General features: G+C 40.0%; 4 protein-coding genes across 4 annotated transcripts; 3 read left to right on the top strand and 1 right to left on the bottom strand.

The window, feature by feature from the left end:
- Nucleotides 1–16314: 16314 nt before the first annotated feature.
- On the bottom strand, nt 16315–18210 carry LOC139719299 (uncharacterized). The gene has a single exon (XM_071630722.1). The coding sequence runs from the start codon at nt 18208–18210 to the stop codon at nt 16315–16317; it is 1896 nt and encodes a 631-aa protein (XP_071486823.1).
- A 9020-nt stretch (nt 18211–27230) lies between these two features.
- On the top strand, nt 27231–36039 carry LOC139719272 (acyl-coenzyme A amino acid N-acyltransferase 1-like). The gene is made up of 8 exons (XM_071630697.1): nt 27231–27509; nt 28003–28281; nt 29202–29386; nt 31072–31280; nt 32393–32495; nt 33753–33833; nt 34446–34581; nt 35047–36039. The coding sequence occupies exons 1-8, from the start codon at nt 27248–27250 to the stop codon at nt 35217–35219; spliced, it is 1428 nt and encodes a 475-aa protein (XP_071486798.1). The 5' UTR covers nt 27231–27247; the 3' UTR covers nt 35220–36039.
- Nucleotides 36040–40837: 4798 nt separating this feature from the next.
- Nucleotides 40838–42510, top strand: LOC139719300 (uncharacterized). Its single transcript, XM_071630723.1, has one exon. It carries the CDS (start codon nt 40894–40896, stop codon nt 42508–42510), a length of 1617 nt encoding a protein of 538 aa, XP_071486824.1. The 5' UTR covers nt 40838–40893.
- A 921-nt stretch (nt 42511–43431) lies between these two features.
- Nucleotides 43432–53118, top strand: LOC139719273 (uncharacterized). The gene is made up of 6 exons (XM_071630698.1): nt 43432–43566; nt 45204–45371; nt 45740–47600; nt 48641–48753; nt 49993–51211; nt 52040–53118. The coding sequence occupies exons 2-6, from the start codon at nt 45263–45265 to the stop codon at nt 52260–52262; spliced, it is 3525 nt and encodes a 1174-aa protein (XP_071486799.1). The 5' UTR covers nt 43432–43566; nt 45204–45262; the 3' UTR covers nt 52263–53118.
- The last annotated feature ends 1445 nt before the right edge of the window (nt 53119–54563 follow it).

A 54563-nucleotide genomic window follows, 5' to 3' on the forward strand; every position in this document is an offset into this window, starting at 1 on the left:
CCAAGGTGATAATATCTGTTGGTAAATAACTCAGAAAGCTGGGTGCATTTCTTAGCCTTTCTTGCATATCCCTATCATATGTCGAGAATGTTCATTGCTCATGTAAGTGCTTTGTGGAAAGATTGTTGGGGTTTTGTTTGTGTGTGTGCAGAAGTCTCAAGTAATGCTGTTGGAGCAATTGCACAAGTTGAAGTTGTAACTCGTGTCAAGCCTCACACTTGGGGCTTACACACCTGCCCAATCAGCTTGTTCGATTGTCACCCATATATGTGGCTTCAACTCTCTGCGCTTTTGTCTGTTGGCATTACAAGACAGCAGAGCATTGAAAATCATGAGTGGAAAGTTTATCCAGGTAATGTACTGCCTTTTTTTTTTTTTTTTTTTGACAGAGTCATGTAGATTGCCATCCCTAGTTGAGTCATCAGGATTTCAGCCAGGTCTCAGTAAAAGGACTTTGACATGGTCATGAATTTGGCAGGCAAGATTAGCGTGACAACTGTCATTGTGATTTAGACACGGAAAGGTTCCCAGCATAAATAACACATGAGCTTTTGCTGCTTTGTAATGTGGAATGTTGTTTTGTTTTTTGGGTGGATTTTTTTTTCTATTTTTTTGTCTACAATGTGAAAGTAAGAAGCGTTTTCGCCAAAAAGTGCTTGTTAGCAGCACATGGCAGTTTTGTGTTAGGTATAATTGTGTGTGTGTGTGTGTGTGTCTCTATATGTGTATGTTTTGGTCCTGTTGCATTGTTCTTTGTATTACCGAGGAACATAGTAACTTATGTGATGTAATTTCTTCAACTGCTAGGGAGTATTGAGACATTTGAAATGCTGTAGATAATGCATTCTTTGCTTTGTAAGTAGTAAATGCTGGTAACATCCAAGTTAGATGTGAGTTTTGTAAAGAAGGAGAGTGTAGAGTGAATGCAGAATGATTGGAAAGATGCATTACATTGTATTGAACAAACGTAGCACTGCTCAGTTGAAATCTGAAAAAAAAAAGTGATTAAAATAATTGAGATATAATAAGTGAGTACTAAAATGCAAAGGCTTAATGCATGTGGTAACTTAAAACCTGTGCTGCAGAGTTTTTGCAGTTACTATCCTGCGGTGTGAATGATCTATCTTGAATATATAGTTAGATCTTTTTTGTTTTCCACAAAGGTGGTAGTAAAACACAAAACAACATTTTTTCCTGTGTCTGCAGAGTGCACAGAGAGAAGTGTTATGATGAAATGCAATTTTGATGGTATTTCGTACAAGAAAACCTGTTTGAAGAGAGAACAAATGCTAACCTATTGCCCTACCTAGTTTACATGACTCATAATTTACACCTTACTCAAAGATCTTTAAAAGAGCTACGGCATGTCTTATGTAAGCACAGAATATGAAATAATCATAAGAAAAAGATTTTTTTTTTCTCAGATCGGAGGGGGCCATGCTGGGACCATGTATGCTTCATTGCAAAAGTTGACAACAGCCTTGTTTGAGAGAAAAAAATGAGAAAAAAAAATCAAGAATACCTTAACTTTAATGTTCAGTGATTTTTTTTTTTTTCGTTTTTCTTGTCTTTCTTTTTTTTATATTTGAAATCCCCTGGGGTCAATAGGACATGAAAACAGCTCCTCCCTAGATCGTATGTAATGCATGTGTGAAACATGCAGTGAATGTCATGGATGTCAAATTCCAAAAGTGCCCTGTCATGCTTCTTTGCATGCGTCATGCCTCGGAGACACAACATGCCCGCCAGCGCGGATGCTGCGGACGCTCATGGGTCTCATTTCCAGCGCTGTCAGAAAGAATCGAGCCCCGTCTGTCCCGGTGATTTCGCGATCGGGAGGCGGATGGACGGAGTCACTTGCGATGACACCCGTTTTGAGATTGTGACATTCGGGGAGTAAATTTGTTGTGTCATCCACCTGTCTCTTTGGTGGCTCCCGCCCGTGATTCACTTTACCCACGAAAGATAATAGTTCAGATTGGAGATTTGGGTGGTGGTTTGATGGTTCAACACCGGTTCAGAAGGAGGGGGTGAATCCTCACTCCAGAAGTGGGTAGCACAGTGAGTGAGGGAAAAAATAATGAAGTGTGCTGGGATCTTTCTCATTTTGTCCTTTTTTTTTTGTCTTTTTTTTTTGGTACGCTGACCATAAAGTTTGCTTGGAGTACAGACTATACTGTGTATTTACGAAGGTGTGTTGATTCATCAGTGGCTCAATTGAACACTGTGTTCGTTATCGTTTGCTGTAAATTCATTACATCTCTTTCAGTCAAGATCAGGGGCAGTGTGCGAGTCATCATCACACACTGTGATAAAGATGGATGTGCTTTTCACTTCTTCAGGTATTTTGGGAGGAGCTGATGGGGTGTCATTATGTTACCGTTTGTTTGGGGGTTTTTTTATCAGCCTATCATGCATTATCTCTGTATTTTCACACAGATGCAAGGTGTAGATTGTGACAACTGCTTTTGGTATAGATCTCCTTATTTTGCAGTTTTAACCTTTTCTTCAAACATTCCCCCCCCCCCCCCTCCAAAAAGGGAAAAAAAGAGAAGAATAAATTCTAATGGGGGTTTCCTGCTGTGCAGAGAATCAAGGAACCTTGGTAAGTTGCCGTTTCCTCCCAAGAGAGTAATTACGTCAACAATGGGGTAGAGCAACTGTGAAAATGTCGAGACAATAGGGAGGGAATTACTAGTCTGCCATGATGCAGGATGACTCGGCATAAAAAAACAAAGCTAAACAAAGCAAAGAGAGCACAGATAAAATAGAATAACAAAACAACAACAGCATGTCATTCAGGCGTTGCGGGGGAATGTTATTTACTAATTAACTTTGACTGGTGCACACACAGTGACCTTCTGAAACAATGTCCAAGTTTTATTGGATATCTCTGTTCCTTCACAAACCCAATTTCCAGAAGTCGTCTGAAATGCAGAGTATTCAGCATAACATTTGCAATCCAAGAAATTTTCTGATCGTTTTTCGTTTACCAAAATTCGAGGCGAAGGCGCACCACCCATTTCCGTGCAATTCTTACATGCAAGTCTGGCCAATCAGCAAGGAAATGTCATGTTCTCGGCTTGCTTGCTTGCCACCATTGTATGAGCTAACAAGATAAGTGAGACTTTTTGGAGTGGATTGCAAATATTCTGCACATGTCTGGTAATTTGTAACTAGTATGTGTTTTTCATATCTCTTTGTTTGCATTTGGCATCAGCAGTTCAGGATAAGACAGTTAAGGAAACAGGCAAGGGAATTTGTTTAGGATGGGAAATACATGTATAAGCTGTGTGACTCGTTGTGCAAGTACTTGTAATTTAGTGTGAAAATGTTACGTTGGACAAGGATGAAGTTTCCTTAAAACAGGTCAAGGTCATACTTGCTGGTCCAAAATGAAGAGAAGCTTTTTAGTTTTTCAACTATCATCCCGCAATTCCCGCTCACCAACTTCTGTTTGTGACTTTTAATTGTCATGTAATGTAATTTGTGGAAGCAGCGAAGTGGTTTCCGCATTGCTTTGAATGAAGGATGTACAGAGTCAATATTAATGTTATCGTATGTATCAACATAAGCTTGCAGCCGTGTAAATACTTGTATAACATGTCACTGATTTTTGTATTTTGCATATTGTACAGTTAAATAAAAGTAACCTGAATGCACTTGGAAGTAAACTGTGTCTTCATTTTCCCCTTCCAAGACCAAACATGTGGGTCAGTGGAGGTAATTTTTGTTTTCAAATTAGACTGCCATCTCCTGGTGAGAAATGTACAGTAGTAGGAGGCCAAATACAGTTGGACTCTCATTAAACAACTTCCTCAAGACAGGTGAAATCTCCTGGGTCCCATTTCATAAAACTTGTAATCATGAACAACTACCACATTTCTATGACATATTTGCTCTCAGCCAATCAGATGCAAGGATTTCACTAGCTTATAACAACTATCGTAACTTGTTATTGGCATCTAGTTTTATGAAACGGGGCCATAGTCTTTGATCTGCAAGCACTGATATTTTGCTGTATCAGTCCTCAATAAAAATATGTAGAAACTCTGAACTTTTGGTCAAGAAAATTCACTTCATCATCATGAGAGAAAAATACCTATATATCAGTGATGTTTGTTTTTGTAAGAAAAGCTGATGATGACTTTGAACACATTCTTTTGAGCATTATTTTGTTTTTCTTGTGTGTGAGACAATGTGCTTTAATGTCTTCATTGATGCAAGAGTTCAGGGTTATTACGATGGGGGGGGGGGGGGATGGTGGCAGATGGGTGTGGGCGACTGTTGGAAGCGTAAAACTTAAAGTTGACTCAGATAGAACCAAATCACAACAATTGAAGTGGTAGATGCATTAATAATGATGCTTTAATAATGCTTTACCACACAAAAATAAATAAATAAAAATAAGTTATGCAATGTGAAATTTAACTTGATTTTGTAAAACAATGACACCAGTCACAATCCCATGGGCAAATTAGACAAGTCAGTAATGTCAGTGAGTTGTTACAACTCTCCCATTGATTTGAACAGAAGTTAAATATGAGAATATTATTTTGTCAATTCAGCCAAGTATAGCCCTAGCCCATTAACCAAGGCAATTCTGCTTAAAGGACAAGTTCTCCTTAGAGACATGTGGATTGAGTAAATGCAGCAACATCAGTAGGACACATTAGTGAAAGTTTGAGGAAAATAGACAGTCCGTTAAAAAGTTATGAATTTTTAAAGTATCTTGGCAGTCACTGCTGAATGAGAACAGTTTATGTCACATGCATACAATACCATATAGAGAAAATATAATTTCATTTTTTGAAAAAACATATCTCCTCATCTTGTTACTGATATATGTTAAGGGTAATATTATTTCCCCTACCTTCTGAAAGAGGCAAGCCAAGTGATCCTTTATTATGCGGGAAAAAATGAAAATCTGTTGAGTTTTCTCTGTATTTTCCTCAATATTTTCTCTATGTCGTACTACCCATGTGACATTACAGGCTGTACAATGTAGTAGTCTTCTCATCCAGTAATGGCGGCATTGAAACTTCAAAAATTCATAACTTTTTAATGGATTGTCAAACTTTCTTCAAACCTTCACAAATGTGTTCTGCTAATACAGTGGTGGATCCAGAGGGGGGTGCACCAAGCACACACCCCCTCTTAATTTTTCTGTTAAAACAAAAGAAATAATGCCCCCCCCCCCAATTTTGTAATGACGCCTCCCCTTTACGGAATTCCTGGATCCACCCCTGCTAATATTGCTGCATTCACTCCGTCCACATGTAAATAACATGTTCTCTAACTTTTCTAACTCTTCAACTGATGTAAAGTACTAAGTAAAAAGAATTTTTTTTAACATGTGGAGGTGATTTAGTAAAATGTGTGTGCAAGTTGATGGGAGACTTGTACAGCAGTGACACCATCACGAGGAACATTACCTCATCTAATTTGCATATGAAACTGCGATTGATATTTTCATTTGGGAAATATATGGCGCTCGATGATTCCATGTTTGGGGGTTTTCAGTCAGATTTTGCTGAAACTGGCAGGTCAGTTCATTTGATTTCTCTATTTATTGAAGGCAGCACAAGCATGGAATTATTGTGGCAAGGAAAAAACAATAACAGCATGAAGAGGGATGAGAGATTATTTGTTCAAGAAAGAAGGCAAGGAGAGAATGAGTGAGAGAGAACACTTCTTTTTTAATGTATATGAATATAATACAGCACTGTATACGCCGAATATTTTGTGAGTCGGGTAACATGCTATTTGCAAAATTAAAGACACACAAAAATAACGACTCTGATCCTGATCTCAATCTATTTCTCCCTTCAGTACAGTACTCCATGATCGCGAATTTAACCACTCGCAAAATTGTTGGGAAGTCCCATCTTACAAAACTTTAGACTCGCTAAATATATGGAGTATACAGGACATGCGCGAGGCGTTTCAACATCTTTTTATTTGGAAGTTGGATGTAGCTTGTCTAAGTCAATGAATGAAATAGACTACCGGTGGTACATCTAGTGATGTTGTGGTACTACACTTTATTTGTCAAGCTTTTGACCTCCTTGTCCATCTATCTGTGTACATTTACGCATAATTCAGGCATTGATATGACGTTCAAATTCCCACTCATGATTTTAGTCACACAGTCAACCTTGCCTATAAAGTCGAATCTTTTTGGACTAAGGAAATAGCTTCAACTTAGAGAAAATTTGACGTATGAGGGATTAAAATCTTTAGAATAAAAGAGAAGAGGACATGAAAAAACCTTCAACTTCGGCAATTGTTTGACTTATGCGAGGTCGACTTAAGCAAGGTTGACTGTAGTTTTAGTTGGTTGTACAGCCACTACCAAGGTCAAGAAGGCTGAAAGCTTGGCAAATACAGTCAAATCCCAAATCAACGAAGTCCTTGGGGCCAGCATTTTTTTCTTTCATTACATCGATATTTTGTTATAACCAAACAAAACAATAAAAAACATATAACGTTTAATGTTGCGGTCTTAATTTTTACTTCGTTGTAACCAGAATTTCGTTATACATGTAATGGGAGTGCCCTGTATAAAGTGCAGTACAGCAATGCCACTGGATGTACCAGCCTATTTCATTCATATGTGTATGTATATAATATATTAACACACACACACATGCACACACACACTCATTAAAGCCCAAACAAAGTTCTGGTACGCCTGCAAAAGTTGTCAAATTTCGCTCCCAAATGTGAACGTATGCTTAGGAAATGTGCAGGATAACGATGTTTTTGCAAGATATTCGATGGGTAACGACGAAAATGCGAAATATTAGCCAAAAAGGTTCAGTCTCAGTACTTACCCGAACGGGGTCAGGCTAAACTCGGACTCGGGGATAACTCGGCTTCGCTTTTGACGGCGGGATGAGTTTTAATGGTTGTCCCTCTGATTGTACAGTGTTGTCCTATGGGAGCGGCCTGTATAAACTGTGTTCTGGCTACTCACAGTAATGGTCCGAGTTGTTACAACGCGCGCATCAAAAACCTCTTTTGCGCGCATGCAAAATTAGTGTGCGCCTATCAAGCACCTCTAAAACAATCAAAGGCGCTTGATAAACAACAACAAAAACTCCAAAGACCGCGCGTCTCAGCAACTGAGGACCGCGCGCTGTCATTTTTGTTTTGTTTTGTACAGGATTACGTTAGCACCTGTGGTTAGCACGCACTTTCCTGTCCATTCAGTTAGGCCGCATTTGGTATTATGCAGTGGCCGGTAGAATGTGGCGATCACTAACTGCGTGTGAATTGTCTGAAGTAGGGTCGAATTTTTCCCGAGACCGAGTTAGTCTGGAGCCTTCTGGAATAAAAGTCGGTTTTCCTACTATTATTATTTTTCTCAAAATACTCCAAACCGACTCATCATTCCGGCAAACCGCGTCAGCCAGGTAAGTTTCTTAGTGGACTCTTTCGATATATTGCAAGCAAAAATGAAATGGTGCTAGACGGGTTCTCAAGCACTTACCGAAACTTAGTTTTCACTTTAAACAGTTGAAGAGTGGATAAAGATGGTAACCAGAGCTTCTCTACCCCTCCAGCTGATGCACAGCACAGTAATTTATGTGTTGCCCTCTAATGGCGGCATAAAAATGCTTGATGTTCTCAGATTCACAAACTTCAGTTACACAAGGCTTTCTACTTCTCTTTCTGTCACACACACACACACATACACACAAACACATACATGTACATACAAGAGTTTGTTGTTTGTTTTTTTCTTACATCTACAGTACCTTGTATACATCACAACTAACATGACAAAAAGCCAAATGCCAGTTTATGAACATATCCAACATTTATACACACCATTTTGATTTTTACACAACTTCTTGAAAGTCCTCCGACATCCATTACACAATGATTTCTGGTGATGTCAATAAATCCACAAATTATAAAGTGTGGAACTCTTTGATCAAAATCAATACCACACCCACAGAGCTCCTACCCCCCCCCCCCCAAAAAAAAAGAGATTGCCTTCATGATGTTGACAATAAAGTCTGTTTAAATGAGCACCATTAATCCTAATGTTTTGCACCTTATCTTGGCTAATGCATAAACTCACTAAGTTTAATATGAAGTAAACAGGAACATGTAAATCTTACATATTACACCTTGTTCAAAGTGTACTAGGCCGGGGGGAGGGGGGGTGGAGGATGCAAATAATGATAAAGTTGGTTCCTCGGTACTTTATTGCTACTCAAAAGTTGACCGCAACCTATAGGTGTGATCCTCTTTGCGGTTGATAACATATGAAAACGGTCCGGTTAAGTCTGATAGATAGTATTCAAATTACGGCACTGTACATTTGAATTGCTTATTCAGCTAGAAAAGTGTATTGTGACACAAATGCAAACATACAAATGTCTATTGTAGATACACCTGTGCTTTACACGAACTCCCATCACAGTGAATACTGGTACATGTAGTATGACAAATGGAAGGACAAAACACATTACATGTATACTGCCTTCTTCATATCCCATCATGTCAACAATTTGAAAATGCTGCCCTCTTTTGACCCATTCTGGAATACTCCATTCTACAGATGACATTTGAGGACAAGATTTGTTTACTCTTCAATACTGTAGCTTTTGTTATGAGGTTGCCGCTTGCCTTACATGCTTGAAACTGGTTATTACTTCTGGTACTACTTGGTTTATAGTACTCTTCATTGCATCTGATTTCAAAATAGTTGTTTGATATGGTGAGAATAGGCCAAGAGTTACCATTAATACCAGTAAGGTAGGATACATTCCGAACACCAAAACAACACTCCCATGTGACAAGATGAAAGAGTGTAAAGTGTAGAATCAAGGCTGGAAGCCACTCCTCCACAATGATTTGCTGTGGTCAAAATCCTGTCAATAGGGGCAATTAATTTGCACAATTTCATTGTGTTACAGGATAACATAATTAATGAAATTCTTGCGTTGAGCTGTTTTTACAGCAACTGATATAACAAATTGCCCTACATCAACGTAAATGTGCACTGAATTAATCAGTGTTTTAGTAGTAGCCATGATTAGAAAACAAAAATCACTGGCATACATACTCGAGCATGATTCGAATCTACGACTTCCTGATCACCGGACAGGCATCTTATCCACTAGCTTCCGCCAGACAACCAGTGCTGGTTGTACATCCTTATAGCATTTAGCGCGTACTGCATATTTTATTGAAATCAATGAAATTCTTGCGTCAGTTGCTTATAACTTTGATCGGAGTGTGCATATTTCTCTTTTTATCGTTCAAAAAAGTCCAACATGAAGATTTCAGATTCACCTCAATTCTAAGATGGACACTGTTGTTAAGTGTAACAAGATGCCGGTCTGGGGGCCTAGAGTGGTGATGTAATGATGTTGACGCGAAGTAAGAATCGATATGGGTTCAAACTAGATGGGTGAGCAGTGTGGATGGCAAGCAATCCAGTGATGCAAGAGAATCAATACAGCATCCAATTTTACATACACACACACAAAACTTAGTGTGATCAGTGTTCTCTAGTTTTGGGGTCCTCATCCTCTTCAAGCGAGGCCCTCAGTTCTCGCAGCCTCTCCAACTTCTGCCTTGTCCTGCGCTTCCTCTCCTCTCGCTTCCTGTGCATGGTCCGCTCCATCTGGGCGATGATGCTCTTGTCGCCATGGAGATGCTGGTCCAGCTTCTCCCGCATCAGGAGACGGGCAATCTTCTGGTTCTCACTCTGAGACCTGGTCTGATGGCACTGTGAGGGGGGAAGAAATTCATCAATGAAGTTGGAAGTTTTCAACGAAGTCAAGTTATACTGTGAGCAAATGTGCGTGAATGTTAGTTGGTCGGGGGCGAGATGGTTGCGGGGGGAGAGGGAGGAAAGAAAGATGACAATGACAAGAGCAGGGCATGAGAATAACTCGGAAGATTTATAGGACAGATATCTTTTTTTTATCTTTTCACGAAGTGTATTGATAAACTAGGTCATGTCAGCTACATATAGGACTAATTTTGCAAATTGCAAACCATTAATAAAATAATAAGAAGATGATAACTCCCAGAATCAAGTAATTAATGAAGACTCAAAGATTCTCTAAGGGCTCAATGATAAATGCTCACATTTAACTGCAAGAAGGGGCATAAGATTACATCAATTCTTTTACTCTTCTGATTGTCACATGCACTGAAAGTGTAAAAATGGGCCGCTACTTCCATTATGATATCCACTCTGATCAAACACCCTATTACTACTGCTTATAAGGTTATCTAGGAAAATACTATCACATCAGAATCTATGAGGTGCCTCCCCCCACCCCCCGCCCCCAACCCCGCCCCCACCCCATCCCTAGTGGTGGTAGCCATGCACATCAAGAATCCCGGAATGCTCCTTTAACCCGTTGAGGACGAGTCCCGAGTATACTCGGGCAGGGGTCTATGGAAAATGCGTGCTGTAGCAAAATCAAACCGTCCTCAACGGGTTAAAGGGTTTCACTGAACTCACAAACCTTCACAGTGATACCCGTTGGGATGTGCTTAAGCACAACACAGTTGCTGGTCTTGTTTGTGGCTTGGCCTCCGGGCCCAGAGCCGCGGACGAACGATTCCTGTAGCTCCTCCTCCTTGAGTTCCGGGAGCTTGCTCCAGATCTTCTTGCGGAGTTTGTCCCTGGTGGTGGTGGTGGATGCAAATCGCACAATGGCTGCAGCATGCCAAGTGTCCATCATTGCCTGTGACTTCCACATCCCAAGCACCATGCTACCCCTCAGCTCTACCACTGAAGGTTTTATGTTGAATCCACAGTGCAAGGCTCGATGGATGGCCCTCAGCGGAGAATTGCAATGCAGGGCAAGAATTTGAGTTGCAGTGGGTGATGGAGCGATGTCATTTTCTAAGCGCTTTATACCTTGTGTTGTAGCACTAAATCTACTGATCTTCTTTGGAATCAAAGTTCTGCCAACTTGCACCGTGGCAGGTGTTCGTAAGTGGTTTGTCCTTTGACATTGTGAGTGCTGCTTTTGCCTCTCTCTCCAAGCCCATCCAGGTTCATTCCACACATGCTCAGTGATCCAAGAACATGCTATTCTATGGTGCTGCATCCAAGGGGTCTTGAGGCATTTCTCCATCATGTCTGCACTGCAACCCTGCTTGCCAAAAATGCCATCTTCTCTCAATGTACCTGTCTGACAGGCCTGAATTCCACTGGACAATTTCAGGGACGTGATGCATGAAGGCAAAGACACAAGATGGTTCTGACGAAGGATAACACACCAGGTAGACGTCACACACCGTGCATACTTCTGATTCAGCACCATCTTTCACACTATCCCTGGCCTGGATCTCTGCAGCTGCACATCACTGAGCCATATGACAGTCCTGAACAGAAACAGATTGGGGGTGGGGGGGGGGGGGGGGCAATCACAGAAAGGTATACAGAATTACTGGGTTTTTAGTCTCTTATCTGCTTATCAAATTTAACACAGTTAGGGCCTAGACCAGTACAGCAGAAAAAAACTAACACTGTTAGGGCCTATAGACTCTTGCAAAGGATCTAGTTCTAGGCCTACACGTATATTGCTTAATTCAAGACAATCGTTGATACTTTGATCTTTGTTTGCAGCCTCGCAAGGCAAGGTCTATTGATCTATCGTAAAAGGAAATAAAATCCGCTTTTAGCTAGACAAAAGGAAATACTGAGTGTCGAGTGTAAATTTAATGTGAGATTACGGGCCGAGAACGTAGAACCTCACTCCTCACACCACCAGGCATACAAACACAGCATTGAACACATGGGACTGTAGCTAACATTATACGTGACTGATCACAGATTCTTGGTCTCGCTACTCCACCTTTTCAAGATCGAGCTAAAAACGCAGTTGTTTAAGTATGCCAGTAATGCCGTAATTCCAATGTTTTCTTGCATTTTGTGGTTGTTTTGAGATGAAGTAATGTTGAATTAAGGTCTCACCTCTCTGCAGAGCTGCGCCTGGAGAGACGCTCACACTCCGTACTCCACGGTTGACTGTGACAGAAAGTGTAAGTGACCATGAACCCGGTACCCCCCTGTTCTTGATTAGTGACGTAAGAATATTTTTTTTTAGGTGATTATATAATATTAGATTGTACCAAAATTATTGATTTTTTTAAACAGATCCATACATAGTTCCTTTTGGTGCACCATAGCAAAAAAACCAGACCGTTGCCATTACACAATGGTATTTTCTGCGGCTGGGTATAGGCCCTATTAACCGCAGCAGCGACCCCATACGGACAAATACGTACCGTAACGTAACGTAATTCCACCCCCAATAGCATTTTCAATTTCACTTGCAATTCCAGGAGGTGAGTATCTCCTAATTCCCACCTCCCTGTTTCCTTTGACTTTAATAGGCATACCATTATATCTCCTTTTTGTGATAATCCGTGCTCTTCCAATAATATAGGCTTCCATTATAGGGCTGATATATCGGCCCTATAATGTCTTCTCTTTTTTTCTTTTTCTTTTTTTTTCGGGGGGGGGGGTTCATATTCTTTAATTCTTCTCTTTTTTTCTTTCATCAGGGACCGTGTGCTTGGTACACTATATACATTTAAAGGTACTTATTGATTTACAGATTTGATTTAAGGAGATCGAGTTCTTCATTGGGTATTTTCTTGGCAGTCGCGAGACATCTCGGGAGATAGGACTGGGTGTGTCTATATACCACAGAAATTATCGGCCCTATTCTGCTTTTCTTTTTCTGGAGTGAAATCGCTAACTATCCATCTTTCTAACAAGTAAAACTCAAAATGCATTCTATGTGCCCCATGGTTAATTGATAAATACATCTTGCCCCCCTAGTGTGGATTGAGTGAATGCCAAACGTGTACTATCGCACGTCAGACAATCGGACAATCCGTACAAATATTACAGATTTCTATACCGTTTTTCTTTTTTCAGTTCCGTCATCGCTGGTTGATAATTAGAATATAGAATAGATAGTTCGTGACGTCTCCACAGGACAACGATACAAAAAAAAAAAATATAAAAAGAATTCAACACATTGCTTTCACATTTCTAGCATAATGGAAGAGCACTTGACTATACCTCGATCTTTCAGAAAGCAAGGAAAAAAAAACAATACCCTTAAAGTGTCAGTAACAAATTCATCAGGGAAAGTGTACTTTTCCTTTTAAAAAAAAATATCAAACTTTCTTTATATTTATTTTTGTTGTCCTGAGTTGACGTCACGAAATGTTGTAGTATTAATCTCATCAAGCGATGGCAGAATCGAAACTTTAAACATTTTAAAACTTTGAACGTATTGTCCGATTTTCCTCGGATTTCACTGACGTGTTCCCTGACCCTATATATATTTTGCTGCATTCACTCAATCCATTATTTCGATTTCATTCCCCTTTGACAGTGTTCCAGTGCATGCGGTTATATGTTCTGTGTAGTCCAAGTGACTGAGTCACGTGGTATATTCTCAATTTAGTATGTATACTCATGTAGGTGTCTTTATTATTAATCTAGTATTCATATGTATTTGATGTGATATACATCATAAACGATAAACATGATAAATGTAACAGCCAAGTCGCTGTTGCTTTGAAAATATCTCATTATAGAGGAACGCATTCTTCATCAGTCTACTTTTTATCATTTTAGTCTTTTCTTAAACCGCACAGGATAAGTATGATCGTAATGAAAATATCCTCAAAGCAAAATTTTCTTTGTTTAATCCATGATAGTACGTTGTGATCAGTACAACAACAACTATGCAGAGTTTGCACACATGACGTCTTTTGCACTGGTCATGATTTATTTCAGTGATGAAACCTGTGTCGGAGCTGGAAATTTTTATTCCAAGCCATTAAATCAACCTTATAGGTTACGACCTAATCAATATAGTACTCTCTATTACACCCAAATGATCCAACAATATGATGTATAATGAAGCATACACTTATATGCTTTCCATGAATCCAAGGTAATTTTGTAAAGTTTGTTCAGAAATTGGATGCAGGTTAAAAAAAAAATTGAACGTTAAATGATCAGCATTCGACATAGGGTCTATTCATTAGCAATATCAAAAATATTTGCTATATAGTTGAACATGGTTATGTGGCATGCAAAAAATAAAAAATAAAGAATAGGGCCCACGCAAATCAATACAAACTGCTGTAACACAAGCGCTGTCATTTTGATATAGGGTACCTATTGCATTGTAATGCGACTTGATGAATGCAAATTCTGAGGCTAGTTAAGTCCGCGAAGAGTCCTCCCTGTATGCCCCATCCCACTAAACACACACATACTATACATTCACACATTACAATTATACATAACATACATACCAGCACAGCATTCATCCATGCAGACGAGGATACGTTCGGGAAATGGGGGGGGGGGGGGGGGGGGGGCGAGAGTCCATATACAGATAATCTATACATGGTGCAGAGCAGTAAAACACACACACACACACACACACACACACACACACACAATAAGATAGGGCCTTTACTTACACTTTAAAGATCATGAATTGACATTTACGCAAATAGTTGCTTCCTAAAAAATCAGGCAGCCATATAATAGCTTATAATCACGTGATAGTTGTATTTTGATTTGAATAATAAGTCTATAGGTTTGTACAAGAACCTCAGTATACTTCGCAGAATTTCTGGGAAGAATTTATGACATCAGTTTGATAAGAAAAAAAATCCAGTACGAGTCATAGAACATTAAAAGTGACGTCATTACATTGAGATTACTTTGCATATTTTTAGACTTGAACACTAGCCGTATAAGGCATTAAAACATTTCCAAGACCATGAAATTTGATTCTTTTCTTGAGCAAATGTGATTTTGATGTGTTTCCCGCTTGAAACATTGTAACAAAAATGAAATGAGAGGTCGGATCTATTCATGTGACTGGTCGGATAACTGTAGAATGCATAACCACGTGGAACAGTTACTATATACATGTATATCAAAGTCTCAGAAAATGCAGAACAAATTGACATCAATCCCAACAATATAGAAACCATGACAATACCATTGTCAGTTAATTTCTATGATACAGTGACATGACTGGGGATCGCACAATAAAAGTCTTGGTCATCGAATTGGCAAACTTCCTTTGTAAATCCACTCAAAATGTTGATATCTTTAACTTTTTATTCTTTATTTGTTTCTTCGCAACTTGTAGTCTGTCAAGTTGATCGACCCAGCATAGAGGACAAAGCATGGACCAACAGAGAGAGAGAAAGAAGACTTTCATATAGTTTCAAGAATATACCTAGTTTAGTCATGTTGCGCGAAGATCGAACAAGAGTATATCAATAAGAAAAGCTGGAGATGTATGATATTGTTACATGATTTTAAATGAAGAATAACGTAGCCGATAGACTTCATGTCAGATGGTTTATACTGACATCTGAACATTTGACAGTTTCTCAAAACTATTCAAGTTCGCTCACGTTCACTGGTCAACTGCCCACTTGTATACTATGAACATCATTTCTAAGAATTTCTTTTTTAATGCCATGGCTCTGATAATTATGTCTACCATGGGTTGACTTCATCATTCTTGCAAAGGCAGTGGTCAACTAAATGGTATGATGAGGAATAACAGATATCAAAATGTACTATTCAGATTATAATAGTGCGCATTTCGATTTTTTTTTTTTACATTGCAATAGGCTTCATCCGACTTTTTTTTTTTGCTTGATTGCGATTTGTTTGTTTGTTTGTTGTTGTTGTTATTGTTTTACATGGTATATACCAGCCTTCCAATGTACATAAGTGAATGTATTCACACCTCACCTTTTCTTCCTGTCTAGATAATTATAGGACTGTATATGTACAAGTCCTCTGGAAAATCTACCGTTTGCATACTAGTATTATAGACATTCGCTCTACATAAGGTGCCACGTGGATTTGAATATACCATATCACACTACAGAAAGCAAGAAAAAAATACAAAAAAGTTCGATGTAGAGTCTACAGCATTAACATCATTGTACATAGCGTTTCCTCGAGGCAGGCTTATTTCACATAAGAATATATTTTGTGTGTATGTTTCCGTGCTTGTGTCTGTCTGTATCAAATGTGTGCATAATGCGTGGGTGCATGTTCCTATAAGATACTTCTAGCGATGAGCTAACGCCTTCTCGAACATAATATTATATAGAATTACCGTCAAAGAGCCCTCGATTAAAAAATGAATTTTATGAAGACTATATTTATACTGCAAAGAGAATCGTGTTCGTATCTTGAAAGAATCAGTTTACTTCTACAATGACACAATCATTGTTGTCGCACCAAGGGGTCATCTAATTTGTCGGCATTTGTTGATTGATGTGCGTGCCTGTAAAAATGTAGAGCTTATCTGTGGTGCAGAATGCGATCTCACCCGACAGATATTCTTGCATGTAGAACCACTCCCTTTTGGGAATGTCGATCTTTTGGTTCTTGACAAGAGTTCGTACGTACTTGAGGTCGACGGTGAAGAGATCGATGATGAGCAGCTTGTCGATGTAATTCACCCAGCCAATCAGAATGTTGTCGTCGTGACGTACAGCGGGAAACGCCCAAAAGAAATCCGCGTCTTTACTGACGAGATGTTTCGTCACACCCGACTCGTCTATCAGACGTATTGTATTCTTATCACTCCTAAACACCAAGTCCTTGCGGAAGTTCATTGCAAACACTTGCTGAGGACTGAAGTCGCTGCATGGCATCTCTCGGATTGCCTTGCCGCCAGATGGCGTGAACACCTGAATCTTCTTGCACTTCCTGTAGCTTACAAAGATTTGTTCTTCACCATCAGTCGCCAGACAGGCAGACCCGACGTCACCATGACTGAGATTGTCGAATCGGCTTGGGAGCCGCTCAAACTCGGGCGTGTACAGAGACATGTTGTTCGAGATGGTCAGTACAACGGCTCGACCATCCGACAGAAAGGAGATCTCCCTGACTTTGACATTCTTCAAGACAGTCTGACATAGTTCACCATCTCTCGAATAAATGTGGACCCCTTCGAAGCACGACCCTAAAGCCATCTTGCCATCTGATGTGGGAGCTAAAGCATTCATGCTGTTTTTCATAGGCAGCTTCACTTCTTTCTCCAGCTTCCACTCGATTTTAACGACATCCCCGAAGTGTAATTCGTTATACCCCTTGCATCTTATGAATTTCACACTCTTGGTGTTGTTCTCCAACTCCTTGACGACGTCACTGTCAGGATCGTCCTTATCAAGTAGTCCAGATAGAGCTTTGCATCGAGAATGGGTTACAGCGACAGCATCACCTTCTAGAGGATTCTTGAGACATTTCTGTACTGATTCGCTGCCTCTCTCAATTCTCGAAATGAACTTGTCATTTACAAGTTCAAGTTCCTTGAATTGCCGTTGAACTGCTTCCTTCTCCTTTTCCAGCGTTTGCATGAGTTGGGTCTTTCGCTCAGTCAACTTCTTCACGGCATTTAGACGGATTGCTTTGACGTGTGCTATTTCTCGTTCGAGGTGCGATACTGCGCTCCTTTCCTTCTGCTCGACGTACTCAGCATATGCCTTCAGTGTTCCCATTTTGTCCTTCACTGCATTGTCCAGTTTGTCCAGTTTACTCACTCTACTTTTGTTGTATTCTGAATAACTCAACACAGAGTGACCCTTCTTTTCATGATGAAGCACGCGGCATTCTATACAGACGGTCTTTCGGCAGTCAATACAAATGTCTGTACACAGATGAATTCCATCCTCTTCTTGTGGGTGGTTCTGACACGGGATCTTTCTTTCGACCCTCACCTTACCCCGCCTGATATCTTCCACACTGACCACTCGGTGCTTCGAGTTGATTCTCCAGGCGTTGTGCTTGCCCTGGCACTGCTCACACATGTACAGCTCGCAGTCCTGGCAGTAAGTGACGGCGGGGGAGTCGTCCACCGATCCACAGTGAGTGCATTGCTGCTTCGCGCTCTTCATCTGGTCCGGCAAAGATCCCATCTCCTTGTCCGCTCTGAGATTGCCGGCGTCGCCGCCCAAGATTATGGTAGTGTGGTGGCACAGTGGACAGGAAATGTCGCTGTCTTCACCATTAGATCTCTGAAGGTGGCGGAGACAGCTCGTGCAAAAGGTATGAGGGCAAGCCAGGAGTTTGGGTTCTTTGAGATATTCCTGACAGATCGGGCAGTGAAGGTTTCTTTGAACAATCTGCTCCAGCGACGCCATGGTTGCATGCTACTCAGATTCAAAGCAGTCAGTGATGAAAGAATCGACTGACCAGTACCATAACCTACGCCAGCATCCGATGTCCAACTCTGAAAATCAAACAAAATAGGTACGAGAAAATGTGACAAAATGGCTTTGAAAATGGAAAATAGACAACCCCATCCCTTCGGCATCAGAATATTGGTAAAATACTCATGAAATTTAAACACCGGTGACTGATCCAAACGAGTCATACTGACATACAGGTGACACCTTCTCCTTTGCTAAATATCATACTGAAAATCACATTTAAAATTGCTAGTATATAGATTAATCCACTTTGTTATCAATTAAACACTGGTCAGCTATGACAAAATCATAAGAAGATAGACGGCATTTAAAGTATGTGAAAGGAGGTCTGACACTATGCCACAACCAGCATCGCACTTTTATGGTAATTCGTGATGTTGGCCCTACTCCATTCTTGAACATAACTTTAATGTCCACATTATCCAATATAAGATGAACTCCGCCATAACTTTAGGATGCCATGCCACACTAACATATGAGATATTAAAATCCAATTTAACGTTTTGTGTTTAAGGTTTTTAAAAGCATTCCGGCTACGGTTAATACAGCACTTTATAAGTCAATAAGCCAGACGACGCCGAATAAAAAAGGCTGATAGTAAAAGCAAACTTAACGATATGGAACTCCCAAGTCCATACTTACATAAACACCACGAGAACACGGTCCGAAACGACAGCACATGCAACATTAAATCCAACGCCTTCCTGAAATTGATTGTAATCAATGTCACAGTCATGTTTTAGTCACACCCATTATATTGCGTTCGTCGTTGCCAACGGGCAATCCGCACTAACAAGCCGTGGGCGATAATGCAATATACATGGTCATGCGTGGAGCCATTGAAAATGGAAGGCGTTGTTCTACATTCGTCTTTCTGTTTAAATCTGTTTGATTCCTCGTCATGCGTGTGACTTTGAATGATGTTGATACAGATATCTGACCTTGATTGGTCCTTGTGTGGGAAAACAATGTAGACAGCATATTTATAGACGCTTGTCGTAGGCGATATCCTCAATAATACACATAGGGGGCCTACAAACAAAAACACAAATACACACAGACTTAAATGCGTGTAAAGACATGTGTGTGTGTGTGTGTGTGTGTGTGTGTGTGTGTGTGTTTATAGGATTGAAATATTGGTTCGTAATTGTTAAGTCGGTTCTTTTTTTCAGTCAACAAGATTTACGTAAAACATACCTCAGCATAAAAATGATATGGGGGCGACATCATATAATGATGTATGAAAATGACATGTTCAATGTTATTGAATCCTGAAATCAGTTTTGTACACTCTTCTGACAACATTGAAAATTTCGGCGGTTGGCAGTTGAGTCTATAGGCCTATAAGATAACAAATCATTATGGGTGTTGATATATTAGTGACGTGGCAAGAACTTGAATCAATTCGAGTTTGAGAGATCGCCCTATTCTGACTGAGGTGCATATAGTTTTCAACAGTGATACATGTAGTTTGATATCATCTTCATCAGTCTTATACAAAATTCAAACAGTTCATCAACATCTGATTTAGTTCCTATACGCACAATAAAGTATAACTTCCCCTAATCAAAATGACAAATACCATGTTAACCAAATCGATTTGAAGAAAATAATTTGACACGGGGTGTTTCTAAACTTATGCCCAAATCACATAATGCTCTACATCCGGCGTCGCGTCAAAAAAAAAATCAAAACCAAAGCAAACAAAACAAATAACAACAACAACAACTACAAACTTTTTCTTTTCTGTGAACTCCCACGGATCCTTTCCCGGAGGTAAAAAATTTCGGGTGCACGTCACGAGACCGACACCCACGAGTCATACAGCCCACTAGTCATACAGCTCACAAATCATACAGCCCATGAGTTATACAGCTCATTTCATTCGTTCATTTCATTTATTTCATTCTTTCTTTCTTTTCTCGGCAAACATAACACGAAATGAATCAGAAGATATAACATAGGCATGTATTCGACTTCAGTCATGGTAGATAATGGTTAACAAATACGAAATTATACATGCATATACCGGCAAAATACAAAGTTATGTCTGGAGAAAAAAAAGAAAGAAAGAACCGAGAAGTTCACTGAAAAGCATGCTTGTAAATTGTGAACCACTCAAAGGATTCTTGTGAATATATTTGTTAACAAAGACAGGACAGAACAAGACAGGAGAAACACAACGACATTACATGACTTTACAGAAGGGTATACCAATGACAGTTATAAAACACAAAAGAGTAATGGAAAGAAAGGAAAGAAAGAAAAAGGAAATGAAAGGAAAAGCCAACACGCTGAACATCGGGATCGGAAGAGGGAATTGAGGTGCTTCAGAGCTCGAGCAGCTGAGCAAAGTTTGTACAAATAAGATGCTATGTAAAAGATACACAATAATGAAATCAATGATACAGCCCATAAGTTCGACACTAAGCTAACAAGGCCCACGAGACCGACACATAAGTCCCGTGTTTTTTCTGTCGAATTCGTGGGCAGTTTTTACAAAGTGTCGAACTCATGGGCCGTATGACTCATGGACCTGTTTTCAATGTCGAACTCGTGGGCTGTAAACTCTTGGGTGTCGGTCTAGTGGGATGACCCCGAAATTTCCTGGCGTGATCTGTGTCCAAGCTACAGATAGTAACGCTCACTTAGGGATAGTCGCGCTTAAATTGCTGTTACTCGGGCAAATCTGCATCCATGGCGACTCACTACGAAATTGTGAAAAATTCAAAATTTCGCAAGCTATGCTACATTTGCACCGTGTTCCCGGCGCCCAGGACAACCTCGTTTGCTCGAAACGTAATGCGCCGTTCGTATATAGATGAGACATTCTCCTGTTTTCCCCCTTCTTAGTCTAGTCTCCTTCGTTCCAGCCCTCGCTCCGGTGAACTTAGATGATGACTGGCGGGGGAGGGAACATACCGAATGTTCCACCCGAAGGGTTTGAAATGCTATTGAGGGAGATTATAAGCCCCAAGACAAAGTCGAGGGACTTTTAGCCTCCCGAAATAGCATTTCAAACCCTGAGGGCGGAACGTTTGGTACATATTCCCGACAACAAAAGTCATCATCTGTTGTATTATATGGGTTAGTCAAATACGTCAAATGCGCCAACGTCAACCACCAGCGCAGCACAACGCACTCGATCGCTCGCGCAGAGCTAAATTCACTGTGCGCGGGTCCTTCTGTCATGTGTTACGTGAATAATGTTCTCCCATTGGAGAACATTACGAAAATATTCTGCCCATGAGCGAACATAACGAATGTGCCTCCATCACGTGACTGTGTTTAGCCAATCACTAACCGGTATTTGACTAACCCATTTAATATATTGCTATAAGACGTTGTTCTCAGGGGGGAAACTCTTTAGTTGTTTTTGTATAGTTCTCTTCCCTCAGTGAATCATTGTTGTTACTTCATTTTACTTTAATTACAGAAGAGATATGATTATCATGATAGGATAAGGACATGCAAATAAATATCATTTCATATGCAACGTATGCATCACTTAGGCCCTATTGTTAAAATATATAATTCCATTCTTCCATACCCAAGTCGACAAATATTATTATGATGATGATTAGATATACATCGTATTACATATTTGGTGAGACTGAGGCTGGAGTCCCATGTTAACTATAAGTGTGTCACAGTGTGTGTGTATGTGTGTTTGTGTGTGTGTGTGTGTGCACATAAATCATACTACCGCCACTTGTAATTGATCAATCATTACATTGAGGACTGACTGTTTCATTTTGACTGTAGTTTCAGTTTTAATTCTCCACTTGTACAAATGCCTAATAATATGACAAATCAACAATAGCATAGCATCTCATGAAAAAAAAACTAAACTCAACTGAGTATAAGAGAGTAATAAGATGAATAAATGAAATCACGTGTATGAACATAATATCGTATATGAAGGTATTATTATGATAGGATACGAGTTTACGAACGAATACACAAATAATTTCATATGACACATCGGCATTACTTCTTGAATGTGTTGCTCCATTCTCGACAGACCTTGCAGACAAATCAAGATGATCATGATTTTATACAGTAAGCAATTCTGTTTGATGATTGAAGCTGAGGGCCCAATAAATGTGTGCGTGTACGCGTGTGTGAGTGTGTGTGTGTGTGTGTGTGTGATATGTATGTGTATTGAAAAACAACAAAAAAGTGAGCATGTGTGAGGACATGAATCGTATCGTCGCTAGTAATACAAGTAGTAAATCAGTACAATGAGGACTGATTGTTTCATTTTTTTACAGTTTCCGTATGTTTTTTGCTTTTCCACAAAAAGTAATGAATTATTTAGAACAAATCAACAATGTACAGCTCATGGAAATATAAATGAGTATTTAAAGAGTTTTAGAGGAATAGATAAAATAAAGAGCGTACAAGAACATACGAAGTACATAATATACTATAACAGAGTTTTATTCCGAAAGCAAATGAAAACTTGGTCACAGTCAAGATTTATGATTAGTTTAGTTTATATCAAATATGTATATCTCATTTTCTTTCTTTAGTGTTATTTCTTTTTAATTGGTCTAAACTTGTTTATCCGCTCTCCGTTATTTATTCAAGGACACGGATTAATCGGGGCTTACAGCCAAACAAGCTTGCTTTTATGTATAGCTCCCGTAGTACTTCTCTTTGTACAACCGAATCCGTACTTTAGATTTCGATCGCTTATCATCTAATTTATTACAACATAGAGAGTATCTTTTGTTTGTTAACTATTTTCAAAGTACAATAATTTGTGTTATATAGTTTTCAGTGTAACCCGATATGTAAAATAAACTGAAACTCTAACTAAAACTGTCGTATCTTAAATTACATAAACCTGTTCAATTCAGTTTTATTCATTTTCCATCCAACAAAGAGTGAAACAAAATACAAAGCATGCATTACACAATCATATTGATTGAGTAAGTTAAAAAAATAACGCAATGTGGATCGTAGAGTATATAATAATAAGATATACAATCAAATAGAATAACTAAGAACACCAATGCATGCTTTGTAAGGTTGACAGAAAAGTAAGGCTTTTTAGAAAAGTGTGATCCAATGGAAAGCAAGGTTTGTAATGCGTGGATCACTCAGGATATAATCATATAATATGCAATATTAATACATAATAATTATGTCAATACCTACATCACCATTATAAACAGTAATAATTCTAAAATTTGAAAAAAAAGACTAGTCTTACAATGTTACAAAGTGTTGGCGCTATTCCCTAATCCATGAACACTTCTACCCATCCAAAGAATGGTAAAAAAAAACAACAACAATAGTAGATATAAACACAGATGCGCATGCACCTGCCCACACACGTAACAAGAAGAAAACTAAAAAGCAACAGATAAATGCATACAAGAAAGAGGCTAGATCATACAAGGAATTGGAGAGCACAATGACATTACAAAAACAAGGAAGTACAAGAAGAGAGAGAACAGCAGAAAGGAAAAGGAGCAGAGAAGAATGTAGAGAGGCCTGCATAACAGAACACGCCACTCAACCATCAGTACAGTGAAAGCACAGTGTTATTACATTTTCGATTGTTTTATGCCGAAAGCAATTTTGTTTTCTTAGTTTACATTTAAATGTAATAAAGTTTACAAGATAGTAAATAAATCGGCAGTTTGCTTGACTGTGATAGCGGCCTCGGAGTGATGCGATATCTTGTGATCATTCTTTTCATTTCAGTGGAAGAAAGAGCGGGGAGAGTGAGAGAGATGTAGAGGATAGAGAAGAAAAGATACCTCTATAAGAATTAGAGAAGGGAAGGATTTACCTCATTTCTCAGTATCTTTATAGCAGGAAACTTTATCTGGATATCTGTCCACCGGCCGCACTTCACCAATGCCCTCGTGTAGTAAAGTCAAGATTTCGCGGTATCTGAATTTCAAACTGGACTTTGGACTCGATACCCATCACAGCTCATGGAAAGACTCTAAACTCGGAACCAGATAGTGAATTATTGTGGCGTCGCGCGAAGTTGGTTCAGAATTTAGAGAAGTCGCCCCCACCCCCACCCCCCTCTCTCTCTCTCTCTCTCTCTCTCTCTCTCTCTTTTCCTTGCTTCCTCATTATTTCACTTTGGCGGCATACATCTTCAAACACGACAGTGGCATCAGTTGGGTTTCGGATATTGTAACGTATGACGGCAGTTATTATTGTCAGTGACGACAGAACAAACTGAACTCAGTGCCTCGTGATCGCCATGTGCTGGACTCGGTGTGTGCAGTAGTCAAAGGTAGTTTGACAACATCACTATTTGATAGCTGGCCCTTCTTCAGAAGAGAACCTACACCTACCTGCGTTCGTTGGCGTGTATGTGATGTGCTGCGGTCGGGTGAGTCGTTGTGGTAGTTTAATTATGCACTGGGGCGGAGGCAAGGGTATATAGGAAACAAAAGCGTGATCCATTTATATCGTTATTTCAGTCCGAAGTGCAAATATGTCGTCGATGAATTCTTTATGAACGTTTTGTATGATGGTATGTGAACTATAGATATATACTCACCTTGACATAAAACGTCACGTGCGTGATAATATCATATGTCAATCGTACTGTTATCAGCTACCATACTCAGTCATTTAAGTGGAACTTCTGGCAATTTGGCAATTTGAGAAGAAATTCTAAGAATTAATACTACGTAGTTAGCATTTCTTTTTAACATGTCGATGCGTGGATTCTCGCGTACATCAACTTGTTCCACTTTAGCGAATTGCAGTAAGGTCGTGGGAAATTCTTATGGTCGACACCTACACAAATAGGTTCTGTATCTGAATTTATGTAGAAAGATATGAATGAATTTGTATTCCATACTAGAAACTAGTAGGGAGCATGCATTATACTTTAGGCCTATACTTCACCGTAACTGTCATCTCCGATTCAGATAGCGAGTGTATCAATACATACAACACATCCCGGCACCAGTGACGATGTTCATATGCGCCCTTTCAGTATCAGTTCGAATCCATAAATGATGGTAATTATAACTATAGTTAGGGCCTGTAATGATAATAAAGACAATTAGAATGGTGCTGAAAAGTCCCAAAACATTCCGTTCCAGCTGGAGGTCATCGTATCATGACACACCCGGTATAACAGGAACGTCAATTTATCAGACTACACTGTGAAACAGAATATATTTTAAAGGCGCAACGGTAGCCATGATAGCGTTTGCGGAATGAGATCCGATGAGTTGTTTATTTTTGTATTATCCTCGGCTTGTTACAAATCATTGATATTTGACAAATGTAATAACCCATAACTGCATTCAGACAAAACATGACGCCGAATTAAACAAAGGCTGTAGAAGAAAGCCTTATTCGTCACTGAGAGCTAGTTCCAGGAAGTGATGATATCCTTTAAGTCATTTAATTGTTCTCATTCCATAAGATCAATTCTAAAATGAAACTCGGTTGTAAAACTTTACGATATAATTAGTCAAATAATGGTCACTTAATAAGGTTTCAGTCCATAATGAAAGTGTCTACAGTGTTTCCGGCCCTACGTACGCACAACAGTAAGTTTGGAGCTGAAATTTCGGGTGTACGTCACCCAGTCATACAGCCAACGAGTCATATAGCGCACGTGTCACACTGCCCTCAATTAAAAATTTTTAATGTCTTAGATCGTGAGCCATATGACTCGTAGGTCTAGCTCGATGACTGCGAAATTTCTCGTAATGTATAGTGTCCCAGTAATTGTGATGTCAGGCAAAGAAATAATTGTAAATTTTGTATAAAGTTAAGACGCGATCGTTCTGGTATAACAATAGGGCAAAGCTAGCACTGGTATTACCGACTGCCGCACCAGCTTTTGTCAGACGTGGTGACATTAGTTAGTGAAATAAGGCGAACAAACAGAAAATACAAACAAGAAAACAATAATGGTCTGCATGAGTTTTATAACGAGAACGAAAGGAACGGATCGATGATTTTCATACTGGGCCGGCAACACGGAAGTGGTATTTGATATCTGCATCCGGTTCCTAAAGGAAACCGGAATATATTAGTGTTATCCTTCAGAAAAAAAAATCATGGTCGCCAAAATACGGCGACTAATGTGTGGAATGTACTCTAGAATCGTACTAGAAGATAAACTAGAATCCCCCCCCCAAAAAAAAAAAAAGAAGATCCTATATAGCAAACGTGATCAGATATGCCAGCTTGATACGATAATCGTGGCTGATGAGGTGCATAATTATTATATTTACCAAGATCGCATCAGGCAAGAGACGCTCTTCTTAAAATCGCATGTAATAGGGAGGCTATTACAGTATTCGGCGCATATTTGCAAATCACCTGCTATCTTATAGTCGTGGCTAAAGGACCTCTGATCGGACTTTCGGCAGCTCTACGTCTACCCTCTGTCATATTTCAGAACGGTTTCAGAGAAAAACTGAATAGATAACTTGGATACTATACTAGTAAACACGGCATAGATTGAATCTCTTAAGTATTTCACAGAATAAGTTGAGAGTGTCTATCTTATCGGGATACCATTAGCAGATGGTGAAACCTTTATCAAAGTCCAGGCGCCAATCACGTGCCTTAGCCATAAACTATTGCATGCTCCCTGTTGCAAGGTAGCATTTGAGCTTTGACTTTCATGAGCATGACGAATTCTCTTTGACTTTTCCTCCTCTGTTTCTTCTACAATATGCATCACAGACGTCGTCACTGGAAGGAACACAATTCATCAGAACAGATCACCATCATGCTGACCCAGTCTGTAATGCTGTCGGTAGCCTGGCGCTGTCCCAGCTAGACATGTAAACTGAACGTATACTCACCCCCTGTTATCTTTGTCGAATGATTTCGAACAGATAACGGACCTATCAAGAACACACGAACGCAACAGTCGCAAGGTCATCACCGACTTTGATCATAGCTGCATTCACATTACATCAGGTGAAGTACATAGAGTAGCGTCATCTAAGACATGTCGCTGGACACGAAAGGAGTCAAAGGTGTGGCCAGATTGACATCTGAGATGGCAGAAACTTGTACGGGACATGGACAAGGTCCAGAAATCCATGCTTCGCCGAGACGCGGTCTAAACGACGAAGCTCTGGACATTCGCGCAGTTGGTCTAGAACCTCACCAACGAGTCCACCTCAAGGCCCATGTGTACACAGAGTCAGGCAAATACCGATTTGAGTCAACCGCCGAATATCGGGCAGATGCCAATGGGGAGATCAAAGGTGAGAGGTTGATAACTGAGGTCACTTCTGGACGTCATGAAAAATTCAAGTACCGTTCATTATACGTTCTGCATTCCTTGGTTTATGTATAGGCCCATTCTTTTTTACACTTCATCTAATGAATCACAACAGACATTTTCCTCTTCCGCATGTAATTACAGAAGCTTTAACGTATACGTGCGATGAGAATTCGCTTCGTTGACACTTACATGATTAAAGGTTAATTTCTTTATGGCGAGAAGGTAAGGACGTTAGATGGTGAGAAGGCGACTTACAAAACTTGCCAAGGCGCCAAAAGGCCCCTGGCTGAGTTTTTTACCGAAATATACTCTCCCCTTCTAGTCCTGCGGAAGGCGCATCGGTGAGATTGAGCTACAGTCGTTTCGGCGCGAAGACAAGTTTTGAGAAGTCGCTTCTTCGTCCTCTCATGAGGGAAAAGGTGTCTACCCATCACTTACAACATATCACATTTTGTCCTCTTCCTCGTTGGTAGTGGCGGAGGACCCTTCTCTAGGTGGGAGCTACACTGGAGTAGAGCCGATGGGTCTGATATGGAGTCTCGAGCCAGCCCCCGAAATCGCTCATAAGTACCCGCGTCTTATTAAGCGTGACATCAAGAGGCCGTTCGCCTACACCTTCGAGCTGGTGGACGAGAGGAAGACGGTGATGTCGTCGACGTCGGTTGAAAGGACGTATCTCGCTGACTACGTTGAGAGACAGCTGATCAACCATGGCGTTGCCGAAGGTTGTCTGTATTTGCCGAAGAAAAAGGGTAAGGGCAATCAATGCCATGCAGATAATAAATCAAATCAAATCAAATCAAATCAAATCAAATCAAGTCAAATCAATAGTTAACGAATATAACATCCTGGTTCACAAAGCCTGGTTTTGTGTTTCGTTCCCGTATTCCCAGTGTATTTCTATTCACTCTCACACCCTAGAAAGTTAACGAGCCATATAGCACATTCCCATATGCTGGCCCATTTTTCGTGGGTTCTTTTTCGCATGAGTAGCATTATTGGTCCTGTATGAGAAAATGTTCACGAATGCATTGAAGGATAATGATGCACCTTTGGAGAGTTCCATGCAGGGTAGAGTAACGAAGAATGGTGGAGACAATGGTGTGCTGCTTTTTTGCTGATAATCAGCAAAAGAAAATGATATGATGGCTCAAGGTTTGTCCGACATATCAGTACATAATGCATGAAAACTACATTATGTTTTATACTTACGCTTTCAATGCAATTCAAACTTTATTTTCCTTTTTATTCAACAGAGTGTATAATCGATATGTGAAATTTGACATGCGTGTTGTTGAAACACAGCCAGCCAGAAATAACATGTTCATGTCTATATTATAATCAGTACAAAAAGAGATATACAATCGTATTTATACACTCTGTGAAAAAATGTAAGTATACCCACTCAAAAGACTATGTTTTTATTATGTGGGTAACTCAGAGGGAAGGGGGAAGAGGGGAGGGGTGAAAAGCTGACAAAGAGTGGCGGAAAGTGAGGAAAGAGGGAATAGAAAAATAAAATAAAATAGGTTATGCTTGAAACGTGTAGGTATGTGGAAAACAAATTGTCAGGCTCTATATTGTTCAAAGGAGGAATACACAGATTGCAAGGAGCGTAATGTTTGTATATTTGGTGAGTTGGGTTATTGTCACGTTGGTTTTGTGCGATCAGGTTCGTCCGACCCACTGCCTGTCATCTTGGACGTTAGGGGCGGGGTGCCTTTCCTCGTAGAAGACAGACCATCCCTGATGGCGTCCCATGGTTTCGCCACAATTTCCGTCAACTACTTCCTCAAGCTCATGGACAAGAAGATTGTCATGAACAAGGCCAAGTACTTCGATCTTCAGATTTTTCTGGTGCGAGACCATATTGCGGGGAATTTTGAATATTCTTTGAATTCTTTATGCCGAGGAATGATAAGTCAGTAAAGTTTATGATGATGACGATGGCATGAATGATAATCACGATGATGATACTTATATGAGTGTGATAATGATAATGATAATAACAATGGTAATAGATAATGATGATAATAATAATCGTCATCATTCTAGTATAAACCCTTAATTGTTACTAAGTTGATGGGAGATGATGAAATGAAAAATACAGCAGTATGTAAATACGTAAAAATAAGTAAACAACAACAACAGCTGCTGCGAATCTAGCAGAGAATATTCAATGGAGTTGCATGTATTTGCGGATTATGGTTAAAATCTTTGGCAATCGCAATATCACCGAAATTACGACACTGTCGTATTCGGCATCTCTGACGCAATCAATTAAGAGCAAAACTGATACACAAAACAGCCTAATTTGTGGTCATTATCCATAGAATATGAGTTTTCACATACTCACAACACTCCCAAACCTCATGATACGTAATTATCGTGATATTTTGCTTTTATTTAGTGTTTTACATAAGAATGAAAAAATCTTCTTCATGATTTACACAACTCATCTAAAAATAGAGGTTGGAAACCTGAAGCCCATTCTCAACCACAACTATATCATCCCTTTAAGTAACCACCAACAAAACTCAAGATAAACCATTGATTGGCTTTCATCACGTTACATCGAGTGTAATGACAATCTTATAAGTTAGTGATAATGTTTAAGAACATGAATAGAATCTTATGTTCATGGAGTCAGGACTTAATTAGGACAGTGTAATGTCTGCGGGTATGATATACATACACGTATCGTCAGCAGAATAACCTTTCATTAACTATAAAATTATAGAGCTGGCATAATTATTATGTATTGTTCGGAAGTCACGTACACGAGAGAAGAATTCTAATTTTCTCGTCTCAAGGATTAACATTCGAATGAGATCAGTGCTTTCCGTGTCGATCATAAAGATTTTTATCGATTTAAAAAGCAACATACCGGTTCTCTAACCCATTAAAACTTGCATGGATAAACGAATAACCGAATCTGTTTTGTTATCGTTTGTTTTAATTTATCTGCTTATCGTCAGCACTCTCAATACTTAATTCATCTTGCCTCCCCTCTCCTTTTTCTACATAAACATTGTTATTATTCTTTTTTTCCTTCATCCTCGTCATCCTCGTCTTCTCCTTTCATCATCAAAATCTGTTTCTACCCTTCTCCCATTCATCATCAACATCTTATCCTATTAACCTCCTTGTCTGTTTGGGTGCGCGTCACGAGACCGACACCCACGAGCCATACAGCCCACGAGTCATACAGCCCACGAGTTATACAGCTCACAAGTCTTACAGCCCATGAGTTCGACACTAAGCAAACAAGGCCCACGAGACCGACATATTAAGCCCCGTGTTGTATCTGTCGAACTCGTGGGCTGTTTTTACCTAGTGTCGAACTCATGAGCCTTATTTAATTGCCTATAGTCTCAAACTCATGGGCCGCACGACTCGTGAGCTGTATGATTCATGGACCTGTTTTCAATTTGTCGAACTCATGGGCTGTATTTCTCTATGGGTGTCGGTCTCGTGGGATGACCCCGGCTGTTTTCGCCTCATCTCTTTTACCCCCGTCTTCGATTCTTCGTGTATCGCAGGACATCTTTGATTTCATAGCAAAGCACCCTCGACTGGACGTCAACCGCGTCGCCGTCGCATCGTCCTGTCTCGGCGGGGTCCTGAGCCTCTCCGCCGCCGCCTGGCTGGACGTGCCGATAAGATGCTTGACGGCCACGGGCTGTGTGGATCTGTTGGCCTACGAAATTGGCCTCAGGTTACCCGACGGCAAGCTGATCGAGCCATACGAGTGAGTCATCCTATTTTGTCGGGAAGATGTGTTTCTGTTGCTGTTTTTATTGAAATATCGCTAACTTTTCAATTGTCCAATAGTTGTTTTTTTCAATAGTACTGTACTGTTTTTGTTATATTTTCTATGATCATATCATTATTGTTATTATTATTATTAATATTATTATCATTATCACCTGCCATCATTATCATACTTGTTACCCGCGTTATCATCGTCGTCATAATCATTGCTGATAAGTTTCTTTTATGGTTATTGTGGAATTCTTTCAATTTCTTCGCCAACACTTAGGGAATGGGCATGGTCATGAACAATTACAGGAAATAGCGCGACCCATCAAGCCGATAATATGCAGTTAGATTACTGTGCCTTTGAAGCCATAATTATGATTATGTAGGTGAAACTGAAAGTGCGGCCAACCGCTCTTAACGTGGGCTGTTTTGAAGAGGAGACACGGTTTACCACCAGAAAGCTCAACTGAACAAATCATAATAAGATTATAGAAATTTAGCAATCTTAAGCAGGAAAATGTAAACATCACACATGCACACACGATACGACACAAAACAAACAATTATTGAAACTTAAACAGACACTAGCAGTCGAAGGGATGAATGGGTACATATTATCAACAAAGAGAGTGAATCTATGAAGAACGAATGAATCAATTATCCAATGATTGAATGAATGAATAAATAGAGAATGACTGAGCAAATGAATGAATGACCTAAAAACAAATCTACACAATGATTGATGGTTAATTAAGGATAAATCTGAATAGTGATTTTGTCTACTGTGTATATAGGGTTGTTTGTTTCCACTTAGTTAGGTTTCAGTATATCAATTACATGTATTTTGTTGTATTACGTGTGGGGGCATGCACCCTATACAAGCACATTGATTTTTTAGCATTCCTCCCCATTTCCAGCATTTCCGTAGAACATACTTTCAATATTTATTTTGCAAACTTATACATTTCCTTTATTATACATTGTGATGTAATTTATGCATTCATTTTTCTTAGATATTTATGTTTCTGCTGAAAATGGAAGAAAGCCTGAATGAATGAATAAATGAATGAAAATGTTTCTTGCCGTGAATTCACTATCTAGCTCGAGGGCGCACTATGAAGTAGTGGAGAAGGACGGTACTTATGTCTGGCAGCTGGAGAGTTTTGACGCTTTCGACAATCTTGAAGGAGATTTCATCATACCGGTATGCCATGGATTTTGTGAAACCCCCTTTTCACCCCCCCCCCCCCCCCCCCCCGCCTCGGCAGATTGTTTTGTTGTTGTTTTTTTTTTTGTCAGATTTTGTTACGTGTTATTCGCATCGTTTATCCTAAAAATCATTTTAATTTCGATTTGCTCTTTCCCCCCAAATCCTATACGGGTATGGGGGGGGGGGGGGGGGTGCCTTAAACCGAAAATGTGAACGGAAAGAGTGGTTTTTGATGCCGGATATTCTACGCTGGTCATCCTTGTTCCTATTCCTTAATAGGAGCTCGTATACGATAGGCATTCGATATAGCCATACCATAAATGTTGCTGTGCTTTTGTATTAAAGTGTGTTTGTCTTGTATTTCCGTGTTTACTGTCCTGTCTGTGTTATTTCTAATTACTTTATAATATTTTCCTCTGCTTAATGGTTTATGTCGATTGCATGAATTGTCCAAAGTGATTGTTCTTTAGGTATAGACGTCGCTCCCTCAGTGTTTTCCCTCAAACCTTGGATAATGTAACTAGTTTGGTATGAAACTATGTACAACGTGTGTATACATGCTTTCAATTCGTTGATTACCTCGATCCTATTTTATCATACAGTCCATTATTGTGTTCTCAAGATCATTCGTAATTGTCTTGATCTAATAATGTTATGTTCTGCGGAAGAGGAAAAATTGAAATTAAGTAAGTTGATCCGTAATGCCTGTATGCAGAATGGGGATACTAGGAATGAACATCCGTCTCTCATCTTGATATGGAACATTATTCTTCTGCTGGAATATTTTTGCTGTAAAATGACGGAGCAAATCCTGGTCGAAAGATTGGTTGAGAGCGCCACACGTGATCGTGCATTTGTTTTGCCTAACACGTGGTTTTGCTTGTCGTGACCGGCCATTAGCACATGCCAACGTCGCGATGGTGATCGTGCGAGCTTTCATCATTTTATTTACTAGTACTCTGCGAAATTCAAAGGGACTACATTTGAAATTCTTTCGACGACAAGTATCTGTTTCTTCATTTTATAAAACAAATACTGCACGTGACATTTTTTGTTTTCGGGTTATACATACCCACACTCGGTATCTTCGAAACAGTCCAACGAACGCTCTCGGCTATCACCACACTCACAAACACACACGATCCTTTCTCGTATCAGTCGAGAGAATTAGCCGGTAAATCCAAATAGCAAATATAACTTGAGATCAGGTGTTATTGCTTTTTTTTTCTTTCTCTCTTTGTGTTGATATAGGTGGAGAGAATAAAGTGCCCAATGGTGTTCTTCACAGTTGGAGACGACCAATACATTCCATCATATAAACGGATGATGAAGGTATAGCGGGAATGAACGAAGTTTCCTCTGTTCTTAACTTGTCAATAGGCCCTATACTACTGATTTTACTTTTTTTCATATTTCTCAACAAGAATGGCATAATGAATAATATGATTGATACACACCATGAGAGGAAGGGATAGATCAAATTATTTATTCAATCCAAGTGAAATAATTACCATAATAATAGTAATCTACAGGTTATTATGTGTCTGTTTCAATTAGGTTAATAAACAAGATTTTTTAATCCAACCGGGAAAAGGATAAGCATGGTAAAAGTGGTGGTATATAGTTAATTTTTAAGGCAAGATGATAATAATAACAATAATGGGATCTCGACCTCTTCCGATCGTCTTCTGTGTACATTATGCTTTAAATATCTAATTGTCACAATGATAATGTATTTTGCAACAACCCTCCTCCCCCCCCCCCGAAAAAGGACATTCAACAACAACAGCCAAAATAATAAAATATAGTAATAGTAATAATTATTACTATTATAACCCAAAGGTAAGACAGTCCAGTCATTTGGGATAAAACACGCCAAATCTATTCTCATTCTATTTATATTGACTATAAATATGTTCTTTGTTCTCCAACTACTCGTGAAAGATGAAGGAACGGATAGAAAAGGCGGGGAATGGACACCTGTTGGAAGTCGTTCATCTCGAAGGTGCGGGCCACTTCATAGATGCCCCGTACCTTCCCCTCTGCCGACAAGCCAATATGGACCCCAATCTTCCCTATCGTAAGTTGATACGTATCGTACGCACGAGCATAAATAAGAGAGAGTCGTATACATTATTTTTGTATAACCCTCTCGAAGTCACTGTCTATACGATGCCACTGGTATTGGAAGCAGACAGAGTTCCGCGTCTATATTGACCAATGGCAGAGTCTGCTTACGTTTATTTTCATCAAGAGGTGACAAAAACATTATAATTTCTTCGCAATAACATTGCAGGTAATGTCAACTATTTATCTTTGCGCCTGCAAGACATACTTATTTAATATGTTTCATGAAAGATCGTAATCAATAATGATGATTAATTGATTTCAGTGAACCGTGAAATAAAGGGGTCAAAGCGGCAAAGCAGCAAATGGGACTATACTTTTTCACAAGATGACAGATTTTTTTTTCATCAGGGAAATTTATGTTACCTCTGTTTTGCTTTCGTAAAACACGAGAAAACTCTTTTGTCTGTCCTCGCAGCGGTCAATGGAGTGTTTGGAGGCGAGCCGCAGCAACACGCTTACGGAATCAGCGCGGCTTGGAGGAAGACTATCAATTATTTCCGGGATAAGCTGAATGTCACAGAGGTCTACAGACCAGATTGGCTGGATGATCACAGCAAGAGCCGCCCCACGCTGACCTCTCGCCTTTGACCTCGTCTGATGCCTTCGGGACCAGCACAATTATTATAATATAAGCCTATTTTTTTATGAAGATTATATCATGACAGTGAAGAAGAAAGTAAGCCGTGTATGAAAAACAGAAATTAGCGTATGTGAAATTTTGTCTAGTTTTCTATCTGAATTGTGAAAAGTAAGCAGAAAACACATATTTTTTATTGCAAACTTGTTATCACTATAACAGACGCCTAACAGGAAGTGATAAGAATTGATACAGATTATTGTATCGCCGAGGGTGTCGGTAATGATAGATACGGCGCATTATGTATGTTTATTGTAATTCCTTATTTGCATAGACCCACTTTTGTTTGTTTTGTTTTTGTTCAGTCCTCTCTACAGTTAACCACCAGATTGAGTATGATGCAACAAAATGATTATGAAAAACATGCTTACTTCTTCTCAAGTTTTACCCTGCACACTTAAAATACAATTCCACATCATTATTCAAGTTGACTGCAGTTATTATCATAGACGAATGTGTTGGGGGCAGTTTCATGTGAAACGGAACAATAGTTATGGATTTTCAAAGGTTTGAATGTTTTCACTGAATAGTGATATTAGTCGCATCCTTCTCGGGTATTCACAATGTTATGTTACACTATACCCTTGAGTGCGCCTGCATCTCGACTATTGCCCTCTCACTTATGCATCATTTTGTCCAAACAATACACCAGGCATTTGCCTTCTTATAGTGATTATATACTCCATGAACATATTGTGAAAGTTGTTTCTCTTACACTGTGCAGGGTAAGCAATCATAGTAAATCATCTGAGAATGTACCGTTATAGTAAATCCAAGCCATGTTGGTCATGCTATGCTCGTGATGTGTTGAGTTAACACGGGTGCACGTCACGAGTTCAACACCAACCAGTCTTATACAGTCCACGAGTCATATAGCCCACGAGTTATCTGACTCACGAGTAGAGCCCACGATGCAGACACCGAATTTACGAAGGTGGTACAAAATTAATGAAACCATGGTTTAAACCATGGACAAAAACCATCGAGCGCCAAGTGTCGCAAGGAATATTTCGTTACGAAATCAGTCTTCTCGCCGATGAAATTATTATTTTGTAACGAAATGACAACATTTTGTAACTATAAATGAACTTTTCGTCCACGAAATGATAATTTCGTTAACGAAACGGTCATTGTGTCGACGAAATGACCAATTTCGTACCGAAATATTCCGTGCGACACTTGGCGCTCCATGATTTTTGTCCATGGTTTAAACCATGGTTTCATTATTTTGTGCCACCTTTGTGAATTCGGGCCTGTAGTGGACACGTAGGGCCTACGAGCTGTATGGTCCACGAGCTAAAGGCACACGAGCTATATAGACACTATCATAGGCAAATAAGAATATAAAAAATAAGGCCCACTATATAGCTTGACATTACATCACATGGCTTAGTGTCGAGCTCATGGGCCTGTTCTATGACACGGAGTGTCCAGCTTATGGGTATGTTTTACTTGGTGTCTATAGCTAATATGGGCTGTATGACTTGTGGATCGAGTGACTCATGGACCGTTCATCAATGTGTATAGCTCTTGGACTGTAGACTCATGGACGTCTGTAAGATAGTGAGATGACCCCAAAATCTATATATTATACACAGTTATCGCCTCCCTGATTGTGGCCAGTGAATCGCAGGAATAAACCAAATATAGCAAAGTGTATCAATCTACAATAAATGATTAACGTGTGTTGCCAAAGTCATGAAACCCTTATACTGTCTTGGAGCCCATAGTTTTGTTTGCTTCTGGGGCTTGTGTGTTTGTTTGTATTTTTTTTCATAAGATTTTCACGATATTTGGAGTTTTCAAAGCAATATTGTATGGAACAAAGTCAAGCATGATTGCAGTTTTTCTTTTCTTCCTCTTTAACCATGCTTGTGCCTATCTTCCATCCTCATTTTCCTCGCATTCATCCTGACTGGTGATGGTCTTATTCATCCAGTGTAGAAGTTAACCTTTTCAATGTTGTCACTGCTCTATACCAGAGGACATTACCATGCACTGCATTTATTTTAGGTGCCACGGCACCGGGATTGGAGTCAGACTGCACCCCCCCCCCCCCCCCCCACACACACACACACACGTTCTCGTAAGCTGCTTCAACCGGGGATATGATAGTCTGCTCAAGGTGACTGAGAATGATATATTAATTATTTGTATTCCATTATTGTTTCTGAAAAAAAAAAACTCCACAATAATTCTCTTTTCCTATAAACTGACTACTTTAGTGAAAACCATAGAAATGATAACTATTCAGTTTTTCATGTAGAGATTCATGTAAAGTATAGATGCATACAAAACAATCGAGGATGGCTGACATGTACAAATTTTCAAATTTCCCTGTTTTGAACAGTGTAAAAGCTTTCCGCCCACATCCAGGTCTAGGACGCGCAGTCAAGGTACCCTTAGGGCCATAAGAGGGCGCTTTTTCATTAGTTTTTAAATATTCTGAACAAACCCCGGTAGCCTGGAGTGAAACACTAAGGGTGGGATTTCACGGAGCACGCGAACGATTTGCGAAGGACGCGAATGGCAAAATCCAACATTCGGAAAAGTTTTTCTCCGAATGTTTTCCGACAATGAAGCCGAAAACTATTCTTGCGCAATTTGTGCGAAGTTTCCACGACGTATGTGCGAATATCGTGTGTATCATTGCTAAAGTACAGCATGTTACGTACACGAAGAACACGCGACGGAAATGCGAACAACGACAAATTTTCAATAATCATGGGAGAAAATGTACCCAAGGAGAGGTGGAAACTGTCTTGAGTTGAATGTTTTTCTTTCCTCTATTTCTCCTTTCTTTTTCTCTCATTTTTCTATTGTGTGCTTGCCTACATTTTTTTTCTAGGACGTATCTCCACTAGTAAAGCATATATGATCTTTTTTTTTTTTGCAGTTTTTCCAACACATAATCTCTATACTTCAAATGAAATTTTACATACTTTAGATTAATTTTAACTGTATTCTGCGATTTTTTTTTTGTATATTAAACATTTTTCTCTTTGCTCGTCTTTAATTTCTTTTGTTACTATAGTTGTTAATAATTGTTTGATGTTTAGGTGTATGCTACAATTTTTATTTGTATAAAACGTATAGGTCATACATCCCCCAAACGTGCGCTAAACGTTCGCGAGAATGTCTCAAAAGGTTCGCGAACAGTTTGCGATTACGTCGTAAAATGATCGGAAAAACTTCGCAGATTTCGCGTAACATACGCGAGACATTCTCCAAAGTTTCGGAGTCTGTTTGGGGTTTCACGAACATTTTGCGAACATCGCGCGTGTCTTGCGAAGGTCTTGCGCATTATGACGAGGCTTTAAAGACACTTTCGAGAACAATTCACGAGCAAATCACGACCAAGTGTGCGGAAAAGGTTCGCAGAAAATTTCAAACTTTTTTGAAATTCTCGCCGAAGTAAAAACGACATTCGCGAACAATTGACGACGCTTCCGAACCCTCACGTTCGTTTGGCGATCTTTTGCAGACCAAAATGCGAATGCTGGATTTTGCCATTCGCGTCCTTCGCAAATCGTTCGCGTGCTCCGTGAAATCCCACCCTAATAATATCCCCCATTTAAGCCGTTTGCGAGAACGCACACACACACACACACACACACACACGCACACACATACTACAAAAACAAAAACAAAACAAAAGAAAAGAAAAGAAAAAAAAGCTATCCGGGGCCCGCTGAGAGAGACATATCACATATACATTGTATAATAAAAAACAAAAGTCTTGTCCTCTGAAAACGTTCAAGCACTTCGCGGGACATCCATTACAGGCGCTTCTCGGACGGTTGGGCCGCGAAGCTCTAGCAGGTGGACCGGAAAAAAAATCGTTTTGATCTAAATATGGGCCGAGAAAAAAACATGTAGGAGCCAAAGTGATCATCGAGCCAAAAAACAAACAACGACGACAACAACAAAGCGGTTCTTTACCACAGTGATCCCACAAAAAGTAAAGTTCCATTCCAGAATTATCATAACCATAGTTTGAGTATACGGAAATACTATTTGCACACCGTCATGAAGCATGTGTTGATCATAATGGATGTGTGATTATTATGTGCGTGTATGCGTGTATGTATAAACAGAACTCACGTGTACATGTATGCTCAAACTGCATATCGGGATTATAAGAGCATTTTGATCTTTTGATGATGATATACATCTGATGAAACACGTGGCCGGCGCCACGTTTTTTAAAGTGAGGGGGCAGCTTATATTCCTGGTGCCACTTCCGGGTTTCATCACCTCGCAAGCAAAAACAAAAACAAAATAAAACAAAGCAAAAAAAAATCAAATAAAAAAAAACAAAAAAAAAAACGCGCACGCGCGCACACACACACACACACACACATACACAGACAAAAAGGCATTATCAAAATTATTCTTTTTTCTGGTGCCACTTCCGCGGGGTTAACAAAAAAGTGGTAGCTAAAGTGGTTACACCCTACGTATAGATGTATAAATGTATTGTGGGGAAAAAAAAAGTGGGAGCCGAGCCCCCCCCCCCCCCCCCAACCAGCCCTGAAACATACAGACAAACAAACAAAAATATGTCCTTTCTTAATTCTTCTCTGTTAGTTTACAAGTATCTTTAATCTCATAAGCTTTTCCTCCTCCTTTATCGGCCGTTAAGTTTTCTAGATATTCAAATGCCTCTCCCCCTTTACCCAGATCTAACACCTGGGGGTGTTTCAAAAAGCTGTTCTTAAAGTTCCGAACGGCTTAAGAACGACTGGAACACGTTCTGATGTGCTATACTTATCAGAATTTCGATAATTCAGCACAAGAACCTATCACCAGTCGTTCTAAGTCGTTCATACCTTCGATAAGAACAGCTTTATGAAGCACCCCTCCCCCCCCCCCCCCCATCCCCCGGACACTGTTGCTAGTAGTTACAAGAAATTGTTGAGAAGGAAGAATAAGGCATATAGTAAATCACTGCATGATCGTCTTCGTATACTTAAAAAGGATAGCCCGCAGGAGTACTGGAAGTTACTGAATGGTCGTAAGCGTGACTCGTGTGCGGCGAAGGTCCCTTTGGTTGATTTTGTGCGTCATTTTAGTAAACTGAATTCGGTTCGAAATTTAATTTCAGTTCCAGAGTATGATTTGGATGGATCAGCAGGTAATAATGAGTTAAATGCACCAATTGTAATTGATGAAGTCATTAAGATGGTTCAGAAGTTAAGGAATAATAAGGCATGTGGTATTGATTTGATTAGAAATGAATTTTTAAAACATTGTTCAAGTCGTGTTTTGGATTGTATTACAATGTACTTTAATATAATTTTGGAAAGTGGTTTAGTTCCAAAAGACTGGTGTCTCGGTACTATAGTACCAATTTTTAAGAAAAAGGGAAGGGATACAGACCCAGATAATTATCGTGGAATAACACTTTTAAGCTGTTTGGGGAAGTTATTCACTTCTATTTTGAATCATAGGATAACAACTTACCTTAACAATCAAGGTATGCTTGGAGAAGAACAAGCTGGCTTTCGGGCTGGATATTCTACAATGGATCACGCCTTTGTTTTGAAAACCTTAATTGATATATATTTGTCTAAACGCAAACGAATTTATTGTGCATTCATTGATTTTAAGAAAGCCTTTGATATGGTTGATAGGGTTTCACTTTGGCATAAAATGTTGAAGTCTGGGGTGGATGGTAAGGTGTTTACAGTTATAAAGAATATGTATGCTCAAGCCAAGTCTTGTGTATTAGTAGATGGTCAACATTCTGAGGCTTTTCAGTGTAATGTTGGTGTACGGCAGGGTGAAAATTTATCGCCTCTGCTTTTTGCATTATATCTCAATGATTTTGAATCGTTTTTGAGTTGCCGTTTCAAGGGACTGCAGTTTTTGTTTGAAAAAGTTTGTGTTGATATTTTAGACAAAGAAGTCAATGAGGATCTTTTCATACATTTATATACATTGTTGTATGCAGACGACACTCTTATTTTAGCCGACAGTGCAGAAGAGCTTCAGTTGGCTTTGAATGCATTGCATGGATATTGTATAGATTGGAAGTTAAGTGTCAATACTACAAAAACTAAAGTCCTGATTTTCTCAAGAGGCAAAGTACGTAACTTTCCATTGTTCAGTTTTGGTGAAGACAAACTTGATGTAGTGGATGATTTTGTTTATTTAGGTATTCAATTTAATTACAATGGAAGTTTTAAGAAGGCTATTTCTAAACAGGTGACACAGGCAAGGAAAGCACTTTTTTCTATGTCACTAAAGGTCCAGAAACTCAAGCTTCCTGTGGATATTCAATGCGAACTGTTTGATCAGTTAGTGTTACCAATACTATTGTACGGGTGTGAAGTTTGGGGTTTTATGGATTTGAGTCAAATCGAAATTTTTCATAGGAAATTCTTGAAATCGTTATTATGTGTAAATAAATTCACACCAGATTGTATGGTATATGCAGAAACCGGGAGAACACGACTGGCTAATACTGTTAAATATCGTATGGTTAGCTTTTGGCTGAGGATCATAAAGGGTTCTTCTGCTAAATATTCATTCAGGTTTTATACACTCCAAAGATTAATAAGTCAACAGGACACGACTTTTGTATCTAAGTGGATATCTTATATTGAGGAAATTTTAAACAATGCTGGTCTTGGTGTTGTATGGTTAAGAAAAGGGGAAGGATTTAGTAATAACTGGATATTGAGCACCTTGAAGCTGAGATTAAGTGATATGTCTAAACAGGATTTGATGGCAAATGTTTGGTCAAACAGAGTATGTTTAAATTATAGGATTTTTAAGACGAATAGTCTCTTTGAAAGGTATTTAGTCCAGTTGAGTAAGAGGGATAGAATTTCATTGAGCCGTTTTAGATGTAGGTCAAATCAGTTGCCAGCTAATAATAGACGATTTGTACAGTCATTTGATGAAAGGGATGTTCAATGCCCTTGTTGTGATAGACATGAAACGGGTGATGAATTTCACTATGTTTTCGTATGCCCCTTCTTTGAAAAGGAAAGGCAGTTATATTTAAGCAATCATTATTTGGTTAAACGTCCTTGCTCATTACACATGTCCAGATTATTTTCATGCTCGCATTTAGGACAGCTTAAAAGATTAGTGTTATTTGTGAGGCTGATCATGTCATATTTTGCAAATTTGCAGAAGCCTGAACAAGTTGAGTGTACTGTAGTCAAGAAAGAAAATATTGTAACTCGTAGTGGTAGAAAAATTAAGCATCCAGTGATACTCGATCTCTAGTACATATTTTGTAGTTGTATGTCACGATTGTTTGGTCGTATGGTTCATACGATTAGTTAACCTTGCTTGCCAATTTGTATATATCACTGTATATATGTTTAGTAGGTATAGACTATTTTATATACATCATTGTAATATATCACAAACATGTATTCTTTGATATTGTTATAACCATATTTTGTATTTATGTGTTGTACTCTCATACCCCGGAATGGGGTCGGAAGAGTCGAATAAAATCTAAAATCTAAATCTAAAATCTTTAAAAACCTACCGATACAACTTTTACCCCTGGGGAGTAAAAATTTGACCAAATCTTACCCAGTTAAGTATCATCAGGGAGGTCCCCACCTCCCTGGTATCATGATGCAGGAAGACTAGGATGTACATTGATGGTTATTATTGTCATCATCAGCAATGTAGTATTGCATCAACAAGATTCTGAATGATAAAATTCTGCTTGACTATTGTTTTCCAGGCACCCTGCTTTTTGTTTTTAATGGGAGGGGTCAGCTCATATACTATATCGTACAGACATGTCCAAGCAAGGAGCATGTGATTGGCTAATTGTGACGATTTGACGCTATTTTTGGAACATCACCGAAGCCCCCGTACGCGCGTCAGTATAAAAAGAACTTGCTGGATATTGCTCCGTAAGAAATGCGTTGCTTTTCGGGCTGGAAACTACGTACACGTACTCCATGGTAAGTTGAATGCACGTCGTCGCGTGCGCACTTCTTTCGTAGGTGAACGCACGTACGTGAAGTAGCGCTCTACGATCTTTATTTCTGGCTTTGCTTTGCTACCTGTTCCTATTGGTTCCTGATGGATATAGGCGCGCGATGCTCACATTATCAAGTATTGTATGTAGCTATCGATGGGGCGATGAAGAAGAAGACTCGACTTAGTGCATGCATTAGTATACACGCAAAATATGCACGCAAAATATCAAATACATAGAGGAAAATACTTCAAGCAATCCTACTACCTGGTAGCTAGTAATGAATCAGTAACTGGATTCGATTATCAAACGCTACCCTGATTGTCTCCACACGGATGGTATGTATATCGGTAGTTTCAAGAAAGAGTATAGGTCTAGATTAGGTGATTTCCAAGTGACAATGCGTCATCTCTAGTGTGGAAGGGCAAGTCCCTTTCTTCAGTCCCACGTACGATTCTAGATGTCAGAACAAACAGGGGTCTTCAATAAGTTACAGTAGTCGTGCTCGTGTTACAACAGTTAATGTATAAATGCTCTATACTGTTAAAAATTTACTGTTTACTGTGTGTCTGTGCTGCATGCTACTGTGGCTGTGGTGATCTTTCCTTCTGCACTTTAGTTATGTCTAGAGTCTACTTGATCATGTTGATGAACGTTGTAAATATAGATCTAGTGAGGTGCCGGTGCCCGCACCTCGTCCTCGTCAGGGGGCCCGAATACCGTCACCCCGCTTAAAATTGTTTTATAGGCGCACTAAACAAAAATTTATGCCCGGGACTGTGTTCAGTATGCTTGAAACTTGGCAGGGCTACCACAACCAAGCAAATTGTGGTGAAGACCGAACAGTTTTTCGCGAAAATGTGAAATTTTAATCGGAATACGTGTTATAACTTATGTATCATCACTGTCCCCGCACGCATCTTTTACTGTAATATACTGGTATCAATATGGGAGCATCATGGTCACGCACACGTCTTTTCCATGCTTTGTCTATTGGAGTGTGGGTGACGAGTTGTGGGCCCCTTCCTTAGCGCGCAACTTTTTAGCATCGTTCGCGGTTGACGACGATAGCTGCAAATTTTCGATATTGTCAGTGAACTTGTGATTCCATTGGAATTTTCAGCATTTTTCCTGTATGTGAGTTGAATTTCAAGGAATTTCAGTGGCGAAATGTGATTCAAATATGCGCAAACGCTAACTATGACGAGGTGCGGGTCACCCAAGTATACATGGTGTAAAATTTACGTGTAGTTTGTACTGACACTTACTACTGATTTCCTGACATCTGTGGGCCTAGTAGGCCTATAAAGTTTATAGTATGCGAACATTTTATTGTATTGGTAATTATTTGTTTGTTGGAAATTAAATAATTAAATCAACTTGAACTTGAACATTTGTTATTTGTTTTCATTCTCCATTTGGGAACGGAAAGACTTCCTTCCATCCAAACTAGAAAATTTTTCCACATTTGTGGGTAAACTTGGCCTTTGCCACAGATCACAGCACACAGTGAGACATCAGACAATATTTAGATTGGCAAGTAGATTCTAGTCCTGCTTTATATGGGGGGGGGGGGAGCATAGAGAAGTCTCGCCTCCATTCGTAGATAAACAAGATGGTTTGATAGCCCATAATAATCAGTACGAGCTGGTTTTCCATAAGGTCCAGTTTCATGTAGCCATGTCGGATGTACTTGGGGGCCACGTGGGCATGGCACAGATGGGGGGACCATTGACCGTCCGACCACTACCACTAGGCCCTACACTCCACCAGCCCAGGTTACCGGTTATATAATGTATCATGACGTGTATGCTCTTTGCGATGAATAAATGAAGCGGGAAAAGTGACATTTCTGTCAATTGATATGCTACAACTTCAAATTGTGGATATTTACTGGTGTAGTATAGAACTAACATTAGTAGTACATAGTAGCACTTGAGAATAATGAACAGTTGTCATTTCCTTTTTTATGTAGATCACAAACGGGATGCCATCGTAATTGTCTTTGAGGAGAGCTGAACCACTGCCATCAACATGCAGCAAGCTGCAGCCAGGAGCCTCCTGGCCTTCAGGGGGCGCTGTATGGATGTCAACTTTGACATCGGTAACTCGAACTACAAGCCCCTGGAAAAAATTGGAACTGGTAAGAAAGGAAGGCTTAAAACTTAACAATGAGTTTTGCAGCTGGCACATTTTCTATTCCAGAAAAAAAAAAAAAATGTCCATCATATAGTGTGATTTTTGGTGCTAATATAGGTCGAAATGTGTCCATCCATTCATTTTTGACTAATATAACAACTTAGTCCATATGATATAAACTTTAATGATTACTTTAGCAGCCCTTCAAATGTAGACTGTGTGTAAGGTTATAGATGCCTGAGAATGGAATTGTATTGCCTTTTGTGGCAGCTTCAGACTGGCTGTTTGTATTGTTCTGATGATTTAAAAGCTAGCAAGTGTATTTTATCACAGAATATTTGCATTCTGTCAACTCTGTCTCCTTTATGGTAGGTGCCTATGGAGTTGTCTGTTCAGCTGTGAGCAAGAAGAACGGAGAAAAGGTTGCAATCAAAAAGATCCCAAATGCTTTCGATGAATTAACCACTGCCAAAAGGACCTTCAGAGAGCTCAAAATCTTGCGTCACTTCAGGCATGAGAACATCATCGGAATACGTGAGATTTTGATGCCCAAGGAGCCACTGGCAGACATAAGGGATGTGTATGTTGTCTTTGATCTGATGGAGAGTGACTTGCATCAGATCATCCATTCAAACCAACCATTCAGTCTGGAGCACATCAGATTCTTTCTCTACCAGATTTTGCGAGGACTGAAGTACATCCACTCAGCTGATGTCATCCACAGGGACTTGAAGCCGAGTAACCTGCTCGTCAATGAGAATTGTGAGCTCAAAGTCGGTGACTTTGGGATGGCAAGGGGATTGTCGACAGTTGGTAAGGATAAAAAGCGTGTGTTTATGACTTCGTACGTGGCAACGAGGTGGTATCGTGCCCCGGAGCTCCTCTTCTCTTGTGACGATTACACGCTAGCAGTAGACATCTGGTCAGTTGGGTGTATCCTGGGGGAGATGATTGGAAGGAAGCAGATGTTTCCAGGCAAGAATCCAGTCGACCAGCTCTCCCTGATAGTGGACACACTTGGCATGCCCCCAATCAACATGTTGACAGCGACGAAAAATGAGGGCAGCCAGAATCAGTTATACAATTTCATTCAGAGGAGCTTCGCAAACAAGACACCAAAGGATCTGAGCACAAGATATCCAAAGGCGGACCCACAGGCTGTTGATCTGCTGAAGAAAATGCTTGTATACGAACCTGCAAAACGCATCACGGTCACAGAGGCATTGCAGCATCCATTCTTGGCAACTTACTACAGCCCTGATGATGAACCCATTTGCTTCCCCAAGTTTGACTTCTCCTTTGAGAACAATGACATGTCGAGGGAACAGATTCGGCAACAGGTTGGCAAGATGATTCTAAAATACAACAAGCCAAAAGGTTGGATTGGAAAAGGAGTTCTAAACATTGTTCCAAAGAACACGCCTGATGCTTCCAAATCAGTGACTACCACCAACCACTCCCCTTTGCAGACAGTTAGTCCATCACCCAGGCAATCATCTCTTCAAACAATAGGACCAGCTACCCGGGGCACTTTACAGACAATTGGTCCCTCAGCTAACAAAGCCACACTGCAGACGGTCGGTCCATCAGTGAACAAAGGCACCTTGCAGACAATTGGGCCCTCCAGCAAAGCTGGGTCTCTCAAAACAGTGGGCCCTTCATCAGAAAAAGCCATGCACTCAGTCCGTCCCACAGCTGATCCAAGCCAACAGGGGACCATCAGTGTTGTGCGGAAAGGCAGAGATGGTGAGAATGTGACAGTCTCATCAGGATCACCTCTGATCAGGGAAAGTCTACTCAGTGGACTGTCTGGCCCTTCTCTCTTCTTTGGTGCTACCAGTGACACTTCCCCCAAATTTGGTGCCAGTGATGATGTTCCAAGTCAAGGTGCCTTCAAACCGATCTGTGATGACAAAGTCAAGGCAGAGACGGAGTCGTCCATGGCAAGTGGATTCCTCGGCCTGCCTGTAGTTGCCGGAGTGTCCGGTTCAGTGAGCGACGTGGAAATGCCTAGTGCCAAGTCAACCAGTGGAGACTCGATGGCATCATTTCTGTTGTCAGCAAGCAAGGGCAAACTTGCCAGTCCAGCAGCCTCTCTGCTGGTCACCAGTGATATTGAGATGTGGAGTGCCAAGGGGGAATCCCCATCCCTCGATGAGCAGCCAGCTATTACAGACATTGCCAAACCAACAGACAGGGAAGTGCAGCCTGCCACAGGGAACACAGGAGCTAGGTTTGTAAATGCAGATTACAGAATGCTTTGTCACATCAGAATTTTCTTTTTTCTTTATAAATACTTAATGCCATGTTCATCTAGTACAGCCTAAGTGTTTATAAAGTATTGCTCCACAGCCAAATATTTTGATCTCTGATTTATTCTAATCAATAGTATTAAGTTTATGACAACTTTTACATCACAGTAAGTTCAAACAAGAGCACTAGATAAAGTTTGATAATTCTTTAAATTTGTCACTTATGAATGATGAAACTACTGCATGTTAGAAAGCCCCACAACTTTCAGTTTTTCAGATTTGAAAAGGCCAATATGATACTGTACTAGCTGAAAATTTTTAGATTGTTTTATTTCAGCGAATTTCATGAATCACTTTCGAACTGCTAAAAAAAATAGTTACAGACTAATCTAAAAACACACAAGAACAACATTGAATTTGTTTGGTGAAAATATATTTTCATTAGAAAAAAATTAAGCCATGTCAGTGTGCAACTAGTAACTGCTGTGGGTCTAGCATGCTGCGTTTACCGTGATGTAGCAATATCTGAGGCACAACAACAAGCTATTACAGTACTACTCTAAATGCAAAACAAAATACTTGCTTATTTACAGGAATTGACAAAAGTAAAAACATTCAGTGCGCATAGTGGTATTGTCACATGTTACTCATTTTTATTCATTTCATGTGAGGGGGAGTAAAAATTACTAGACCCTCATGATCACGAAATTACCAGCATGCAAAAATGTCTGTTACGTACCAATACATAAAAATATCTGTACACATAAATTGCTGCTCATACAGTAAATTATTTGCTCTTCAACTTTTATAAGCACTTCCACCTCAAGATACTCTCCTGGTTTCAGCAAAGCGTACAATCCATTGCAGATATACTTTCAAATTGCAACATACCTGGAAATAAGGTAAAGCCACATGCAATGAAGTTAATTGCCATCATCAGTTTTTAGTATGGACTTTGAATAGAGATATGCTGACAACTTTGACTCATTGATATCACACTTTTTCTCTTCACCCCTCACAGTGGAGACTCTTCAAGCTCCTCTGGGCAGAAGACGATATCTGAGGACACTAAAAAGCTGATAAAGGCTGCCTTGTTGAACTCGGCCATAAAGAATCAGAAGAAGGACAGGATAGGTGAGAAATTCCCACCTATATAATTGTATGCTCTCATTAGGTTTCAGTCAAATATAATTTCCTAACCCTCTGAATAGGCCTACATTTGTCATCCTTGTAATCTTTTGTAATCAGGCTTTTTGTCATTCAGGCTTTTAAATTGCATCAGTAGCATAATGTGGTGTTGCTGATGCATTTTTAACGTAATATGCATTCAAATGTTCATTATGCTTGGATCATTTGCTTCAAACCTCTTGGCCCAAGTCAACTCTGTTCTAGAAATTAGCATACTATATGAGCTGTAATTTTTGCAGTGGTTTTATTTTCGCGAATTTCGCGAATCGCCTTTGAACCGCGAAAATAACAACACGTGAAAATAACGCGCGAAAACAAAAACGCGCGAAAACAACGCAGGGAAATGAAAATCAAGCCTTGCCATGTGCTGCAGGATCGCGCCAAAATTATAGTGCCGTACAGCACACTACTAGTGCTCGTAGCTAGCTACGAACGTAGGTCTAGCACACAGCTATCATGAGCTGAGCCATATGGCCATGACGTAACTAGCATTAATAAGTACAGTACTTCGAATGCAGAACACATTCATACACACTAGCACGTATCCATTTTCATCGTGCGTGTTATTTTAACGTCCACTTGCAAACATGTAATGTATCCCATCCTGCGCTGCGCCTAGCTAGCCTTCAACTTGTCGACTGTGCACGTACGTCGCACAGTACAGCTAGCAATAGCTGTTTAAAGTGCATTCAGTCTGCTCTTGCAGCTGCATTCTTGGTGTTCGCCTGTCGATGTCCGGCACGAATTTCAAAAGTCCTTGTAAAGTATTTTTGATATTTGTTTTACTTTCAAATTGAGAAAGTATTAGTACTTACACGTGTAAGGTACTTTTAGTTTAGACAACTATAGTTTTTTCGTGAGAGTTCAAGTAAGTTCAGTTAGACCCTCGCAACCGTGAAATTAACAACACGCGAAAATATCCTCCAAGTAACAATTCGTGAAAATATCTGTACGCGAACATTTCAGCTCGTACAGTAGTTTATAATGCGAGACTCTGATGGGTGCTTGTATGTGTTATCGTGTTGTGTTAATTTGTCAAAAAATCAAAACAAAATAAAACAGAGACACAGATTCCTATTTACAGTGTAAGCTGTCACTCTGCAGTTTGGTATCCTGTCACTGCAGTTTGGTATCCTGATTACAGAAAGTGATGGTGTCCCTGTATGTCTTTGCTTGTCCCACCAGATTCCACTTCAAGCGAACCAGGAAAAGGAGGGGGGAAAATGACTGTGACCGCGCTGTCTCGTCAGCGTGAGCGTGAAGAAAAGCGCAAGCAGAAGCTGCGCCGCTCCATGAAGAAAAAGAAGATGCGCCAGAGCACTACAGAGAAGCAAGAACCAGCTGTTCTCCTGACAGAGGATGACAAGAACATGCTGGAGAGATGGAATCGTATGCAGCAATCGTCAGAGCCAGAGAACACCAGGGAGAACAAAGGGGGAGACACATCATCCATTCAGGCCAAATCTGTTGGTGCAGCAGATGGCTCCCACCACGTTCCGACTGAAATACCCAAGCAAGTGGACAGTGTGCAATTCCCTGGAAATTTTAAAGTTGCAAGCGGAGGTGATGTCAGCAATGTGAGGAAAACTGTAAGGTCACCGGTTCTCTTGGCGGAGTCGCCAAAGTTTGGCGCAACAACTGATGAGGATAGTAATGGATTCTTTGTCCAGCTTTCACCCCTAAATCATGGCAGCTATCCTCCAGAGTCTCCCGACTTCCTCTCCGAGCTCGATCTGCCGTCAGGGAGCAATATCTTTTCTTCTGTCGCTTCCTTCCCGCTGAACATAGGTGCTACAGGGGGTGAGGCTGCTGCACCTCAAGGGGCAAACACAATGCGGATGGGTACGACACACGATGGGCAGGGGGGAACTGCTTTTGCCGCTGCTCTGCCGACTTCAACGTCACAACCGATGCCATTCATGCCCATGTTTGTTTCGACCTCATCAAGACAAAGGTCAGGAAGTGGCGTTTTTGTCAGTCCAAAGTCACCAAACCAGCAGTTGCTGTACCGCTGTCCAGCTGATAGGGAGACTCCTTCCCCTCCGTCGCACATTCCCTCCCCTCCCTCCTGCCTCCAGCAGTCGCCCCCAGATTACGCTGGGACCTCCAAAACCACTACGGCAAACACTGCGGGGATGCGAACTGTTGATGCTGTGCCGCACACCATGGGAGCAGCTCCAGCGCAAAACCCTGCTGCCGAGCGGCGGCACGATTCAACGTCTTCTGATATCTCGACCATCATCCGACAGCTCTCCCGATCCATGGTGGAGGATCCCATACCGTCCTACCTCTCTGTGCCCCTTCCGGTCACGCCCAAGGGAGATGGTGGTGGCTATGGTCTTAGCCTTGATCTTGAGGAGTTTATGAGTGAAGCCTTGGGACCCCAGCCAGCAGCAGATGATGGGTGAGTTCCTATCAATGTAATCGTGGCTGGGGCAACAAGACCTCATATGTACAAATTGTCAAATGTCGAGGAGAACAAAAAACATGGCAGCCAAAGCTCTACATCAAATGGAATAGCCTTTCCTCTGGCATGCCATTGGGGCTTCATTTCGGGGTTAAGACAGCTAGGATTTGGACAAGACATCACTTAATTGATTATTTGACCATTAATCCAAAAAAGTCATTTTCACCCTCTGTTGAGGTACAAGGTCTTGTCGCCCCAGCGACGGTATGATTTGATCACTGTGAAGCTCTTGTAGGAAACCACCTTCCTAGAAATATCGCTTGCTCTTGACACTTGCTTTGATAACAATAAGATATTCTCTTCCCTTTGTTATTTTCATATTTTGTCCTTTTGTAGAAGTGGTGTAGTGAAATTTCTGCAGGCATTTTCATTTTTAGGTTATGGGAGTGAAGTTAACCCTTGATTTACAGAGCCAATTATCACAATTTATGATTTATGAGTTCCTCATTCACCCTTTTCTGTGTGAACAATTTCCCTGCTGCTTTTCAAATGCTGGAATAGTAATGTAGTAGTCAATATTATATAACTATGTATGTTTGTTTGTATGTGTATGATTATTTGTCCATTTGGTTGATACAAATTTAATGTTGTGTCACTTTTTTTTCATAGTCATTATGTACTCTTAAATCATGACATCTTCAGTGTCACAGGTAACGCTTCATTCATCCTCTGAAGCAAAAGAATATAGATACTCAAAAGAAGTTTCTGAAACTCGAATGTAGCAGGCAAGCAGTGACAAATTTCATCTCTTTGTTCTTCCTGCAGAAACAAGTGTGACTCTGCCCCACTCTCAGCATCGTTACTTTCCGACTGGCTGGACGTCCGGAACCTGGATTCTGAAGCCATGAAGGCCATCGAGCTGGACGTCCGCAACTTGACCACGGAGAACATGAGAGAGATACAGCGTGAGCTGGGCCTGACGTCTCCCATGGGCCTCTCTGGCATACCTCCCCTTCACGCTGACCAGATCAGCAAGGACACCAAGTGACCAGAGGAGATTGGATGCCTGTTTGGATAGATTTATTAACATATTAGTTGGCATCATCATCTTCTTCCATCCTGGAGTGTAGTGAGTCAAAAATGTTAAAGGACAAGTTCTGGATTGAGTGAATGTAGCAATATCAGTAAAACACAGTGAAAGTTTGAGGAAAATCAGACAGTCCGTTCAAATGTTATGAATCTTTCAAATTTCAGTGCCGTCGCTGCTGGATGAGAAGACTACTACAGTTTGTGATGTCACATGTGTACAACGATTCAAGGGAAAAAATAGAATTCCACAAAATTTCATTTTTTGAAAAAGCATGCATTCCCTGGACTTGTTATTGACATATATGTTATTATTGACAGTAATATTATTCTCCTTGCCTTCTGAAAGAGACAGGGAGGCCCTAGAGTGCTCTTTTGTTATATGTGAGAAAAGTGGAAATATGTTGGATTTTCTATACATTTTCTTTATATTGTGCTATGCATGTGACATCACAAACTGTAGTAGACTATTCATGCAGGGATGACTGCACTTAGACTTTTAAAATTCATAGCTTTTGAAGGGAGTGTCTGATTTTCCTCAAACTTTCACTGATCTGTTCTGCTGATATTGCTGCATTCACTCAATCCACATGTATATGAAGGTGAACTTGTCCTTTAGCAATAAAACAGTCTTGTTTTGGTAGTGTTCATACGAAAAAGCGTGTTATATGAAGGAAGTTCAATTGCAGCAAAAGATCTGATAAAGAGGTAGCATTCTGACATCCCTGCTGAAAAACAAATGACAATACAGGGGAAACTCGGTATAACGAACACTGCTATAACGAGATATCGGTTATAACGAGGAAATTTTCTCGGTCCCAAATTTCCTTCCACACAAGTCTATGTGAAATGCTAATCTTATAGCGAGATCGGCTATAACGAAATAACTGCTATAACGAGATAAATTTTGTGACTTCCAAACAAAGAAAAACATAGTAAATCAAACCTGCTATAACGAGGTAAAGCAAAATGCCTTCGGTAAAGCTTTACTTCGCCTGTGCTATCATCTTCCGAGATTGTAAAGCTTGATGCGCCAAAAACTGTCTTGTACACACATAATCATTTTCTTCAGTGCACTCCAGCTAGCACTGCATGTTGTACGTGTGAAGTGTGTGTGTGCACGCACACTGATACATGCAGAAAATGTGGTGGGACGGCCATACATGACATCATCATGACGTTTAGCAGGTGTGAGGCAATCTGATGCTGTGATTGGCCTTCTACTTAGGGAATTCCCCGTCTTCACACACACGCAGTCATAATGTACATACAGAATGTGTCACATACACACACAGCATTGTGCAGACCATATTCAAGCTTTCCACACAACACACACCCATACGATAACCACATACCAATCCACAGACGATCTTGATACAATCGCAAGCTATATAAATTTACAAATTCAAACATCTACAATTAATAAGAAACACATTCTTGATATTGGATTTCCTTGGCGAAAAACATCTTCTTACCCATAAAGGTGAGTAATTCCCTCACACACAATATCAAGTTATCAGTATTGATTGAAATATGATGGGTAGTCCCACATGTGCAAATTAATGTCATTATTTTATGCCTTCTTTTATGCCTACTGATATAACGAGATATCGGCTATAACGAGGAAAATGACTCGGTCCCGACCATCTCGTTATATCGAGTTTCCACTGTATTTTCGCCCTACATTAGTTTGGACAATTTGGTATCATGTTTTTCTCACTGTCAGTGTATGTGGTTGAGGTAGCAAAAGAGCCATATTTTGTCTCCATCAACTAATAGCGTCTCACACCTGTTAGTAGATGGTCATAACAAGTTGCACCATTGATCATGTGCTAAATCTTGATCTTAGCAGTTTTGTAAGCTTGTGACCTGTATCAGTATTTTTGTATTTCAGTGTGCATAAAATGCATGATTACTTGAGGGTCGAATAAGAGCCAAATGTATTTTGTGATAATGCAAAGACCAGGTGTCTATGTGTATTTTAAACGAGTACTGCCAAACACTGAATTTATGTGCAAGAGGAAATGATTAATGATTCATTGTGATTTGTAGAACATATCATATAGAAACAAAAAAAAAGTAAAATCAACACTCTTTCACTGTTGAGCTGAAAAGATATGACTTCTTACATTGTACCCATTTCTTTGGCAAGCTTGTCAAACAAATTAAAATGGATATCCTTTTCCCTGGCCTTTAATTTTGTGTACAAACTGCTCACTTTGTGATATAAATCCATGCTTCAAATTATGAATAAGTGGAAGGT

The sequence above is a fragment of the Diadema antillarum genome, unplaced genomic scaffold (assembly GCF_040938485.1).
Source record: "Diadema antillarum isolate AM-2024a unplaced genomic scaffold, OU_Dant_1.0 scf00000108, whole genome shotgun sequence".
Classification (NCBI taxonomy): Eukaryota; Metazoa; Echinodermata; class Echinoidea; order Diadematoida; family Diadematidae; genus Diadema; species Diadema antillarum.

Excerpts from the sequence above, each read along its gene's own strand:
- LOC139719299 (XM_071630722.1), bottom strand. The coding sequence starts at position 18,210 with ATGGCGTCGCTGGAGCAGATTGTTCAAAGAAACCTTCACTGCCCGATC.
- LOC139719272 (XM_071630697.1), top strand. The coding sequence starts at position 27,248 with ATGTCGCTGGACACGAAAGGAGTCAAAGGTGTGGCCAGATTGACATCT. Across the intron at positions 29,387-31,071 it reads TCGATCTTCAGATTTTTCTG|GACATCTTTGATTTCATAGC; the intron begins GTGCGAGACCAT and ends CGTGTATCGCAG. Across the intron at positions 31,281-32,392 it reads AAGCTGATCGAGCCATACGA|CTCGAGGGCGCACTATGAAG; the intron begins GTGAGTCATCCT and ends TTCACTATCTAG.
- LOC139719300 (XM_071630723.1), top strand. The coding sequence starts at position 40,894 with ATGGTTGATAGGGTTTCACTTTGGCATAAAATGTTGAAGTCTGGGGTG.
- LOC139719273 (XM_071630698.1), top strand. The coding sequence starts at position 45,263 with ATGCAGCAAGCTGCAGCCAGGAGCCTCCTGGCCTTCAGGGGGCGCTGT. Across the intron at positions 47,601-48,640 it reads ACAGGGAACACAGGAGCTAG|TGGAGACTCTTCAAGCTCCT; the intron begins GTTTGTAAATGC and ends CACCCCTCACAG. Across the intron at positions 48,754-49,992 it reads TCAGAAGAAGGACAGGATAG|ATTCCACTTCAAGCGAACCA; the intron begins GTGAGAAATTCC and ends TTGTCCCACCAG.